Source organism: Chlamydotis macqueenii, chromosome W (genome assembly GCF_036417535.1).
Source record: "Chlamydotis macqueenii isolate bChlMac1 chromosome W, bChlMac1.mat, whole genome shotgun sequence".
Taxonomy (NCBI): domain Eukaryota; kingdom Metazoa; phylum Chordata; class Aves; order Otidiformes; family Otididae; genus Chlamydotis; species Chlamydotis macqueenii.
Genome location: NC_141592.1, coordinates 42,903,055 through 42,975,143, shown reverse-complemented (window position 1 = coordinate 42,975,143; position 72,089 = coordinate 42,903,055). Strand labels below are relative to the sequence as shown.

At 44.5% G+C, this 72,089-nt stretch overlaps 1 protein-coding gene across 1 annotated transcript; it reads right to left on the bottom strand.

Annotated features, from left to right (window-relative positions):
- Positions 1-15,183: 15,183 nt before the first annotated feature.
- LOC147596709 (E3 ubiquitin-protein ligase KCMF1-like) lies at positions 15,184-69,511 on the bottom strand. Its single transcript, XM_086769605.1, has 7 exons — positions 69,341-69,511; positions 46,327-46,494; positions 38,120-38,259; positions 32,142-32,243; positions 24,952-25,126; positions 17,152-17,431; positions 15,184-15,806 (listed from the first exon to the last, which is right to left on the bottom strand). The coding sequence occupies exons 1-7, from the start codon at positions 69,354-69,356 to the stop codon at positions 15,554-15,556; spliced, it is 1,134 nt and encodes a 377-aa protein (XP_086625731.1). The 5' UTR covers positions 69,357-69,511; the 3' UTR covers positions 15,184-15,553.
- Positions 69,512-72,089: the final 2,578 nt, after the last annotated feature.

Here is a 72,089-nt window from a genome sequence, read left to right as displayed (position 1 = left end):
CTATCCGTCCTTGGTTCCACCTCCTGTAGGCCTCCTTTTTGTTTGTCAGTTGGTCCAGGAGCTCCTTGTTCATCCATGCAGGCCTCCTGGTGTTTTTTTCCCGACTTCCTCTTTGTTGGGATGCATCGCTCCTGAGCTTGAAGGAGGCGCTCCTTGAATATCAACCAACTTCCCAGGAGGGAAGAGAGGCCCAGGACCTTATCCCATGGTATTCTGCCCAGCAGATCCCTGAAGAGGCCAAAGTCTGCTCCCCTGACGTCCAGGGCAGAGAGCTTGCTGCGTAGCTTCCTCACTGCCCTGAAGATCCTGAACTCCCCCATCTTATGGTCACTGCAGCCAAGGCTGCCCTTGAGTTCCACATCCCCCACCAGCCCCTCCTTGGTGGTGAGAATGAGGTCCAGCATGGCACCCCTCCTCGTCAGCTCCTCTATTGCCTGCAGGAGGAAGTTGTCATCCACACATTCCAGGAACCTCTTGGACTGCCTGTGCCCAGCTGTGTTGTCCCTCCAACAGATGTCAGGGTGGTTCAAGTCCCCCATGAGGACCAGGGCTTGTGACCGTGAGGCTGCTCCTATCTGTCTATAGAGGGCCTCGTCCACTCGGTCCTCCTGGCCAGGCGGCCTGTAGCAAACCTCCACCATAATGTCCCCTGTCCCTGCCCTCCCTCTAATCCTGACCCATAAGCTCTCGGTCAGCTCCTCCTCCATCCCCAGGCAGAGCTCCATGCACTCCAGCTGGTTGCTGCCATAGAGGGTGACAACCCCTCCTTGTCTCCTCTGCCTGTCCTTCCTAAAGAGCCTATATCCTTCCATTCCAACTCCCCAGTCATAGGACCCATCTCACCACGTCTCTGTGATGCCAGGAAGATCGTAGCCCTGCAGGCGTGCGCACATCTCTAGCTCTTCCTGTTTGTTCCCCATGCTATGTGTGTTGGCATAGAGGCACTGAAGCTGAGCCCCCGATGAAGCCGACTTGCTGGCTGGAGCGGCTGGCATTCCTTTGAGCTGCACTTAGGTGCTCTCGTACTTACCTGCGATCCTTCCCCAGGTTCTGGGCACCTGTTGCTGGCACTGGCGCCATACTGACAGTGGTGGGCTGGATCGTGCTCCCTCTCCCCCGGCAATGTTAGTTTAAAGCCCTCTTGACGAGCCTGGCAAGCCTTTGGCCGAAGACGCTCTTCCTCTTCTCAGTTAGGTGGACCCCATCAGCCCCCAGTAGACCAGGCTTCTCAAAGCGAGTCCCATGGTCTAAGTAGCCAAAGCCCTGGCTGTGGCACCAGTCCTGTAGCCATTTGTTGACTTGCCAGATACATCTGGCCCTTTCAGGTCCCTGCCCTTCGACTGGGAGGATTGACAAGAATACCACCTGCGCCCCAGAGTCCTTGACTGTTGTACCCAGGGCCCTGAAGTCCCTCTTGATGTCCCTCTTGATGCTCCTCAGGCTGCTCCTGGCTGCGTCACTGGTGCCCATGTGAAACACCAGCAGTGGATAATAGTCTGTGGGCAGTATGAGGTTTGGTAGTCTCTTGGTGACGTCCCGGATACAAGCCCCCAGTAAGCAGCACACCTCTCTAGAGAGTGTGTCGGGTTGGCAAATGGGTGCCTCCGTACCTCCCAGAAGAGAGTCACCCGCTACTATCACCTGCCGCCTCTTCTTGGTTGCACTGGTTGTTATATGGGGAACAGGTCGGGCTGCCTTGCTCAGCTCCAGCGTCTCTCCTGATGTGCTGGGTCTTTCCTCTTTGGTCTGCAGAGCAGCAAAGCAATTTTGCAAGGGCACCTCAGGGTTCGGGGGAAGTCTCTTCCTCCTGCTGGCCCTTGCCTTCGCAAGCTTCCATTCTTCAGCATCATCGGCCCCCTTCCCTTCTGTGTGTGTCGGTGGGGGAGTTTTTGTCTGTTTGGCTGGGGGCTGTGGTTCTGGTGCAGACTGCGCTTGGAACCAACTATCTAACTCCTTCGCAGCCTCCCTGATGCTACACAGCCTCCTGACCACCTCCTGCAGCTCAGCCACTGCCGCAGGAGCTCCTCCACCTGGGCACACCTTCTGTAGGCAGGGCTGCCACCTGTCCCTGCCCCAGAAGAAAGGTCGAGACACTTCCTGCAGCCCAAGGTCTGCACTGCAGCCTCTCCGTTAGCAGCGCCGTCTGTGTGAGGCGTTTTCTACCGCTGGGGTAGCTGGTGCAGACCTCTCAGCCGGAGCTGCAGCCTTTGCCCTCAGGCGAGTGCCCACCACTCTGCCTTGAGGGTCAGGTAGGACGAGTGCCTTTGGCTGGTGCCCGGATGCTGGGTTGTGTGTGCTTCAGGTCTCCCTCTGTCCCATTGGAATCCCCCTCCTTCGAAGAGGAGGTGCCTTCCCTGTGGGAACTGCTGTGCTGTGCTCCCTAAGGGCTGGCTTTATAGAATCACTTCTTTCAACTTGCTGGCCACGCTTCTTTTGATGCAGCCCAGGATGCTGTTGGCTTTCTGGGCTGCAAGTGCACATTGCCATCTCATGTCCAGGTTTTCATCCACCAGTCCTTCTCCACAGAACTGGTGTCAGTCCATTCTCCGCCCAGCCTGTAGTGATGCTGGGAATTGCCCTGACCCACGTGCAGGACCTTGCACTTGGCCTGGTTGAACTTCATGAGGTTTGCACGGGCCTACTCCTCAAGCCTCCCAAGGTCCCTCTGGATGGCATCCCTCCCCTCTAGTGATTCACCTGTACCACTCAGCTTTGTGTCGTCTGCAGACTTGCTGAGGGTGCACTCGATCCCACTGTCTGTCATTGATGAAGATATTAAACAGTATTACTCCCTGTATGGACCCCTGAGGGACAGCACTCTTGTTACTGGTTTCCTCTTGAACATTGAGCCATTGACATCTTATGTGCATCTTATGTTTTTAAAGAATGTGCTAAATACTGGAGGTGCATTTCATGTGAGGGTTAGCATTTTCTCACAGGTATCTGATGATTTCAGATTGCTCATAAATGTACTGAGCAAAAATGACCCTTTTGAATGGCATTTGAGTGAAACTCAATATAAAACAAGGTAGGACTTAGACTAGCTCTTCAAAATTTGAAGTTGGAGCTGTTTACTCTTCAGTGTTTCAACTGTCATATATCTCTTTCCCGGGGATACTTCTATATTGTTACGTAATGTTTTTTTCTGTATTTTCAGTGTGTCCCCTCCCTTTATTATCTTGGTTTTCTTCCTGAGCTTCTGATTTCCTTTATATTTCTAGTGATCAATACATGTAAAAATATACTATGCTTGCAGCAAGAGAGCACTGGATCTTTCTTTTGAACAGACTTACAGCATTGTCTTTCATCTTAACTTTAATATGCAGATCAGAGACTCGTGCTTTTCTGTTTCATGACATTAACCATAGTACAGAGATCAAAATATTTTCATATCTTAGCTTCTGCAGGCAGTTTATACCATACTGCTATTTATTGTTCAGTTGTGAGCCTCAATCAAATCTGTTTTCTCTCCTGTTACTTATCAGAACTACTGGGTCTTATTTTGCCACCTAGCAGACTTTTAAAGTCCAAAGTACTTACTGTATCTCAGTTATTATCCAATTCTTTTAGCTAAATATTAGGTAAAAAAATATCTTACTTCGCTGAATAAGTGAACAAGACTAAAATATACTGACTTAAAGATCAAGGGAAATCTTAGATAATCAATTGTGATTTTTCTGGATGTGACTGCATCATATAAAAGGTATAATTGACAGTAGCTGTTTCTAGATTTTTAGCTTTATTTAAAATCTCCTAATTTTCAAGCATTTTGTAAGATTTTAATAGACAGGTCAGTGAAATAATAATAGTCTTTGTGAAGATTTGTGAAACTTGTATTAATATAGTTGACCCTTCCCCCAGCCTGTTAAAATACTATTAAATTATATTATACTGTTTTGTGCCTTTTCTTTTTGTAGTTCATAGAATCATAGAATCACATGGTTGGATGGGACCTATAAGATCATCTAGTCCAACCGTCTTCCCACTACCATTGCTGCCACAGGTACTAAACCATATCTTGTAGCTCCTCATCAAGCCGCCTCTTGAACGCTGCCAGGCACGGCGACTCCACCACCTCCCTGGGCAGGCCATTCCAGTGCCTGACCACTCTTTGGGAGAAAAAGTTTTTCCTCACGTCCAATCTAAACCTCCTCTGGTACAACTTGTGGCCATTTCCTCGGGTCCTGCTTGTTGCCTGGGAGAAGAGGCCAAACCCCTGCTCATCACAACCTGCCTTCAGGAAGCTATAGAGTGCAATGAGATCTCCCCTGAGCCTCCTCTTCTCCAGACTAAACAATCCCAACTCTCTCAGCCGCTCCTCATAAGACTTGTGCTCCAGACCCCTCACCAGCTTTGTTGCCCTTCTCTGGACACGTTCCAGGGCTTCAATGTCTTTCTTGTAGTGAGGGGCCCAAAACTGAACACAATACTCGAGGTGCGGCCTCACCAGTGCCGAATACAGGGGGATGATTACCTCCCTGCTCCTGCTGGCCACACTATTTCTAATGCAGGCCAGGATGCCGTTGGCCCTCTTGGCCACCTGGGCACACTGTCGGCTCATGTTCAGCTGAGCATCAACCAACACCCCCAGGTCCCTTTCCTCTTCACAGTCCTCCAGCCACTCAGCTCCGAGCCTATAGCGCTGCATGGGGTTATTGTGGCCAAAGTGCAGGACCCGACACTTGGCCTTGTTGAACCTCATCCCATTCAGCTCAGCCCAGCGATCCAGCCTATCCAGATCCCTCTGAAGGGCCTCCCTACCCTCAGGCAGATCAACACCACCACCCAACTTGGTGTCATCTGCAAACTTACTGAGGGTACACTCAATCCCCTCGTCTAGGTCATCAGTAAAGATATTGAACAAGATGGGCCCGAGTACCGACCCCTGGGGGACACCACTTGTAACAGGCTGCCAGCTGGACTTGTCTCCATTAACTACTACCCGCTGGGCACGGCTCCCTAGCCAGTTCTTTATCCAAAGAAGGGTATACCTACCCAGTCCACGGGCAGCCAGTTTCCCTAGGAGAATACTGTGAGAGACCATGTCAAAGGCTTTGCTGAAGTCCAGGTAGACCACATCAACAGCCTTTCCCTCATCCACCAGTCTGGTCACCCAGTCGTAAAAGGAAATGAGGTTGGTCAAGCACGACCTGCCTTTCGTGAACCCGTGCTGGCTGGGCCTGATCCCCTGGATGCCACTCATATGCCAAGTGATCTCACCCAAGATGATTTGCTCCATAACTTTCCCGGGTACTGAGGTCAGGCTGACAGGCCTGTAGTTCCCCGGATCCTCCTTACGGCCCTTCTTGTAGATGGGAGTCACCCTAAGTTGCACCTTAGGGTCTGAGTATATAATTAGGAATCACGAGACCTGGATTTTGATGATTTCTTTGCTCGTGTCTCAATCTATGGAGTGGGTTACATGTGTGTTGATGCAATGATTTATTAAATACAAAGCTGCATCATACATTTCAACATAATAGTATAATAAAGTGTGTATTTTCAGAAAGCTAGTTCAGCAAATAAAGGAAAACATCTCTGTAGCATAGAATTGCTTAAATTTAGGAAAAAGCTTTTTGGTTCAAGTTTAATGTTCTAATTTTTAAAACTTGGTGTGTATGTGGCTTGTTCAGTAAATCGATTACTAAATTTGGGATTCTGTACTAAGCTTTTTGAAAGGGGTTTATGTTGAGCATGAAGCCACAGTGACTATTTTAAGGGAACTACTTTGGAGTCATTGTCCCCAAATAAAAATAAATGCTCTAAGTAATGGTTTAAATGTTTTCAGTTTCTAGACATGCAAAAATAGATTTTTTTTTTTAATTGCATGTGATTGTTCTATTTTGTAGAAACAAAAGTGAATTCTCTCTTCTTGTAATTCAGTTTGCTAATATGATTTGGGCTGTATGGCATTTTAACAATGAGACTGATAAACTTGTATTTCTTATTTGTTCCCTACAGTATGGTGATCTGTTGCTATCTGGTGTTGACAGAATTATAAATTTGCTTTTTCCCGACTGTAGTCAGTGATGTCTCCTCTTCTAGTTGCATTAGACTAAAAATGAAGCTGCATAATGTTTTTGTTGTGGATCAGATTTTTATTTTCAGAGGATGGATTTTCACACATACTCTAATTAAAAAAGCATAGCAGTTTCATATAAGTGAAATTTTTGCCTTGGTTTTCACTGGTAAGGTTTGCCTTCTGGCCTCTGGGTCACAGAGCCTATCAACAGTCTGTGGGAGTGAAGTATTGTCCACAGTAAGCAAAGATTAAGTTAGGGACCACTTAAGCCAGTTGCAGATTTACAAGTCCATAGGACCAGATGGGATGCATCTGAGGGTGCTGAGGGAACTCATTCATATTATTGTGAGCCCACTCTGTCATCTTTGAAAGGCCATGGTGATTAGGAGAGGTTAATGATGACTCAAGGGGAGGGGGGAGATGACGACCAAACATTACTCCCATTTTCAAGAAGGAGGATCTGGGAAACTACAGGCTGATTAGCCTTGCCTCAGTCCTTGGAAAAGTTAAGGAACAAATCCTCCTGGAAGTAATGTCTGAGAACATGAAATGCAAGGAGGTGATTGCAAGCAGCCAGCATGGATTTACCAAGGGTAAATTGTGCCCATTTGCCCTCTCTGCAGTGACTGTGTGGATGAGGGGGAAAACTGTGGATGTTTACTTTAGAAAGGCTTTTGATGTTATAGAATCATAGAATCATAGAATGGTTAGAGTTGGAAGGGACCTTCAAAGGTCATCTAGTCCAACCCCCCTGCAAGGAGCAGGGACATCCCTGACTAGATCAGGTTGCTCAGAGCCTCATCCAGCCTGGCCTTGAACGTTTCCAGGGATGGGGCTTCCACGACCTCTCTGGGCAACCTGTTCCAGTGTTCTACAACCCTCATTGTAAAAAAATTTTTCCTAATATCCAAAGTTAGTTTTCTGGCCTCTTCAACGAAAATCATTGCTGCAGCAATGGCTCTTAAACAGGCAGGCCATTCTTTACTGACTTTGTCTAACTGTTGACAAAGTAACATTAATTGTAATATAATGTTGTACTTAATAGATTCATTTTCCGGCCATTTTTCACCATCATCCAATTTATACTGTGGCCACCATTTATTACAATATTGTTTTAATTTATCTTTTGTCATGGGGTCCCCTCCAAACTTATTTCAATTTTTCAGGATGTATCCCAAGGGAGAACAAAGAGGAGGTTTTTGAGAAGTAGCACTGCCCAAATCGGTACCGAAAAATAATAACCCAGTGTTTCTTACACAATTCACAATTTCAGAACAGAATGAGGGATGTTTCCCACCGTTAACATAAAGTTAACTTGGCTATTAATCTAAATTTTACATTTTTAATTTTATTGGAACACAGGGGCCAGCTACTGGATAGACTGAGTATCTAAAGCTGTTGTCCAGAAATCTGGGTTCTTTACCCAGTGTGCACAGAGCTGATCACAGAGTCGAGATATTTGTTAATTTCATTTCTGCGTAGAGATGGGTGCTAGGTGGTAAATCCACAAAGCTAGCACACCTCAGCTAACACATGGTAAGCATTTATACGTTCTGAGCAACAGTTATCAGTACTTTTTACAGTTATGCATAGTCACCCTCATTCCCATTGGTTCTTGTGATGCCTGTCTTCACTTACTGTTACAGCATCCTCCCTTTTTATTGTGCATGCAAAAGGAGAGGAATGTGAGGAAGGGGCTGTCCTGGTTTCAGCAGGGATGGAGTTAACTTTCTTCTCAGTAGCCGGTGTGTTTTGGATTTTGTGTGTGAAGAATGTTGATAAAAACATTCTGATGATACGAGTTGTTTTTAATGAGACCAAGGACACTGTCTGGCTTTCCAAGTCTCGTTAAGGTCGCGTTAACGTGCAGATGCGGGAAGCTGGGCAAAAGACAGACAGAATAATTGATCCAAACTGGCCAAAGAGAGTATTCCATGCCATAAACGTCATGCTCAGTATATAAGTGGGGGTTGCCCATGGGAGGGGGCATCATTTTCAGTTATTCCTTTTCTTGTCGGGTATCCGTTTGGGCACCCTTGGCATTCTTTTCTTCTCTCTTGCTTGCTGGCATCGTTCCCTCTACCTTGCTAGCTTGCTCTCCCCCTTTGCTTGCTGCTCGGTGTTGTTCCTGTGATCGCTGCTCAGGACGGGCTGCGTCGGTCATTCGGACATCGGGTGGTGAGAAATTGTACATTGTTCATTTTGTATATTTTGTATATATTAATATCCTTATATCCTGTTAGCTTTGTAGTTTTTAGTATTTTTAGTAAACTGTTTTTATCTCAACCCACGAGTTTTTCTTTCTTCCCAATTTCTCTCCCCTGTCCCACTAGGTAGGGGGAGGGTGAATAAGGAACTGTGTGGTGATCCGGGCTAAACCACCACAGTCTTTTTGGCGCCCAACGTGGGGCTCGAAGGGGCCTCACTAGATCAGTCGTGAGATCATCGGACCTTAGTCTGAGGATCCAAGGTTCAAGCCCCGGTCAGTCCCGAAGGGTTGAGATAAGGACAGGTTTGAACACAGTGTGTTGAAAACAGATTTGTTACAAGTGTTCATTAAGCCGGTTTGGTCATCGCTGGTCACAATGTTGTTTTATTTGTTCATGCAGTTGTTTTTAGAGCTGTACTGGATAGCACCCTACTTGCCGTATTTTCTGTTTGTCGGTGTTTGTGCACGCTTTATCAATGATGTGTGTTGGATCAAAGGTATCGGTCTGCTGTGCTATGCGGCACTGATTTGTTTAGTGAGATTGCTGGTAACGGGACCATTTTCATATTTGTACTCAATGGCGGCGGGCAGTGTGCAGAGCAAGGAGGCAGAGGCAGCTCCACCCGGGTATTTCGGGAGCCATCTTGTGGGTGTTGTTTGGAACTATACCTGTTGTTTTGTTCCGGGAAGCCAGGCCGCGGGGGGAACATCTGTTTACAGCTTTCCCCACCTCACCAAGCTAATTTCAACAGCTTTTGAGAATTTTGAATACCCTTTTTATACCCCTACCACCATGTTCATGGTGACAAGTCTCTTGCAGCTATCTCAGATCTTGATATTGATGAAGTTTAAACAGTTTTTTAAAAGTATTATGGCTCCTCCAATCCCCACACCAGACACTGTGGCTACTCAAACTGCTGCTACAAATACTGCAGCTACTTTGGCCGCTACGGCAGGCGCTGCAGCTACCCCAGCCCCTGCTACGGGCACTGCGATTGCTTCAGCCCCCATGCCAGACACTGTGGCTACTCAAACCTCGGCAAGCAGTACCAAAGAGAAACCGAAAAACCAATCATCCACACCAGTATCAGTTGCCCCTGTACATAAGAAATACACCAAAAAATCAGTTCGCATAGTGAAAGATGATGATGAACCAGGCCCATCACATGATCAGGGAGACACAGAAGGGGAGGTAGTCACCCGATCCCTATCCCTGAGTGAGCTGCGAGATATGCGAAAAGATTTCAGCCGTAATCAAGGTGAGCAACTTGTCACCTGGTTGCTCCGATGCTGGGACAGTGGGGCCAGTAGCCTGGAATTAGAAGGCAGGGAAGCCAGGCAGCTGGGATCTCTGTCTAGGGAAGCAGCCATTGACAGGGCAATTGGAAGAGAGTCAGCAGCCTGCAGCCTCTGGAGGCGACTCCTGTCAGGTGTGAGGGACAGGTATTTCTTTAAGGAAGATATTGTATGCCACCCAAGCAAGTGGACCACCATGGAACAGCTATGGCTCCACCAGCTAACAAGAAGGAAACACAAGCCTTCCTAGGTGTTGTGGGTTTCTGGAGAATGCATATTCCAAATTACAGTATGATTGTAAGTCCTCTCTATGAAGTGACTCGAAAGAAGAATGATTTTAAATGGGGCCCTGAACAACGACAAGCCTTTGAACAAATTAAACAGGAGATTGTTCATGCAGTAGCCCTTGGGCCAGTCCGGACAGGACAAGATGTTAAAAACATCCTCTACACCGCAGCCGGGGAGAATGGCCCTACCTGGAGTCTTTGGCAGAGAACATCAGGAGAGACTCGAGGTCGACCCCTAGGCTTTTGGAGCCGGGGATATAGAGGATCTGAGGCTCGCTATACTCCAACTGAAAAAGAGATACTGGCAGCATACGAAGGAGTTCGAGCTGCTTCAGAAGTGATTGGTACTGAAGCACAGCTCATCCTGGCACCCCGATTGCCAGTGCTGGGCTGGATGTTCAAAGGGAAGGTCCCCTCTACACATCATGCAACTGATGCCACGTGGAGTAAATGGGTCGCACTGATCACACAGCGAGCCCGAATAGGAAACCCCAATCGCCCAGGAATCTTAGAAGTAATCACAGATTGGCCAGAAGGCAAAGATTTTGGAATGCCGCCAGAGGAAGAGGTGACGCGTGCTGAAGAAGCCCCACCATACAACAACCTCCCAGAAAATGAGAGGCGATATGCTCTGTTCACTGATGGATCCTGTCATATTGTAGGAAAACATCGAAAGTGGAAAGCTGCTGTGTGGAGTCCTACACGACGAGTGGCAGAAGCCACTGAAGGCCAAGGTGAATCAAGTCAGTTTGCAGAGGTGAAAGCCATCCAGCTGGCTTTAGACATTGCTGAACGGGAAAAATGGCCAAAGCTCTATCTCTACACTGACTCATGGATGGTGGCAAATGCCCTGTGGGGGTGGTTAAAGCAATGGAAACAGAGCAACTGGCAGCGCAGAGGCAAACCCATCTGGGCTGCCGCACTGTGGCAAGATATTGCTGCCCAGGTAGAGAAGCTTGTTGTAAAAGTACGTCACGTAGATGCCCACGTACCCAAGAGTCGAGCCACTGAAGAACATCAAAACAACCAGCAAGTGGATCAGGCTGCTAAGATTAAAGTTTCCCAAGTGGACCTAGACTGGCAACACAGAGGTGAACTATTTTTAGCTCGGTGGGCCCATGACACCTCAGGTCATCAAGGAAGAGACGCAACATACAAATGGGCTCATGATCGAGGGGTGGATTTAACCATGGACACTATTGCACAGGTTATCCACAACTGTGAGACATGCGCTGCAATTAAGCAAGCCAAGCGGCTAAAGCCTCTTTGGTATGGAGGACGATGGCTGAAATACAAATATGGAGAGGCCTGGCAGATTGATTACATCACACTCCCACAAACTCGCCAAGGCAAGCGCTATGTGCTTACAATGGTAGAAGCAACCACTGGGTGGCTAGAGACATATTCTGTACCCCATGCCACCGCCCGAAACACCATCTTGGGCCTTGAGAAGCAAGTTCTCTGGCGACATGGCACTCCAGACAGAATAGAGTCAGACAATGGGACTCATTTCCGAAACAACCTCATAGATACCTGGGCCAAAGAGCATGGCATTGAGTGGGTATATCACATCCCCTATCATGCAGCAGCCTCTGGAAAGATTGAACGGTACAATGGACTGCTGAAAACTACACTGAAAGCAATGGGTGGTGGAACCTTCAAAAACTGGGACAAACATTTAGCAAAAGCCACTTGGTTAGTCAACACTCGGGGATCCATCAATCGAGCTGGCCCTGCCCAATCTGAACTTTTACATACTGTAGATGGTGATAAAGTTCCTGTGGTGCATGTAAGGAATATGTTGGGGAAAACAGTCTGGGTTATTCCTCCTCTGGGCAAAGGCAAACCCATCCATGGGATTGCTTTCGCTCAAGGACCTGGATGTACTTGGTGGGTGATGCGGGAGGATGGGGAAGTCCGATGTGTACCTCAAGGAGATTTGATTCTTGGTGAAAACAGCCAATAATTTGAACTGTATATAATCATGTCTGTAGTTCTTTTATGTTCTATCAGAGGTAGTGCAGCAAGAATCACACTCAACAGTGAAGAACAAGCTTTGATGAAACCGAGCGATGTGCAGCAGTGATGGAGTCAGAACTGGTGACCAACAACTTCCTCGAGATCAACATCTTCAACTTGCAGACCATGGACGTGATACACCAGCCGCGCCAGAGGTACCAGCTACGAGTTCCAGATGCAGTATGTAACAACTTCACACTACATACCATCTCTCCTGCCCTGAGAGACTGCTATCACAGATGGGGCCCAAAGTCATGGACTAAATTAACTCAACAGACTTTGGAGGGATAGCTCATAGATTGAGATAGTGATATCTGTGTGTATATCTATAAGCATGACGTAAATGGTATGGAATAAGGGGTGGATACTGTCCTGGTTTCAGCAGGGATGGAGTTAACTTTCTTCTCAGTAGCCGGTGTGTTTTGGATTTTGTGTGTGAAGAATGTTGATAAAAACATTCTGATGATACGAGTTGTTTTTAATGAGACCAAGGACACTGTCTGGCTTTCCAAGTCTCGTTAAGGTCGCGTTAACGTGCAGATGCGGGAAGCTGGGCAAAAGACAGACAGAATAATTGATCCAAACTGGCCAAAGAGAGTATTCCATGCCATAAACGTCATGCTCAGTATATAAGTGGGGGTTGCCCATGGGAGGGGGCATCATTTTCAGTTATTCCTTTTCTTGTCGGGTATCCGTTTGGGCACCCTTGGCATTCTTTTCTTCTCTCTTGCTTGCTGGCATCGTTCCCTCTACCTTGCTAGCTTGCTCTCCCCCTTTGCTTGCTGCTCGGTGTTGTTCCTGTGATCGCTGCTCAGGACGGGCTGCGTCGGTCATTCGGACATCGGGTGGTGAGAAATTGTACATTGTTCATTTTGTATATTTTGTATATATTAATATCCTTATATCCTGTTAGCTTTGTAGTTTTTAGTATTTTTAGTAAACTGTTTTTATCTCAACCCACGAGTTTTTCTTTCTTCCCAATTTCTCTCCCCTGTCCCACTAGGTAGGGGGAGGGTGAATAAGGAACTGTGTGGTGATCCGGGCTAAGCCACCACAGGGGCTTTTGTTGGTAGGGGACTTTCCCTATCGAGGGCAGGATTTTTACTATGTTAATTAGGATAGTTCACTCATAGTTTAAATAATTTTCCCTTTGGCTTTTACCAGCAGTCTTGTTCCCTTTGCTTATCTTGGTATTTTCTTGTTTTGCTGATTTAGGGTGCCATTCTGTTCCTTCTCCCAGGGACATGTCTTGTCAGTCTTGTTCCCATTGACATACATCTTGTTGGAATTCTTCCCTATCTATTATAGGGGACCTTTCAGCGTTCTTTCTTCTTTCCTGAGTTATGGTCATCGTTATGGGTGAGGATCAGTTTTGCCTTTCTCCAAAGTGGACATAACATTAGTAATCTTAGTGTCCAGTATTGGTTCTGACCTGCAATAGGGAGATGAGTTGCCCACTTTCCTTCGCTGCTAACCCATACAGTAGGTCTTAAGACTGGAATCTTTAATTGAGTGCAGTCTATATTCTCCCTAGTATTGTTATTTGTTAGGTGAGACCAAAGAGTGGTCCCATTTAAAGGAGTGGTATAATTTCTACATATACATCCCAACCTTAGAGCTCAGACCATGAGGAACATTCTCTATATTTCTGGATCTGGGCTACTACAATTCTAAACTCTGGTGCAGTTCCAATTTGCTTTCAAGTGTCTTGAATTGGCTCTATTTCTAATGCAGGCCAGGATGCCGTTGGCCCTCTTGGCCACCTGGGCACACTGTCGGCTCATGTTCAGCTGAGCATCAACCAACACCCCCAGGTCCCTTTCCTCTTCACAGTCCTCCAGCCACTCAGCTCCGAGCCTATAGCGCTGCATGGGGTTATTGTGGCCAAAGTGCAGGACCCGACACTTGGCCTTGTTGAACCTCATCCCATTCAGCTCAGCCCAGCGATCCAGCCTATCCAGATCCCTCTGAAGGGCCTCCCTACCCTCAGGCAGATCAACACCACCACCCAACTTGGTGTCATCTGCAAACTTACTGAGGGTACACTCAACCCCCTCGTCTAGGTCATCCTCATCTCATTTATTGAACTGAGTCTTTTTGTAATGTGCAGAAGATGTGTCCGAAAAGACTTTGCAGTTTGATTTTTTTTTAAACATCCTCAACAATCAATCAAAAATGAATCTTTATTGAGGGTAACTCCTGAGATAACCAGAAGACTACTGTAAAAAGTTCCCTTAAAACATTTTCTGTTGCAGAGACTAAAAGAAAAACACCACTAACACAGTACTAAATGGAAACAATTAGAATTTGAGAACTGAGAAAATGAGAATGGAACTCAAATATCAACCTATGGGGTAGCTTCTTTTGTTGCTGTTATCTTAGATTAACATACATATCGCAGTTCTCTTAAGAACATCATCAGGTTTTCAAGTCTAATTTTCAGAAGTTGTGTGCATTTTTATCTTTATAAGCTAACTTTACATTCCAAATAACTGAAGCCTTGCTGTCCCTTGCTTTGGGGCTATTATAGTAATGCAAAAAAACCCCAAACTTTATAGGATTAACAGTATAGGCAAATAGGTAGCACGAGTCAATTAAAAAGGCTTTATTTTTTATGTCAGAAATATAACCCAAAAACCCAATAAATAAAGGTTGATAGGAAGTTAGCACTAAGAATTCAATTGTAACACATGGAGATATCTGGGAAGTCAAATCCTCAAGCTCTCCTGATACTAAGGAGTCTCTGCAAACTATGAAGCAAATACATAAATAACTCAAAATGATAAGGACTGTAAAGGCTTAGAACTAAGACAACATAATCCAGGTTGACTCCCGCCACTCGCTCCCCCCTCCTCCCCAGCGAATATATGAATCATTTACACCTAAATAAAGTATATTTAACACAAAAAGGAAAACTTTGAAGAAAGGTGAATAAAATTTGGTTTTAGGGCACACAGAAGCCCTTTGTGGTAGATTCCAGTAGTGGCCCTTGTTTTTTGTCTCCTACAGATGAATACAAAGTTCAGTTCCACATGGATATGATGTCTAACAGGGCAACACAGTGGTCACGATACAGCAAAACATCACACTCTGGAAGCAAAAATATAGCCCACTGCAGAGTTTGCATTGATACGCAGGGAGAGCACATAAAAAGGTCATTGGTCATGTGTTACTCAAAGGCTACTTCACGGCCACAAACTGCTAGTGAGCATTAATCATTTTTTTGTCACATTACCTTTGAATAATGGGAAAATTTGGAGGTTTTATAGTTTTACTCCTTGTACTTACATTTTTTTAAATGACAAGGTCACTAACACTCATGCACGCTGCAAAAAAAAATCATGCAGTGGTTAAGGTAAACCATCCAAGCAATTTTTATTCATTAATATTCATAAATACACACAGCAGCTTCATTAGAGATTTTTCATTTTTTCCTCTTCAGTTTGAATGTGGAGTATTAGGAGAGCTTTTTGCACGTCAAGCTACAGGACGCAGAGCTTTTTTCTCCACACTGGAACCTATATTTGCCTGCTAAAAATAAAAATTGGTTAAGTGGAAATGATTATCGTATATATCTTTTCTCTCTTCCTTTGAATGTACACAATGTAACAAGAGTGACAGACCTGAAATTACAATCACCAAAACAAGCCCAAGACAGTTGTTGTCCACTTTCATTGGCAAATACAGCACAGAGGACATTGTCTGCAAAGTGGGATGCCATCAAAGAGGAGGCTCGTTTCCTTTATTATTCTCTTTTAAATTTAGGTTTTCTAAAGCAACATCTAGAGGCATAATATCTACACAGCCCATAGCACCAAAATCAGCAATCTCTCCCCGTTCATCTTCATCTGAGGAGGAACTTTCTTCCCGCATCAAAGTGGACAGTAGAAGCTCTTGAACAAACAAGCTGCGATTTGCCTGTTCGCTTTCCTTTGACTGACGCTCTGCTTCTGACATCTTAGGATCATTCAATCTGCATAGCATCACAGAAAGAGAGAAGACAGGCTTAGTAGTATCATCAACAAAATGGGCTTTCACTAATTGCCTAAACAGCTGGACTGATGCATGCTGAATAACATCTGAAAGTCATTCCTTTGAGAAACAACCTAGGTACTGCTGCACTTCTTTTGACATGTACAGATCTGACAAAACCTGGCACTCCTGATGCAAGAATACAGACATTTAACAAACTTGTTCCTAGATGCTTAAAAAAAAACTTCATAGAAATGAATTCTAAGGCTGAAGGAAAAAAAAAATAGCTATTTCTGAAGTTTCTTTCCCTTCAGAGGGGTTTTGTTTTAAGGGGTGTTAAAATTCTCTAGTCATCCCTTAAGTGCTCATTTTGTCCCCAGAACAACTTCTAAATGCAAGCTTGACACAAAATACATTACTACACACATAATGCCCAGAGATTCCCAAATCACAGTACACTGTTCACTTCACTTATCAGTGCATGCACTATCACCTAATAGAAACAAGGAAATTGCTTGCTCCAGTTCTATCCTAGCTCACAAGATCAGTGACTGACATTTGCAGATACTTTCATTAAAGTCATTATTTTCAAAAAGTTTTTGATTGAGATATTTGATAAAAATCAGCATGACAGCAATAACTTGTCCCAACCCAGGTTTCTAGCCACAGAAACTGTTTAAATGCCCGTGCTCTTTCTCAATACATCCCCCCCCTCCCCAAATCCAGAAAATCTATATTCTAAACCTCTTAAAACAGCTAGAATAAGAGTGGACAACTCTTCTATAGCAGAATGGACTAGATGATCATTGTGGGTCCCTTCCAACTGAACTATTCTATTCATAGAAGTATAGGATCTAACTATACTTTCTGAAACGGATATGTCTTCTGCTTATTAATAGCACATTCCTTATTTGCTTTTTTCATCCAAAATGCTTTATATATAAACCTCTATTCAACCTTCAGCCTTCATTAAAGATTCATTTCCTATTAAATAAAACTACCTTTTAAGTTCTCTCCCCTCACATTATCAGCATAAAAGTTTGAAGCCTATCATTGTAAAGGCTCTTGTTTTATCAGAAGTAGTAGGGTAAACAAGCACAGTTTACCAAAGTAATACCCCTTATGTTTCTCTTCAAATTGAAAACCAGCAAGTAATATTTATTCATTGCCTAGGAACAAACACACAGCAGGGTTGAAGAGGAGATGTTACAAATGCAAACAAAAGCATAGTATCTCAACTCCAAACTTCAGTAGGGGTCTGGCAGTAGTTTCACTGAACTCTATGTCCATAATAGGAACAAGGAAAACAGAAATGGCAGAAGAATTAAAATCATAGAATAAGTTACCTCATAAGAAGGAACTGGGAATTCTGTATAATCTTCTGATTGTTTTCTGTGTTAGATGTATTGGTTGCTGCTATAGATTGTGTAAGTGTGGTGGGGATGCTGCTGGTGTTAGTGCGTCTAGTTGCATTGCGTGCAGTCTCCAGTTGTTGTCTTGCTGCCTGTGCATGCTGTCGCTCCAACTGCAGTTGCATCTGCAGCTGCTGTAACTGAGAAGCGGAAGGGCCAGAAGAATTGAGCTGCCCTGCAGAACGTCTCACGCCTGATAACTGAGATAAAAGCTCTGCCAGAAAAGAGAGAAGTTTCTACAGTGAAATCTGCTTAAATACATATCACACAACAGCATAAATATGTCCTAAATACCACTACATCAATTCCTTTGCTTTCTAAAACCTTTCATCAATGAAATTAATGAAAAAATCGTATTGATTTGAAAAGCTTCATGGGCTATCCATTACAAGCATCCCATGTCTCAAAGCCCATAGGATAAGGAAGATTAAGAATAATCTAGAGTAAAAAAACTGTGCATAAATAAGTCAAAGCTTAAAGCTTTTTAAATCAATAAGAGTCAACCTATGTGGAATACCATATAATCAATATTCTGTGCAGTAATACTCTAAAATTTTATCTTCAAGTCAAAATAGTTGAACTAAGAAACCACTTCAATTCTGACTTCAGGTGATGTCTTCTTTATATCCCCCCATGCAGCTTCAGTGCATATTCCAGAGGGAAGTTCTGCTGCAGAAAAGGCAAATATTACAGCATCATTTCAGACATTTTTAGAAAATATTCAGTTCAGAAAGGTTTTTCAAATGTTGTATTATATGAAAAATATTTGACCACAGCAGGGCTTTTTTTTTGTGAGACTTTCAGTCTCTGCTGGAAAAAGAGAAATTCTAACGATAAAATAAATAAATAAATAAATCTATCCTGGATTTCTTTCCTCCAAAGTTCAAGACTGACAAATTCTGTCCATGCTAAGCATTTCACAAAATAAACATTAATAATAAGTTATTGCTCAGTGGTTTACTAGAGATTATATTCCACACAAAGTTGTGAGTACTACTTTGTTGTGTTTGATGCAAGGAGAGCAGAAGTAGTAGACTATTTTGTTCCTCTATCCATCCAACATTCATTAAAGCTGCAAGTTGTTATTACAGGTCATAAAAATTTTCCTCCATCTTACTTTCAAGAAATAATCCTTTGAAACTAGGCTTTTCTTAGGGGAATAAAGCACAATGCAGTAGCTCTTTGCATCAGGAACACTTGGAATGCCAACAGCAAATGCTCAAGTCACTTTTAATCAGCACAGCTAATCATATCAAGATTACCAATAATATTTTATTTCACTAATTACTGATAATCATCACAAGGAGAAAAATAAATAAATAATGTTCACAGGTCTGTTACAAGTACAAGTTCTAACTTCTGGTAGCATGTACTAAGTATTACTCCAATACAAAGGAAGACTTATAACATACAGGTAAGACATGTATTTATCCTCACTGTTTGTAAAATCACTTTGAGTATAGCTTAACAGAACCCTGATAGCAGATGTGAATTTGAGACATAGGCTTGGCATGACACAGACACCCAGCCAGGCTGCACTACATTCTCTGAATGTAAAAAACAAATTACTCAACCCCTCCCATGCCCCCAAAAAATACAAGACTCAAAGAAATACCATTTAATTACACATGGTCCTAAATGGGAAGGCCTTGTGAGGCTGAAACAAACCAAGGCAGTCACTTCACATTTAACTCAGCTGAACTAACACCCACTGCGATGGTAAGAGGAAGTCTCGCACTGCAGGACACACAAACATTCTCCCTTCTTCAACCAACTTTAGTGCTTTACAGACCTATGACCTAACTTAACTCACTAAGATCATAGAATGGTTAGGGTTGGAAGGGACCTTCAAAGGTCATCTAGTCCAACCCCCTGCAAGGAGCAGGGACATCTCCAACTAGATCAGGTTGCTCAGAGCCTCGTCCAACCTGGCCTTGAATGTTTCCAGGGATGGGGCATCCACCACCTCTCTGGGCAACCTGGGCCAGTGTTCCACCACCCTCAGTGTAACAAACTTATTCCTAATATCCAATCTGAATCTACCTCCCTGTATTTTGAAACCATTACCCCTCGTCCTATCACAACAGGCCCTACTGAACAGCCTCTCCCCATCTTTCTTGTAGGCCCCCTTGAGGTACTGGAAGACCGCTATAAGGTCTCCCTGGAGCCTCCTCTTCTCCAGGCTGAACAGCCCCAACTCTCTCAGCCCTCTGATCATCCTCTTTTGCTTGGATATTTTTAGTAGTAGGAGTACAGCCAGCATGTCCGGGGAAGTGATTCTTCCCCTATATTTGGCACTGGGGAGGCCACATCCAGAGTGTTGTGTCCAGTTTTAGTCTCCCCAGGACAAGAGACACATGGACATAATGGAGCAAGGCCAGTGGAGGGCCACCAAGATGATCAGGAGGCTGAAACACAGTACATGAGGAAAGAGCGGGAGAACTGGGCTTGTTCAGCCTGGAAAAGAATACTTTGGAAGATATCTTAATGCTGTCTAAATCTACCTGACTGGAAGATACAGCGAATACTAAGCTAGACTCTTCTCAGAGGCATACAGCAATAGGACAAGAGTCAGACAAGGGAACATGGGAAATTACAATTATATCCAAAAGGTTTTATTTTTTTGTAACCCTCCCACTCCCCGCTTTTAAAACATTAAGGTTTTTAAAACAGGTTGCCCAGAGAGGTTGTAGGATCTCTGTCCTTGGAGGCATTCAAAACTCAACTGAATGAGGCCTTGAGCAATCTGATCAACCCGATCTAAATAGACCTCCTTTGAGAAAGGAGTTGGAAATAGACAAACTGCAGAGGTCAATTCCAAAATAATTTTTTTCCAAAATAATTTTTCTATTATTTTTCATTCAAAGAGTTAAATCAGCTCAAAGAGGGCCTGAAGAGTAGCCAGCACAATAGAGGCAAAGGAACTATGCCTATAGAAAGGGAGGTGGGGGGATGGGGTGGAGCTGCAGCTTCCTCTTTCAAAAGCAACGTACTCTTAAGTTGGTTCACTGCCTCTCAAGGAATCATAGCCTGACAATAAGATGCTCCAGTTTAAACATTCATGCCCTTCCAGGATCTGAAGCAAAGGCAGATAAGAGCAGGAACTTAGATAAGTGCAGGAAGTTCTGAAGTCTCCCTGACACTTATCATCTTTCACTATACAAGTGTAAGATCAATGTCTTAAGATTTTACATTAGAACAAATTATAGATCTTTTTAAAATCAACTTCTTGGTAAAATTTTATTTTTACATCTTTATAGAGAACTTATTCTTGAAAATCACAAAGTTGAAAAAATACTTACAGATTATATCTGTAAAACTTAAAAACATGCCTGTGCCATTGTTGGAAGTTAAAAATGAGACATTTTCCCCTTGAAAATTCTCCTAAACATGATCAAAATATGACACAGAAATCAAAGAGCAGTTTGGGTTGGAAGGGACCTTTAAAGATCATCTACTCCACCCTCCCCTGTCATGGACAGGGACATCTTTCATTAGATCAGGTTGCTCAAAGCCCCATCCAACCTGACCTTGAACACTTCCAGGGATGAGGCATCCACAACTTCTCTGGGAAACCTGTTCCAGTGCCTCACCACTCTCATCGTAAAAAAATTTCTAAACCTATCCTCTTTCAGTTTGTAACACTGCCCCTTGTCCTGTCACTACAGGCCCTGATAAAAAGTATCTCTCCAGCTTTCCTGTAGGTCCCCTTTAAATACTGAAAGGCCGCTATAAGGTCTACCTGGAGCCTTCTCTTCTCCAGGCTGAACAGCCCCAACTCTCTCAGCCTGGCTTCATAGGAGAGGTGCTCCAGCCCTCTGACCATTTTTGTGGCCCTCTGGACTCATTCTACAGGTCCATGTCTTTCCTGTACTGGTGACCCCAGAGTTGGATGCACACTGGATGCAGGACCTTGTACTTGGCCTTGTTGAACTTCATGGGCCCACTCCTCAAGCCTATCAAGGTCCCTCTGGATGGCAATCCTTCCTTCTAGCATATCAACTGCACCACTCAGCTTGGTGCCATCTGCAAACTTGCTGAGGTTGCACTCAATCCCACTGTCCATGTTGTTGATAAAGATATTAATTAGTATCGGTCCCAGTAGAGACCCTTGAGGGACACCACTCGTTACTGGTTTCCACTTGGACATTAAGCCATTGACTGAAATTCTTCGGACACGGCCATCCAGACAATTCCTTATCCATCTAACAGTAAATCCATCAAACCTGTATCTCTCCAATTTAGAGGCAAGAATGTTGTGGGGGCCTTACAGAAGTCCAGATAGAGGGCATCCGTAGTTCTTCCCTTGTGCACTGATGCAGTCACTCCATCGTAGAAGACCACCAGATTAGTCAGGCATGATTTGCCCTTGCTAAAGTCATGTTGGCTGTCTCTAATAATCTCTCTGCCTTCCATATGTTTCAACATGTCTTCCAGGAGGATCTGTTCCATGATCTTCCCAGGAACAGAGGTGAGGCTGACAGGTCAGTAGTTCCCAGGGTTCTCCTTTTTACCCTTTTTATAAATGGGTGTGATGTTTCCCTTTTTCCAGTCACTGGGGACTTTGCCTGACTGTCATGACTTTTCAAATATCATGGAGAATGGCTTGGCAACTACATCAGCCAATTCAGTCAGGGCCCTGGGATGCATCTTGTCAGGTCCCATGGACCAGTGTATGTTCAGGTTCCTCAGGTGGCCTCAAACTTGATCTTTTCTTGCAATGGGACAGACTTCATTCCCCATCCCTGCTTGTAGACTCAGGGACTTGAGAGATGTGAGAAGAGAGATTACCATTGAAAACTGAGGCAAAAAACTGTTGAGCACCTCAGCCTTCTCCACATTGGTTGTCACTATTTCCCATGTCTTATTTATCAGGGGTGGGTACAATTTCTTTTGTCTTCCTGTTCTAGCCAAGGTACCTGTAGAAGCCCTTATTATTCTTTGGACCCCTTGTCAAATTCAGCTCCAGCTGTGCCTTACTTTACCTGATCCCATCCCTACACATCTGGGCAGCATCCCTATATTCTTCCCAGAATGCATGTCCCTGCTTCCACTGCCTGTGCATTTCCTTCTTACACTTTAGTTTGACCAGGAGTTCCTTACTCAGCCATGCTGGTCCCCTGCCTTCCTCGCCTGATTTTTATACATGAGAATCGAGAGCTCTTGCACTCTAAGAAAAATGTCCTTAAAGAGCTCTCTTCTGCTCCTTTGTCCATGAGGGCAGTTTCCCAGGGGGTTTCATTCACTAGTTCCTGAAACAACTGAAAGTTTGCTCTCCTAAAATTAATGATTCTGACTCACCCATAGCTCTCAAGATCATGAATTCCACCAGGGCATGATCACTGCAGCCCAGGCTGCCACCAATTTTGACCTCTTTAATTAGTTCATCTGTGTTGGTAAGCAACAGGTCTAGTAACCCTCTGGTCGGGCTATCATCTGGATTAAAAAAATATCCAAATTTTCCAGTAGATGTCAGGGTGATTGAAGTCTCCCAACAGGATCAGGGCTTGCGATTGTGATGCTTCCTGTAGTTGAAGTAAGAACGCTTCATCAACAGGCTCCCCTTGATCAAGTGGCCTATAGTGAACACCAGCCACATGGCTTCCTTTGTTGGCTTGGCCCCTAATTTTTACCCATAAGCTCTTAACCTAATCATCACTGTTTTTCAAAAGGCAGCTCTCTGCAGTCACTTTTTTTTTTAACATAAAGGGGAACCCCTCCCATCCCTCCTTCCTTCTGAACAGCCTATAGCCATCAATTGCAGCACTCCAGTTGTGTGATTTGCCCCACCATGTTTCAGCTATAGCGATTACATCATAGCTTTCTAGTTGCACAGTGGCTTCCAGCTCCTCCTCTTTGTTACCCGTGCTGTGTGCATTGGTATAGAGGCACTTCAGCTAGCCTATCAGCCTTGTCACCTTTTTAGAGGAACACACCCTAATTCCTCTGAGGCTTTTCACAGGTGTTTCTCTGTTAGTTCCTAGTACATCAGCGGCCCCTGGCTCCTGTCTGGTGCTCAAAACTCCATCTCCTTCCCCCATGCTAAATCTAGTTTAAAGACTATAAAGTTGTAAGTCTAGCCAGCTTGTTGGTGAAGACCCTCTTGCCCCACTTGGTCAGGTGAATCCCATCAGCTCCTAACAGACTCAGCTTCTCCAAGGTAGATCCATGATCACAGAAGCCAAAACCTTGAGTATGGCACCAGCCACGCAGCCAGGCATTCACCTGTTCAATTAATTTTCTCCTTCCTGAACCCCTTCCTCTGACTGGGAGGATAAAGGAAAACACCACTTGCGCTCCAGATCCTTTTAATGTTGCTCCGAGGGACATACAGTCTCTTTTGATGGTTCTAAGTTGCCTCATCACAGAATCATTGGATCCTATGTGGAATAGTAGGAACGGATAATAATCTGTAGGGTTCACCAGGCTCAGCATCCTCTCAGTGACATCACGAATGTGAGCTCCTGGTAGGCAGCAAACTTCTCTAGAGAAATTGTCTGGATGGTAAATGGATGCTTCCGTGCCTCTCAGTAAGGAGTCTCCCATTACTAATACTTTATGTGCTTTTCTGGTGGCACAGGTTCTAATGTGGGTGGATGGTTCGATCAACTTTGCATGGTCAGCTTTTCCTGGATCTTGTCTGTTACTCATGTGCTCTTCGTTCTCCAACCCCAGAGTGTCGTCTCAGTTATGTAGGGGCATTTTAGGGGAAGGTTCTTCCTTCTGCCCCGAGCAGAGACAAGAGTCCAGTCTCCTTTGCCTTGTGAGTTACTTGTGTCAGTCAGCTTGAGGTTGCACATTTTAAATGTCTGTCAATAATATTCCAATTGAACCAATTTCATCTTGATGAACTCAAGTACAGCACTTGGTTTGTGCTAAAATAATTAAGATTCATCTCTAGTCTAGAATGAATCTAGAGATTGAATCTAGAGATTCATTCTCTCTATGCACAGGGCAAATTAAAGCTAGATGCACTGAAGTAGGTAATGGTGGTTAGAAACAATTACATTTAAAAATACATACATACATATCATATGAGGAGAGGCTAAGAGACCTGAGACCCTTCAGCCTGGAAAAGGGGGAGGAATCTTATCAGTGTATATAAATACCTGATGGGAGGGAATGAAGGAAAGGGAGCCAAGACTCTTCTCTGTATTGCCCACTGACAGGACAAGAGGCAATAGGCACAAATTAAGACAAACTAAATCCATCTGAACACAAGAAAACACTTTTTACTGTGAGGGTGGTCAAATACTGAAAGAGGTTGCCCAGAGAGGTTGTGGAGTCCATCCATGGAGATATTAAAATCCTGACTGGACATTGTCCTGGGCAACCTGCTCTAGGTGGCCCTGCCCTGCTGGGGGGGGGGGGGGGGCGGCTAGATGATCTTGAAAGGTCCCTTCGAACCTCAACCATTCTTTGATAACACATGTAGACAGGTCAGTCATGGGAATGAGCCTAGTCAGTCACGGGAATGAGCCTAGAAGTCTCTACATTTAAAAGCACAAGCTAAAGGAGCAGTGTTTTTCATTTCAGAACTTCCAGGTTCAATCCCTGTAGACAATCCAATTAAGGATACTTTTTATTAGTAAACATCCATCAATTATGACATTGGGAAGCATATATATATATTTTTTTCAAAATACAGAAAAACAAGGCAACTATTATAATCTTGGATTTTGCTTCAAATCTATTTAAGGACTCTGAGCTAAAATCAGTGGTTACAGCTCTTACCAGCTATAGGATCCATGGTTTCTCTATTGCTTGGAGAATATGAACTCTGAGAAGATGAAAGCCCACCAGTGGAACTGCTAGTAAAGTGCATGTTTGATCTACGTGCACGGGGGCCTCCCAAACCCCGGCCTGGGTGAAACATTCTACGTACGTGCCGAACGCCACTAGATTCATCATAACCAAGCAGTTAAGAAAAGTCTTTTGCTATTAAGTATTAAACAGCAAGAACATTTATTAGGTGGAATAATCAAGCAACACACTATTCCTCATTCATAAAACAACAATTCAACTTTATAAGCATAATGCAATCATAGCTATGGTGCCAGTCAGACGTATAGATCTGAACTCAAGGCACCCAGGGCTACCTGCACAAAATTCATCTTTCCTAGGCTTTTTATCATGTCTAAATAATGTCAGGATGGACTTCCTGCCTTCTGGATCAAAGTTTTCTACTAGATAATTTAAACTGATGATGCATACTCAGTAGAATACATTACTCAACAGACATAAGGATTTTAACATCAAAATAGGGAAAGAAGGGTATTTAAATACTGAAAATAATCTACAAAGTTTTATTGCCATTCCTATTAAGAGCACACAGTAATTATTGCATTTTATACTTTTATCCAAGGAATTTCACTCACTCCAATCTTCAAGGAATTGCAGGTCAACAGAGGATTCAGCACTTCTGTCATACCCCTTTGCTTCATCTTCCCTCTCTTTCTCCACACAAATTCCACTTGCTCCAATTATGAAAACAAGCCCTTTCACTTTCTTTATTTCCCACATTTCTTAGATGTCTATAAAAGGTACGACTTGAAATATAAGCTTTTTCATACATACTAAGAGACTATCAGCCAATCATTTAAAGATGATCTTTCCCAGAACAGTGTTAACATGAGTTCTCCCAAGACAGTCTAGCTAAAGCTTCCTTTTATCTTAAGAAGCACTAATGTAATTAACTAAGCTAAGAAATAATGTACTTGGACTCACCTTATCTCTAATTTTCCTATTTTCAAAAACAGCATGTTTATCACTTGTATAAAATCTATTATTTGTATCAGACTGGTGCCCAATGGACTTATCACACAATGTACAATTATGGTGTAGAATTCATTTTCTCATTATATTACTGAGTTGAGAAATTTACGACTGAAAAATTATTAGACTTCTTTTGGCAAGTAAGAATATCCACTTACTATAATAAATACTTTCAGGAAGAATTGACTCTTTCAAAACTATTACGGTATAGACTATAAAACATATCACTTGCAGGGTTGGGGGGGGGGGGGGAATCTCCCTTGGGACAGAATATAGTTGTCTAGAATAGATTGGTTTGTTCCTCCTTTGAATCAGTTGATACTGGATACTGCTAGTGACAGAACATTGTCACTAATATTTTACTGATTGACTAGTGCTCTCATACAGTTTGGGAAGCTTTCCATAGCTACATCTGACAGAAAAATGCCCCCGTTCTGGGATTTTTTAAAAGAAAACTTGAGAAATAAGATAACTAAAACATCCTTAATGTATATAATTTGAAAAATTCCAGCCTTGGTCTCATTTAGAAAAAGATTTTAGTAGCCTGCTAACTGCACCTTTCAAAGTGTTTTTAAGATAAACATTAATTAAATACTAGTTAAGAGTATATTGATGTCTCACTCAACTACGCTGTGGTTAGAAAAGAATTTGGAACTCTTAACTCATTGCAAACATATACTGAAAGCAACCAAGCTAGAACTATTTACATGGTCAAGACTAAACTCATCCTTTAAACAGTAAAACTGTAGAAAACTGTTTAAGAAAGAAACTGGAATTTAAAGAGCTGTCCAGAGTCTCCAAGGATAAAGGTGATAACTTGCAATGGCTGCACAGGATTCTTCACAAGAAATATGTGCAGCCATTTAAAACAGCTTAAAAAACGCTTCTAACTGCTACACAGAAGACAATATCCTTTCCTAAACTGCTAGCAACTGAGTGGGGGGAAATCTAACTCCCTTTTTCTTCCTTTTAGTTTTAGCTGTTGACCCAGGGAACTACAGGCCGGTCAGCCTCACCTCTGTGCCTGGCAAGGTCATGGAGCAGATTCTCCTGGAAACCATGCTAAGGCACATGGAGAGCAAGGAGGTGGTTGGTGACAGCCAACATGGCTTCACCAAGGGCAGATCGTGCCTGACCAATTTGGTGGCCTTCTATGACGGGGTGACAGCATCGGTGAACAAGGGACAAGCAACTGACATCATCTACCTGGACTTGTGCAGGGCATTTGACAGTGTCCGGCATGACATCCTTCTCTCTAGAGAGACATGGGTTTGATGGACGGACCACTCGGTGGATAGAGAATTGGTTGGATGGCTGCACTCAGAGAGTGGTGGTCAACGGCTCAATGTCCAGGTGGAGACCAGTCACGAGTGGCGTCCCTCAGGGGTCTGTGTTGGTCCCGGCCCTGTTCAACATCTTTGTCGGCGACATGGACAGCGGAATAGAGTGCACCCTCAGCAAGTTCACCGACGACACCAAGCTGTGTGGTGCCATTGACACACTGGAGGGGAGGGATGCCATTCAGAGGAACCTTGACAGGCTGGAGAGGTGGGCCCGTGAGAACCTCATGAAGTTCAACCAGGCCAAGTGCAAGGTCCTGTGCGTGGGTCGGGGCAATCCCAGGCACAAATACAGGCTGGGCAGAGAATGGATTGAGAGCAGCCCTGAGGAGAAGGACTTGGGAGTGCTGGTGGACGAGAGTTGCATGAGCTCAACATGAGCTGGCAATGTGTGCTTGGAGCCCAGAAGGCCAACCACATCCTGGGCTGCATCAAGAGGAGCGTGGCCAGCAGGTCAAGGGAGGTGATTCTCTCCATCTACTCTGCTCTGGTGAGACCCTACCTGGAGTACTGTGTCCAGTTCTGGAGCCCCCAACATCAGAAGGACATGGACCAGTTGGAGAGGGTCCAGAGGAGGGCCATGAAGATGATCAGAGGGCTGGAGCACCTCTCCTATGAGGACAGGCTGAGAGAATTGGGGCTGGAGAAGAGGAGGCTCTGGGGAGACCTTATAGTGGTCTTCCAGTACCTCAAGGGGGCCTACAGGAAAGATCTTAGAATCATAGAATGGTTAGGGTTGGAAGGGACCTTCAAAGGTCATCTAGTCCAACCCCCTGCAAGGAGCAGGGACATCCCTGACTAGGTCAGGTTGCTCAGAGCCTCATCCAGCCTGGCCTTGAACGCTTCCAGAGATGGGGCCTCCACCACCTTTCTGGGCAACCTGTTCCAGTGTTCTATAACTCCCATCGTAAAAAATTTTTTCCTAATTTCTAATCTAAATCTACCCCCCTCTATTTTAAAACTATTACCTCTCGTCCTATCGCAACAGGCCCTACTAAACAGCCTTTCCCCATCTTTCTTGTAGGCCCCCTTGAGGTACTGGAAGACCGCTATCAGGTCTCCCCGGAGCCTCCTCTTCTCCAGGCTGAACAGCCCCAACTCTCTCAGCCTGTCCTCATAAGAGAGGTGCTCCAGCCCTTTTATCATCTTTGTGGCCCTCCTCTGGACCTTCTCCAACTGGTCCATGTCCTTCTTGTGCTGGGGGCTCCAGAACTGGACACAGTGCTCCAGGTGGGGTCTCACCAGGGCAGAGTAGAGGGGGAGAATCACCTCCCTCGACCAGCTGGCCACGCTCCTCTTGATGCAGCCCAGGATGCGGTTGGCCTTCTGGGCCGCAAGGGCGCATTGCCTGCTCATGTTAAGCTTCTCATCCACCAGCACTCCCAAGTCCTTCTCCTCAGGGCTGCTCTCAATCCATTCTCTGCCCAGCCTGTATTTGTGCCTGGGATTGCCATGACCCAGGTGCAGGACCTTGCACTTGGCCTGGTTGAACTTCATGAGGTTGGCACGGGCCCACCTCTCCAGCCTGTCAAGGTCCCTCTGGATGGCATCCCTCCCTTCCAGCGTGTCGTCGGCGAACTTGCTGAGGGTGCACTCTATCCCACTGTCCATGTCACCGACAAAGATGTTGAACAGGGCCGGGCCCAGCACGGACCCCTGAGGGACGCCACTCGTGGCTGGTCTCCACCTGGACATTGAGCCGTTGACCACCACTCTCTGAGTGCGGCCATCCAGCCAATTCCTCATCCACCGAGTGGTCCGTCCATCAAACCCATGTCTCTCCAGTTTAGAGAGAAGGATGTCGTGCGGGACAGTGTCAAAAGCTTTGCACAAGTCCAGGTAGATGATGTCAGTTGCTCGTCCCTTGTCCACCGATGCTGTCACCCCGTCATAGAAGGCCACCAAATTGGTCAGGCACGATCTGCCCTTGGTGAAGCCAAGGGCAGATGGGGAGAAACTCTTCAGCAGGGCCTGTTGTGATAGGACAAGGGGTAATGGTTTCAAAATAGAGGGAGGTAGATTCAGATTGGACATCAGGAAGAAATTTTTTACAGTGAGAGTGGTAGAACACTTGCCCAGGTTGCTCAGAGAGGTGGTGGATGCCCCATTCCTGGAAACATTCAAGGCCAGGTTGGACGGGGCTCTGAGCAACCTGATCTGGTTGGAGATGTCCCTGCTCCTGGCAGAGGGGTTGGACTAGATGGCTTTTAAAGGTCCCTTCCAGCCCTAACTACTATATGATTCTAAGACATGAAATAACATCGAACATGGAACAGCTAGACCAGAAAAATTTTCCCTATCAAGTTTTTGGACTTGGCAACACTGATTGCTAAAGCAATGCTGTACAGAAACTTCCACATGCATTTTCTATAATTACTTATAACATGGTCCAATTTATAAAGCTCCTCTCCCATCAGTTTTGTAATAACTGACACTGTGGCCTTTCTCAGTAACTGAAAAGATTATTCCGATTTCTCCAGCTCTTACGTATCTAGTAATAAACAGATATTTCCCAATTGAAAGTTATCTGATGTCACTGATGTGGGAGCAGGAGGAAAAGCTCCACAAGCATGAATTCTAATCCAACACCTCATTCACTTGAACAGGAAGTTATTTTCACTGTGTAACTGGGACTGACAATTTAAATGCTAACAAATTTAACTGTAAATACAGATCACAACCAAAGTGAAACCATTTCCTCTAATGTTGCAAGCAGTAGATATAATGAACTTGAGTTGTTAGGCCTTTTTTTTTTCTTTTAAGAAGCTATGTTGGTTTTGTTTAGTGAAGGGGGGCTACGGTAGCAGCTTCAGTAAGAAGCTGCTAGAAGTTGTTTCCCCTTGGTCCAGTGGACTCGGCCGGGCCTAGGGCGGACCTGCTGCTGGCCAGGGCCGAGCCAATTGGTAGCAGAATACGCCCTGATAATGCCTCTGCCATAACGTATTTAAGAAGGGGAAAACAGAAAAAAAAAGAAGAGAAGATGTGAAGAAGCTGGAGCGGGGGCAGAGACGGGGAGGCACGAGCCTTGTGGGCCTTGCAGGCCTCACCCTCCAGCCTCCTGCCGGGCGGCCATTGGGGCCCGACTAGGCCCAGCCCAGCTGCAAGAAGTGGAGAGGAGATGAGATGTGAAGAGAACCTGAGAGGCATCTGCCTGAGCTGGTTGTGAAGAATTTCTTGTGAGAGGAACGGCTGCAGATGCCAAGGTCAGTGAAGGAGGAGGGGGAGCAGTAATGCTGCTCCTGGTTGAGATTCCCCTCCAGCCTGTGGTGCAGCCCATGGTGAGGCCAGCTGTCCCCCTGCAGCCCATGGAGGCCCATGGGGGAGCAGAGATCCACCTGCAGCCTGTGGAGGACCCCAGGTCGGGGCAGGAGGATGCCTGAAGGAGGCTGTGGCCCATAGAGGGCCTGCGCTGGGGCAGCTGTTCTGGAGGGATTGCATCCCATGGAAGAAATGACCCACGCTGGAGCAGTTTCACAAAGGACTGCAGCCTGTGGGAGGGACCCCACGCTAGGGCAGGGGAGGAATGTGAGGAGTTCTTCCCCTGAGGAGGAAGGAGTGGTGTTAAGCGACATGTGATGAACTGACTGTAACCCCCATTCCCTCTTCCCCCCTGTGCTGCTCAGGGGTGGGGAAGGAGGTAGAGATAATTGAATATAAATTTAAGCTTGGGAAGAGGGAGGGGTGGGGGGAAGTTACCTTGTTCTGTTTCCCATTATCCTGCTTTGGTTTTAATAATAAACAAATAGTTTTCCCCAAGTGGAGTCTGTTTTGCTTGTAACAGTAACTTTAAGGATCTCTCCCTGTCCTTATCTCAAACCTCGAACCTTTTTCCTTGTGTTATCTCTCCCTGTTCCATCGGAAGGTAGGGGGAGTGAGAGTGAGTCTGGTCCCAAGCAGGGCTAAACTACCACAGAAGCCCTAAACAAAAAGGCACTATCAAATTACACTAGGAGCGTTTTTTTTTCAATGAGATACAGATAAATAATTTATAGACATCACTTAACAAGAGTTTTTCATGATGGCCTGTACTTCAATGAAGAAAAAGTACCTTCTAAAATTATGTTGTAGGTATTTGTACAGAAAAACCAAGCCACATCACTATTCCTAAGACCAAGTAACAGAAAAGAAAATTGTACTTAAAGTGTAAAGAAGTTGACAGTTTGAGCTCTTCGGTCATCGAGAGTAGTTATATCACTACAATCTGCAGGTAACTGAAAGACAGCCTCAATCCCTAGGAAGTCTCCTGATAGCTCTTCTAGTTATAGCTTTTAGAAAAAAAAAGTCAATAAATAACAGGCTGAAACTATCCTATTGAAATATGGTGATAAAACTAATCAAACACTTAAAATCACTCCATTTCAAAGTTCAAAGCCTTCTTTAACACATTTGCTTTTGGTGAAATTTACTGCTTTCAGTCTCGTAATTATCTATAATACACTATTGGATCTGGATCACTGCTTTCCCATACACAAAATGACATCAGAACTAATGACCAAGAAGGATAAAAACTGCAGTGCAGAAAGAAGCAGCTGGGTATCAAAAACATCTTTATAAGATTTTGCTGTCAGGAATAAAACTAAAACACACACTCACATTGTCAAGCTACACCTAAAGCCCATTCACAGTCTGATAGATATAAATATATATTCATATACAAAAATTCAGACATACAGATCCCCTATAACCAAATATCAATTCCAGAAAATAAGCAAAAATTATGTAGCCACTTGACTACAGAAGTTAAAACAAGTAGTTACAGCGATCATAAGGAATAGTATATCCCTTTTCCCTCAACTTAAGAAAGGATATTAAATCTCTAGGAGCTCTGTGTTCCAGTGTAAGATGAGCTGCAAAGTCATCTGTGACATGATTAGGATCCCCTCCAGGTAATGCTGCACATATTGGACAAATCTGAAACAACAAAGTGAGAAAAAAAAAAACAAAACCAACCAACTTTACACAAATCACAAACCACATAATTCAGAGTTGATCACTTGACATGGATTCTTATACTTTAAACATCACATTCTAATCCTATATCTAAACAGCTACAGGTTTAAAACAGTAAATGTGTTCAAATACAGCTGTTGATTTTAGTATCTTTTTAAGATCCACTTTTCCTTGTAATTATGCTTTTAAGAACACCATGGAAACCAAAAAGTAAAATTTTCAAATCCTATCTGCAATGTTTCAGCTTTCAAATTTGTCTTTATATGTCAATTCCAGCACAGATAGTATGTCTGGTTACACAGGATTACTGCTTGTATGTACCTGCATATGACATTATCAAGTTCATTTACTGCTCTTTGAATCCCCAAGCAACTTCTCATTTATCTCACCAGAGAAGTATAGGAAGGAGAATGAAATCAGATGTGAATTATTCATTAAATACCACTAAGACCACTCACTGAGGTAACGTGCAAGTAGAGATTTGGCAGAGAAGAGAAACTCCTTATTCCTACTAACTATTTTGGAAGATGGCATTATTGTTTTGTCTTTTCCTTAAGCCTAAACACACATTTTAAAAAAGTCTAGGGACACTTACTGCCATAGCAATCTTCGTTTATTATTTTTATTTTTCCTCCCAATGACTTTGCATCCACCTGAGAGAAGCATGCCTTAAAAGTCCTTTGCAACAGTTTTGCAGGCCAGCCTTAAAGTTTGACAGATTAGTTTGACAGGTTAATAAGCCAGAAAGGAGAAATTTCCACACAGTATGTTAGGTCTTAACTACTCTTCCAGGGAGATCAACCTGGACTTTGCAACTGATAAGACTGTAAACTAGGGGGGAGACCCCTGACACCAGGTTGGGAGGGGTGAGGGAATCAATAGAACCATACAAACCAATGAAGAGATGTGCAGGGGGAAGGGAGAGCAGGGAGGAACAAAGGGGAGGGTAGACAAAAAGGGGTAGAAAGTGGGCAAGTCACATGTAAAACAGAGCCAGTCAGTATGTTTGTCTGGCTGAGCCCTGAGCCTGATCACCGCAGTCCATCTTGTCTTCTTATATCTTCTTATTAAATCTTAAAAATCTCTCTGTATAATCTCACTCTCTACCCAATGTGTATGTCTGCTGCAAGGACTAAGTGCCAGCTATTGGCAAGACCTGTGTATGTGTGAATGAAATTTGGTGCCAGCTACTGGGGCCAGACTGGGGCTGTAGGTGCCCCTGGGGCCTGTGGTGTCAGCTACTGGAAAAAGTGAGGGTCCTAGCATCAGTAGTTGGAGGGGACATAGCTCTCTAGATCTAGGGTGGGTACTACAAACTTTGTGCCTGGAGTGCTAGCTACTAGGAAGGGCTGTCATGAGTGAATTTGGTGACAGTTACTCCAGTCAGACCAGGGGTGCAGGCATCCTTGGCCTGTGGTGTTAGCTACTGGACTGAGTGGGGTCTTAAACATCAGCTACTGGAGCAACTTATGGTCTCTGCCTCCAGCCACTGGGGTGGGAATGGCATGTGTCCCAAAAAACAGCTAATGAGGGGACCAGTGTGAGTGAGGGGCCCAGCACTGGTGGCTGGAACAGGACCACCAGTCACAGCCCATGTGGTGCCTGGTGCCAGCTGCTGGGGGAAAGGAGGGGTGGATATCTGCATCTTCCCCAAACCTGGTGTGTGCGTGTATTGGCTAGCAAACTTCAAGCCGGACTAGCTAATGAGTAGGGAGGAGCCTCAAGTCTAGGCAGGAGTATGAAGCAGGCAAGGGTCTGTGCTGGCATGCCCAGGGGGACTTGCGAATGTAGAGTGCCTATGTGATGAGCGTGCATGTGTGTTTGCTAGTGAGCATCAAGCTGGACTAGCTGGCAAGTAGGAGACCTGTGAAGCAGGTAAGAGTGCCTGGGATCCAGGCAGAGGTACTGGACAGACAAAGTGGGCCATGCCAGTACTCAAGGGATCACAGTGAATGTGTGTGTGCTTGTGAATCTAGAGAGTATCGTGTGTACCTTCACTAGTGACCCTCTATCTCTACCAACTGAAGAGGAAGAAGGGGACTTGACTGCCTGTACTTAATGTTTTATGCAAGTTCTACATGTAAGTGCTGTTGAAGGCAGCACCGTGTCTGTGGTCCTCTGTGTGTGTACAGGTCTCTGGAATACATGCTCAGCTTCATTACTGGTTGAAGCTGTAAATGGGAAAGTGGCAGCTGCATCCCTCAGCCTGGGCAGAGACCCCAGGTCCCCAAGCTGGGCTTCAGCAGCTGAGCAGAAAGGCATCCTGGGCTGGAGAAGGCAGCTACTCTCTTAACATCCCTTAAAATTAACAGATCACCATATTACTTTGAGTGAAATTCAGAAGATGATTAAAAAGCCTTAAGCCAGTTAGGCTCCAAACATCACAGTTGACTTGGCAGTTCCTAGATATGTTCTCATATTACCACCACCTTCCTATTCATACAAGTATACTGGTTTTGGCTGGGATAGAGTTAAATTTCTTCATAGTAGCCCATATAGTGCTATGCTTTGGCTTTGTGACCAAAAGAGCGTTGATAACACATCCATGCTTTAGTTATTGCTGAACAACTCTCACACAGCATCAAGACCTTTTCTGTCTCTCACACTGCCCCAACATCAGATAGACTGGATGTACAAGAAGTTGGGAGGGGACACAGCTGGGACAGTTGATGCCAACTTACCAAAATTATATCCCATACCATATGCCATTGCGCTCAGCAATAAAAACCATAGGGAAGAAAGAAGGGGAGGATGTTTAGAGTTATGGTGTTTGTCTTCCCAAGTAACCATTATGCATTGATGGAGCCCTGCTTTCCTGGAGATGGCTAAACATTTGCCTGCCAATGGGAAGGAGTAAATTAATTCCTTATTTTGCTTTGCTTGTGTGCATAGTGTTTTCTTTCCCTATTAAACTGTCTTTATCTCAATCCACAAGTTTTTGCACTTTTACCTTTCTTATTCTTCCCCCATCCCACTAGGGGCAGGGGGGAAGTGAGCAAGCAGCTGTGTGGTGTTTAGTTGCCAGCCAGGGTTAAACCACAATCAGCATTTTTGGCACCCAATGTGGAACTCAAAGGGTTTGAAATAATGACAGATTTGACCAGGGCATATTAGAGGGAACATATAATTATTATAGCTGTTTAACCGTTGCTGACTACAATATGAACATTTCTGTTCTCGATATTAGTTTATCTGTGCCATGCTCCCTTTTTTGCTGCACATGTGAAAGACTTTGGCTTGAGAAGACACCAGAAGCTGCCCCCATGGTCGACAGAGTCAGTTCCAATCAGCTCCAAGACAGACCTGCCCCTGGCCAAAGCTGAGCCAATCAGTGATGGTGGTAGCACCTCTGTGATAACATATTTAAGAAAGAGTGAAAAAGCTGCACAGCAGCAGCTGTGAGAGAGGAGTGAGGAAATGTGAGAGAAACAATCCTGCAGACATCAAGGTCAGTGAAGAAGGAGGGCAAGGAGGTGCTCCAGGCACTGGAGCAGAGATTCCCCTGCAGCCCATGGTGAAGACCATGGTGACGCAGGTTGTTCCCCTGCAGCCCATGGAGGATCACATCAGAGCACATATCCACACTGCAGCCCATGGAGGACCACACACCAGAGGAGGTGGATGTGCTCTGAAGGAAGCTACAGCCCATGGAGAGGAGACCATGCAGAAACAGATTTTCTGGCAGGAACTGTGACCCTGTGGGGGTCTCATGCTGGAGCAGTCTATTACTGAAGAACTGCAGCCCATGGGAAGGATCCATGTTGGAGCAGTTCACAAAGGACCGTATCCTGTGGGAGGGACCCCATGCTGGAGCAGGGGAAGAGTGTGAGGAGGAAGGAGCAGCAGGGACAAAGTGCTATGAACTGACTGAAACACTCCACATTCCCCATCCCCCTGCGCTGCTCAGGGAGGGAAAAGGAGGCAGAAGAGTTGGGAGTGAAGTTGAGCCTTGGAAGAAGGGAGGGGTGGGGGGAAGGTGTTTTTAGATTTGCTCTTATTTCTCATTGTCCTATTCTGTTTAATTGTCAATAAATTAAATTAGGTTCCCTAAGTCGAGTCTGTTTTGCCCATGATGGTAATTGCTGAGTGATCTCCCCTGTCCTTATCTCGACCCATGAGCTTTTTGTCATATTTTCTACCCATCCTGTTCCTGGAGCGGGAGAGAGATGAGATAAAGCAGCTTGGTGGGCACCTGGCAGCCAACCAAGTTTAACCCACCTCACCAGGTCCTTTCACTTCAGTCTAGTTGCTGCCTTACTAAATACAGAATGAATCTGCTAAGTGTGAGTAGCAGAAAATCGATGTCGTCATTCTGAAACTTGACTCAAAGATGATATCTGATGGCATTTCTTACAATTTTCAGAACTGCAACCCTAAAAAACTTCTACCTAAATGCTGTGTTTTATTTGTTAATCACTCCACTCTACTGAAACTCAATAGCAACAGTAACAGTCATCATAATGCCAGCCACATCCATCTGCACTTGCCCTGTATTGCTAACCATTATCCTTGATCATATAATGGAGAAATAATAATTACTGGAGTTTTCATTCTAAAAATAAATAAATATACATCAACAGTTCATATGTTCTTAGGAAAGACCAGGACACCTTTGAGTCTCAGAACAGGTTGACCAATTTTACCTCCTCTACTACTCCTTCATAGAAGGCCTTTAGCAGTCTCTAAGGAGAGAGATTCTCCTTCCCCCACAATTTCTCAAGAAGCAAGGAGAGCTTAGAGGTCAGAACAAACAAGTTCAAAATCACAAGTCATTTCTCCACAACTTATTAAGTTTTTAATAATTTTCCTCAAGCATGTACATTTTTAATAGGAATCTACAGCAAAAATAACTAAACAACAGTTCCCTGAATGTCCTTCTATAATTATACATTCCTCAGGCAGAAACAGTATTCATACACAAACATGAATATACCCTCCACTGCTGGAAAGATATCCAAACTTGTTGGTCAAGAATTTAACCTAGGATTGCTAACACACATAACTGTTGAATTAGTGAAGTGGGCTTTAAAAATAAATACAAAACATACCCCTGCACCATAAAGGGAAATCTAAAAACAGGCTACAGACTTTTCTAAAAAGAATGTAGTCTGAACACTAAGCAATGCAAGCATGTAGTTTCTCAACATTGTAATGAAGGATGAGAACAAGCCATTTCTAATAGTATAAAAATCCAAGTTATTTATTATTTTATTGTTTACATAGCAAAGAAGTCAGCTCACACTTTGGAAAAATTTCAGACCTTCTGGCACAAGCAACAGTAAGATCTAGATATATGAACTTGAGGACACTTACTGACAAAACCAGAAGTAAAACAATTGTTCCAGTAGTCTATTATACACTGTATAATTGCTCTGCACCATGTTGAAATCATCAGGAAAATCAAGTGGTAGGGGGTAAAGGGAAACAGCAAGCGCCACTTTATAAAAAATCAATATATTTTAAAGTTACTTATTTTTACAAGAGTTTAACCCTCTCTGTAACACTAGGATTTAGTGGTCTGCATACCAAGGATCCAAGGACTCAGCTGTATAACCCTGACTCAGACTGCTGAGAGCGAGCTGTGAGAAAGTCTGTAGAGAAGTAAAGGTGATGATGTACGCAGATGTAGGATCGTTGAGTTGGGGACTGTTAGTAGCTCAAGGAGTCAAGAGGGAAAACACCAGCATGGGGGGGGGGGGGGGGGGTGTATGTATGTATGGTACATACCTTCCTAGTCAGCATTTAAATGAACACATACTTCAAGAAAAAAATACTCATTGCCTGGAAATTTTTATATACTTTCATTGTCATTGAAAAACAACGCTGAAGCGGCTTACCACCTCTGTTGATGTTTCTGCGTGTTCAGAAGCAACATGTTCTTGAAGAGATGTTTCCGTATAACCCATCTTTCCACAATAAGGACAAGTAAAAGACTGTGGCTGCTCTACAGAGAAAGCTTCCCCACCATAATACAAATCTGGAAAAAGATGATGTGTTATAGGAGGGGTTATTTTCAAGCAGCATAGCTCAATATTTTATTTATATAACCTCTTTATATATATATATGTGTGCATGTAATCACTGCCAAATTCATTCATTATTTAATCAAAATAAACATTTTAATTCTGCACAAAGTGCATATGCCACTATTATAAAGTTGTTCAATGAGTCAACTTCCAAAAGAATAGACAGACTACACAATTTTCACTAGCAAACATAACTTTCTAATATTCAGGAAAAGCAAAGTCTGGTTTGGTGCTGCCAAACCATCACTTTTCCCCATCCTTGTTTTCACCATAGGTGAGCTTGTACTACAGATAAGATCACTGTAGATGCACTGTGCTCTCACAGCCGTACTCGCAGCAAATCTGTTAAATATTGTAATTTAAAATGCATCAGTGACATCAGCACTCTGATTCTTCTCTTCTTCTATGATTCTATGATTCTATAACCCCTTGAACATGGTAGGGCTAGTGAGAAAACAACATGCTTCCACATAATACAAATTCTAAAGCATCCTTACAGCTTAGAATGTAGAGTTTGTGGCTCACTGACAGCAATTCTTTTTTAGGAACACCAAAACTGGGAGGCCTGCTCTGAACTTCTATGCTGTTCTAGCAAAAAGTATAATTTCTACAGAGACTACTTGATATGCACATCCCTATTCTTTAAATAGACCTATTGCAACACTGTTCTGTCCTTTGCTATGACAGCATGCCAATGTTGCTCATTCAGCACTGTAAAGTTTATGTCTAAAAAACAGCTTTTCCCAGCATCACTCTAGGAACTGAAGAACAATACAGCTGTCACCATTCAGAATTCCACCTTCCGCATTCAGAAGAAATACTAGGTCGCATAATGACTTACAGAAGTGAGCCAACTAGAGTCATAAACACAAACACAGGTGAAGCTGTAAGTCAGTGCTTCTTATTCATTTCTAACAGTCTCACATGAGTTCCTACATTAGTCCAAGTCTCTAGAAATTCAAGGCCATGACTAAAGCTCCTCCAGGAACCTCTTATTAGAATATATTTCACAGCATTTTAAGGCACCTAAGCACTATAATAATTGACCACGTCTGGCAGATTGACCTTGGTGCCCACCAAGCTGCTCTCACTCTCTCCCTCCTACACAGGACACAAGAAAATAAGATGGAAAAGCTTGTGGGTCAAGATAAATACAGGGAGACTGCTCACCAGTGATTGTCATGGGTGAAACAGACTCTTAGTTGTGGAAAATTAACTTAATTTACTGTCAATTAAAAATAGAGTAGGACAGTAAGGAACAAAGACAAAAGTAAAAACACACTCCCTGTCACCCTCCTCTTCTTCCCATGTTCAACTTCACTCATTATTCTTGTACCTCCTTCCCCCTGAGCAGCTCAGGGGGATGGGGAGTGGGGAAGTTGCAGTCAATTCATAACACTTCATCTCTGCTGCTAATTTCTCCTCACGCTCTTCCCCTGCTCCAGTGTGGAATCCCTCCCATAGGATTCAATCATAGAAACATAGTATGGGTAAGGTTAGAAGGGACCTTTAAAGGTCATCTAGTCCAACTCCCATGCAAGGAGCAGGGACATCTCCAGCCAGATCAGGGTGCTCAGAGCCTCATCCAACCTGGCCTTGAATGTTTCCAGGGATGGGGCATCCATCACCTCTCTGGGCAACCTGTGCCAGTTTTCTACAACCCTCATTGTAAAAAAAATTTTCCTAATATCTAATCTGAATCTACCTCCCTCTATTTTGAAACCATTACCCCTTGTCCTGTCACAACAGGCCCTACTGAAGAGTCTCTCCCCATCTTTCCTGTAGGCCCCCTTGAGGTATTGGAAGGCCCCTATAAGGTCTCCCTGGAGCCTCCTCTTCTCCAGGCTGAACAGCCCCAACTCTCTCAGCCTGTATCTCTGTCGTAGTTTAGCCCCGATTGGGATCAGACTATGCAGTCTCTCTCTCACTCCCCCCACCCTCCGAGGGAACAGGGAGAGATAATGTAAGAAAAAAGGCTCAAGGTTTGAGATAAGGACAGGGAGAGATCCTTAAAGTTACCGTTACAAGCAAAACAGACTCCACTTGGGGAAAACTATTTGTTTATTACTAAAAAACAAAGCAGGATAATGAGAAAGAGAACAAGATAACCTACCCCAACCCCTCCCTCTTCCCGGGCTTAACATTATCTCAACCTCCTTCCCCACCCCTGAGCAGCACAGGGGAGAAGAGGGAATGGGGGTTACGGTCAGTCCATCACACGTCGCTTAACACCACTCCTTCCTCCTCAGGGGAAGAACTCCTCACATTCCTCCCCTGCCCCAACGTGGGGTCCCACCCATGGGCTACAGTCCTTCGTGAAACTGCTCCGGCGTGGGTCATTTCTTCCATGGGGTGCAGTACCCTCCAGAACAGCTGCCCCAGCGCAGGCCCTCCACGGGCCACAGCCTCCTTCAGGCATCCTCCTGCCCTGACCTGGGGTCCTCCACAGGCTGCAGGTGGATCTCTGCTCCCCCATGGGCCTCCACGGGCTGCAGGGGGACAGCCGGCCTCACCATGGGCTGCACCACAGGCTGGAGGGGAATCTCAGCCAGGAGCAGCATTACTCCTCCCCCTCCTTCTTCACTAACCCTGGCATCTGCAGCCATTCCTCTCACAAGAAATTCTTCACAACAGGCAGGCAGATGCCTCTCAGGTTCTCTCACATCTCATCTCCTCTCCACTTCTTGCAGCCGGGCTGGGCCTAGTCGGGCCCAGTCGACCACCCGGTGGGAGGCCAGAGGGTGAGGGCCACAAGGCCCACGCCTCCCCCTCTCTGCCCCTACTACACTTCTTCACATCATCAGCTTTTTATTATTATTATTTTTTATTTTTCCCTTTTTAAAATACATTATTGTAGAGGTGTTATCAGGGAATATTCTGCTACCAATTGGCTCGGCCCTGGCCAGCAGCAGTTCCGCACTTGGCCTGGACGAGTCCACTGGACAAAGGGGAAAACTTCTAGCACCTTCTTACAGAAGCTGCCACCGTAGCCCCCCTCACTAAATAAAACCAGGACAGGGGAGTAAGAGAGACTGCGTATAGCTTGGTCCCAAGCAGGGCTAAACTATGACAGCAGGTGATCTTATCATAGAAGGATATCAAATTAGTTCGACAGGACTTTCCCTTTGTGGACCCATGTTGACTGCACCTAATGATTGCATTGTTGTTTAAATGCCTTTCAATAGCACCTAGTATGATCCTCTCCATAATTTTTCCACAAACTGAGGTTAGACTAACAGGTCTGTAGCTCCCTGGGTCTTCCCCACTGGAATAATGTTGACTAGCTTCCAGTCAGCAGGGACCTCCCCAGACTCCCGAGACCTTTGGTAGATGATCGCTAGCCCAATTCAGTACTCTGGGATAAATCTCATCAGGCCCCATGAATTTATGAACAGTCAGTTGGTCCCTTACAATTTCAGCATCCACAAATGGAAAGTCACTGTTCCCACACTCGTGGTCCTCCGACTCAGAGGACCAGGCAGCCCGAGGTTTAAAAGTATTATTAAAGACTGAGGCAAAAATTGTATTGAATGCCTCTGCTCTTTCTTCTTCCCTGTTTGTCAGGAGACCATCTTCATTAAGTATCAGTCCAATGTTTTCTGTAGATCTCCTCTTGCTATTAACATACTTAAAAAAAAAAAGCCTTTCTTGTTGTCTGACACAACACTGGCAAGTTTCAGCTCTAATTGAGCTTTGGCTTCTCCCTGCATATATAAACCACAGCTCTGTCATCTTCCTGCAAAGCCTGGCCTTGCTTCCAGAGATCATGCAATTTCTTTTTCCACCTGAGTTCCAAGAGGATTTCCCTGTTCAGCCAAGCTGGTCTTCTGCCCCGCTTGATTGACTTATGACACAGTGGAATTGCCTGCTCCTGTGCTTCTGAAAGGTGGCTCTTAAAGACTGACCAGCACTGATGGACTCCTGAGCCCTCAAAAGCAGATTTCCAGGGTACTCTGCTAAGTAGCTCCCTGAATAGCTTGAAGTTTGGTCTCCTGAAATCCAGAGTAGCATCTCTGCTGTCCTTTTTTCTCATTACACTGAAAATTTTAAGCTCAACTATTTTGTGATCACTGTGGCCAAGACAGCCACCTACCATCACATATCCCATGAGTCCTTCTCTTTTTACAAATAACAAGTCTAGAAGACCATCTTTCCTAGTTGGATCCCTGAGTACCTATGACAAGAAGTTATCTCCTACAAACTTCAGGAATTTCCCAGACCTGCTCGTCACAGCAGTATGATATTCCCAGTTGATGTCTGGGAAGTTGAAATCTCCCATAAGAACAGGGGCTATCAATCCAGAGATTTCTCCTAAGTGCCTATAGGATAACTCATAAGTGCTTTCATCCTGGCTGGGTGATCGGTAGTAGACATCCACTACAACATCTCCTTTGTTTTCCATCCCCCTAATCCTCACCCAGAGGCTGTCAACCACATCATACCTAATTGTAAGGGCTGTACAGTCAAACCTCTCCCTTACGTAAAGTGCGACACCTCCACCTCACCTGCCCTGCCTATTCCTCCTGAACAGCCTGTAGCCCTCCATTCGTGGACTCTGTTGTGGTTTAGCCCAAGTCACCATACAGTTTCTTGCTCTCCCTCCCCAGTGGGATGGGGGAGAGAACTGGGAAGAAAGGAAAAGACGTGGATTGAGATGAAGACAGTTTACTAGAATAGCAAAGGAAAACTACAATAATAACAGAATATAAGGATACTAAAATATACAAAATGAACAATGCACGATTTCTCAGCACCCGATGTCCCAATGACCGACACAGCCCGTCCCGAGCAGCGATCACGGAAACAAAACTGAGCAGCAAGCAAAGGAGCAAAAGGGAGCCAGCAAGGGAGCGGGAATGATGCTAGCAAGCAAGCGAGAGATGCCCCCCCCCCCCCCCCCCCCCCCGCCCAGGCAACCCCCATTTATATACTGAGCATGACATTTATGGCATGGAATACTCTCTTTGGCCAGTTTGGGTCAATTGTTCTGTCTGTCTCTCTCCCAGCTTCCTGCATCCGCACATTAGCGAGACTTGGAAAGCCGGACAGTGTCCTTGGTCTCATTAGACAATTGGTATCATCAGGGTGTTTTATCAACATTCTTCACACACAAAATCCAAAACACACCAGCTACTGAGAGGAAAATTAACTCTATCCCTGCCGAAACCAGGACACATGCCAACCGTTGGCTTACCTACTGCAATCCTCTTGGTATCCCCTTCCCCCATCAAACCTAGTTTAAAGTTCTCTCAATCAACCCCATCAGCTTATGCCCAAAGACAAGTTTTCCCCATCGGGAGAGGTGGATCCCATCAAGGTCCCAGCATACCTTGTTCTCTTGAATGCTCTTCCATAGTTTAAAAACCCAAAGTTTTGGCACAGGTAGCAGTCCTTGAGCCAGGTATTGATATCCTGGGCTTGCCTGTTTCTTCCAAAGTCTCTCCCCATTACTGGGAGCACTGAGGAAAACACTATTCTGCTCCTGAATTTTTTAGCATTCTTCTCAGGGCTCTGAAGTCTGTTTTGATTGACCTCAGACTTTTTGTTGCAACATCATTTGTACCCATGTGAAAGAGCAGAAATGGATAGTAGTCTGAAGGTTGTACTAAGCTCGTCAGTCTTGTGGTGACATCCCTAATTCGGGCCCCAGGGAGGCAGCAAGCTTCCCTGAAAAGAGGGTCCAGTCTGCAAATGGGTGCTTCCATTTCACACAGGAGGGAATCACTAATAACCATAACTCACCATCATTTCTTCTCAATGCTAGTCTTAATGCAGGTTTTGTTGTGAGGGGTTGGTCTCTCTGATCTTGGCAAGAATACTTGCACGAGTTCCTCCTCTTTCTCATTATGTGCTTCATCTACTGTACCCAGGGCCTCATACCTGTTCTGTAAGGGTATCTTAGAGGGTAACTTAAAGGGTACGGAGAGGTTTCTCTTACTGCTCCGTGCTGTAACCTTCCACCCTTCCTTACTCCTTGTGACACTGTCTTCCTCCTGCCACAAAGCAGATCCAGGACCTGCCTCCATAGTTGCCATGCTGAGTTGTCTTCTATGCACTGTAGATGGCAGAATACGGCTCCATTTATCAATCTCTCCCTCAGACTCTTGAATACTCTTCAGTCTGCTCACCTCCTCCTGCAGCTCAGCCACCAAGCAGAGCTGTTCATCAATTTGGCCACACCTCTCAAAGACTTGCTTGCAATCACTTACCATCTCTAGGAATATCCCTTCATGCATCCCACAGCTGGAAACCTGGGTGGTCACATGCTTGAACAGGAGCTCTGTTTGTGTGGCTGCATTGCTTCTACCAGGTGCTAGAAGCTCAGGACAGTGCTTTCTGCCAGGTGGTCATCATGCTGCCACACACTGTGCACCTGCTCACTTGGAATATATATGCTTGTCCACTGCAATCAGCTGGGCTGATTTGGCTGCTTAAATCTCCTGTGCTGCTAGGTGCAGGCTCTGCCCCTTACTGTATCTTCCAGTCAGTGGGTCCAGGGTCAGTTGCTTGGGGAATGCCCCCTGTTCAGACAAGCCTCTAACTTGTCCACGTGTATCCCTCGTGGGGTTTTTAAAATTATATGAGTAACACACCCTAATCCAAAAGTGTGTTTACTTAGATGCTTCCAAATAAAACTATTGAGGTTTCTAAGAAACAAAATGTTTTCTAGATGCACAGAACATTCACAAGATTGGTTGGAAGGACTTTTAAAAAGTTAAATGACTTGCAATAAATTTTCACATTGTATTACATTCAAACTTTTAGTATTGAATGTTAACTTATGGCTCCATACCAAGCATACATCAGTCCTCTTTTCCCTATGAATCATGTACACTTAATGTTTATGATGATGCTGCTATTTAACTCTATATAATATACAAGAATAACTGTCATCAGGGGACAAAGAAGTTTGAATCATATATCTCAAATAGTGACCAGAACATTGAATTAATATATACTGTTACACAAATATTTTAACCTCATGAATAAGGAAAAGAAACAAAGTGAAGCCTGAGAAGAAATATCTAGAAACTTAAATGATATATACTTTTTCAAAAAGATATTTGTATATTTAAAATTATCTTTCCAAACTCTGGATTCTCTGAGCATAGATTTCAAAATCATTACAAGGCAGGCTTAGGGCAAGCAGCTACTTGAGAACTACACGTGAATGAGATACTTCTCTGCTCAAAGAGAGCTCTGAGAAAGAAGCTGTATATTGGTATATTCAGCTGTTCTGAGCTTTAAATGCATATAGGAAATAGCATAATGTGTATATTCAATACTTTTTTTTAATCAAAAAGGTAAAAAAATTACTAAAAGAGCTTAAAAACTTCAAAAACAATATGGTGTGAATCACTACAAAGTTTTTAATAAAACATTAGCCTTGTGGGCTTAAAACAAGTATAAAAAGAAATAAGCATCCAATGTCAACATCATCTTAATGCAAAGATTTGCTATGGAAGTATCTCCTGAATTACAACACTGGTGTTATAAATGTGATGTGATAGAAACGACTCAGAGAAGAGAAAACAGCAACTAAGAGGACTACTTCCTAGCCCTTGCCACTAGTCTTCCACATACAGTACAGCCTACCACCCCTGCTGCACTAACATCCCTTGATGTAACTAGAAAACAACATTTTCCCCAAACTCTCACCACCGTTTTTCTTCTTCACCATGGTACTTTCTGGTACAACATATTGGGGGAAGGGGGAGTGGGTGCATGTAGTTTTATTGCACCTTTTCAACTGGAAGCTAATTTATGAGTAATCCTTTTTATCAGATATGTATTGAATAGTCTGATAATTTGCCGTGTGCCAAAACACTTAACCCAAAAGAGTAAAGTAGATTTCATATGCTAGAACCAAAGAGAAAACAAACTTTTTATCAGAGAGATAGGAACTTGCCATAATTTTCAGTGTGCTATTTGGGGAAAAAAGTTCCTAAGTAGTGAAACAAAAATATAAATTTTTAACTACTGCAAATAGCTCTAATATGAATTAAATTATTACTTACCAAAATCTACTCTTGTTAGTATGCACTGCATCGGATGGTCAGTTGTATGCCTCGTTGTTGTTGCGCCACTTTCATAACAAGTTGCACACAAATCGTAATCGTAGCAAATTAAACACTTGTATCTGCGACCTCGAAAATTTCCTTTTAAACATGCGTCACAGCTGACACCTGTGAACAAAGAAAATTGCTTGAAAACAACAATAATTTCACATTGGTTTAATGATACAGATTTGTTGTTATTTCCCCCCAACAACAACAGGAATTCAGCCCAGAAGCTTTTATGCAGCTGATGCACAATAAGACTCAATTTTAAATGTATTTATATCTTTAAAAAGGCAATAATTATCCAAAGTGAAAGTCAAACTCAAAGTAAAATAAAAAACAGTCAAGCATTCAAAATGATAATTGGTTAGGCTATAAATTCTTTTAAATCACTTTTTTCCCCTGTTTGGAGGCTTGGTTCAAAACACTCTGGGGGTTAAATAGTACAGTGGTTGATCTGGAAGTTTTGTGAAAACAAGCAAACAAAGAAAAAGTCTGTAGCAGACCATCCCACAAAGCTACACAAAAACACACACCACCACTACATAACATGGTCCCTCCCTGGCTTTTCTGTTTATTTTTATACTTTCTAATAGTTCAATGTGAAGAATGCCACAACCATTTTTCACAACGTATACATATCTGGGAGCAGAAATTTGGGTCTTCTATTTTGAAGTACAGAAGAACTATGAACACATCTTAATTTTATGTTGCATCAGCTCTTCAGCTTCTTCCTTTTGGAAGTTCAATCTTTGCACTGTAAATTGGTCACATTGCCTGTGTCAGGAAAAGGCTTCATTATCTACTAAAGGTTTTTGTTATTTTCTTTGTGCCATTTCAGTTCTCTACTGTTAATTTAGATAAGGGCAAGGAAGCATCATCATCGTCAAGGCCCACAAAAACTTCTTTCACTTGCAGTAGTAAATTAAGGGCCTTAATGAAAATAAGTAGTGTGTACAACACGTGATATTTTGATTGAAGTCCTCTTTAAGGATCAATTTAAACAAGCTTTTCATACTTCAGTGCAAATGCAGAAAATGTTACAGAAACAATGTTATTGGAGGAAAGCACTGACATTGACTCCAAGAGGATTAGTAGAGGAAGATCAACAAGGTCTCAAACCTGCAAATATCCCAATGATCATTTCCTAACTATGAATTCTACGATCAGATAAAAATCTAGTATTAACACAAGTCACCACTACTTGCAATGTCAGGTCCAGAGGAAAAAACTAAATTACACAGAGAGAATTCTCTCAACATCTCTCCAAGCTAGTATTTCTTCATAACACTCTAAATTTTCATTTTGATAACCTGAGAGAAGGTGGCATAACACACTACATTCATATCCTTTAATGTAACAGGAGAGGAAACTGTCAAGAAAAAAAGCCTCCTAAGTTCAGCTCTGTTCTTTTAAACTCATACATTGTGTTAATTAAAATTTTAGAAGTTTGCCTCTCTGCCCCTTAAAAAATTCCCCACACTAAAAAATAACAAAATGCCAAACTGAACCGGATGAATCCATATTAATCTCAGGTTTTGAGGAAAAACACACACTCAGGATGAGTTCTGTTATAAGCAGGGAACAAAAAGGGCAAACAAATAAACAAGTTGTGAAAAGAATTTTGATTCTTCACGAAGTTCTGATTTACATTACACGTTAGCGACTTTTTTAAAGCTTTAAAAATTAATTCATATTCAATGGTAACTGTTCTCCTGCATGTTCACCAGAATGACCTTATGGAAATGACCACAGAAGAGAAATAATCCGGTCTATTTTTAAATAAAGTTTTTGATGCACTCTACCTTAGATAATAGCAAGGACACTTTTTGAGTTTTTCTACTCTCAATTATCGATACACAAAAACACATATAGACTGATAAACAGGCCCAAATAATGACATTTAAACCAATGTTCCACTACAGTGTAGCATTGAGCTAAAAACCTAAAGATTGCCAGCGAGGAAGAGAGAGAGATGGATGCCAGGCCCTGGCCAGCCCCCACTTATATACTGAGCATGACGTTTATGGCATGGAATACTCTCTTTGGACACTTTGGGTCAATTATTCTGTCTGTCTTTCTCCCAGCTTCCTGCATCTGCAAATTAGTGAGACTTGGAAAGCAGGACGGTGTCCTTGGTCTCATTCACAACAACTGGTATCATCAGAGTGTTTTATCAACATTCTTCACACACAAATCCAAAATACACCAGCCACTGAGAGGAAAATTAACTCTATCCCTGCCAAAACCAGGACACCCCTCCTGGTAATATCAATCAGCTTCAACAGGTAAGTATTTTGAATTTATGGATGAATCAAGAGATGCATAACAGTCTCATGAATTAAAAAAAAAAGGCTGTTTTCCTTTAACACACTGGATTCACTATTCTGGTATGTCAAGCTAGTAACATTTTTCACCTCTAGCATGGCTGAAAATTTCAGAGAAGTTATCATGCAAGCATTTTACATGCAACATGCTTAATACTAACATATTAAATATATATAGTTCCATATTTATTCTCATCTTCCCAAGCAAATATAATTTATTCTTATGCTATAAAATTTGGTTAATTTCTAATAAAAATAAACAGAAAAGAGGAACTAAGTAATTATCATATTAAGATGAACATCTGATCTAACATCAAGAAAAGGAGAATAGTGCTGAATAATATTAGGGTTCAAATACCACCTCACACTAGGATTAATTTTTAAAACTACATACAAAACTCAGGTGTGAAATCTAATAAGAAAAACAAAATGAAAAAATAAGTAGCCTTGAATAAACAGAAATAATGACTTATTTTCTCTCTGAACAGTAAAAGACTTCCATTTGATGTCCCCAAATACTATGGACAATCAAAATAATATTAGGAGCAGGTAAAAAAACCACTGCAAATTTCACATTCAGCTCACAGAGGATAGGCAAGTCTTCAGGCTTATCAAAAGACCTCAGGAACAGCATTTAGAGGGCATCAGTCTGAGATAAAATTTGCAACAACTTGCTTCCTTTGTCAGTCTTGTCCAAGATTCACTCTACCCTGTTTCAGTATTTAATAGGAAAAGCACAGAAACATTGAATTCCACTTAACAACTAGACAAAGTAGGAACAACATTTTGATGTAAATATAAAAAAGTTAAAGATAATATGTCTGTTGTAAACAAAGAAGCACTCATTACTTGAATAAATCAAGCCACAATTACTCCCTACTCAGAAAAAAAATTATTTTAATTAGAATAAAAAAGAGTTGCAAATTAGAAAATAACCACTCATCCCTTCACAATCAAATTAAAAGACACGGTCTATGGTCATTGAGGTGAGCAGCTCCAGTACCGCACAATTGGCAGCGGGGCGCCCTAGCCTAGGGGAACAAGGAAAACCCAGGCAACTACAGGCCAGTCAGCCTCACCTCTGTGCCTGGCAAGGTCGTGGAGCAGATCCTCCTGGAAACCATGCTAAGGCACATGGAGAGCAAGGAGGTGGTTGGTGACAGCCAACATGGCTTCACAAAGGGCAAATCGTGCCTGACCAATTTGGTGGCCTTCTATGACGGGGTTCCAGCAACAGTGGACAAGGGACTAGCAATGGCCATCATCTACTTGGACTTGTGCAAAGCATTCGACACTGTCCCGCACGACATCCTTCTCTCTAAACTGGAGAGGCATGGGTTTGATGGATGGACCACTCGGTGGATGAGGAACTGGTTGGATGGCTGCACTCAGAGAGTGGTGGTCAATTCCTCAGGGGTCTGTGTTGGGCCAGGCCTGTTCAACATCTCTGTCGGCAACATGGACAGTGGGATAGAGTGCACCCTCAGCAAGTTCACCGACGACACCAAGCTGTGTGGTGCCATCGACACGCTGGAAGGGAAGGGATGCCATCCAGAGGGACCTTGACAGGCTGGAGAGGTGGGCCCATGCCAACCTCATGAAGTTCAACCAGGCCAAGTGCAAGGTCCTGCACCTGGGTCATGGCAATCCCAAGCACAAATACAGGCTGGGTGGAGAATGGATCAAGACCAGCCCTGAGGAGAAGGACTTGGGAGTGCTGGTAGATGAGAAGCTCAACATGAGCAGGCAATGCACCCTTGCAGCCCAGAAGGCCAACTGCATCCTGGGCTGCATCAAGAGGAGCGTGGCCAGCAGGTCGAGGGAGGGGATTTTCCCCCTCTACTCTGCCCTGGTGAGACCCCACCTGGAGTACTGTGTCCAGCTCTGGAGCCCCCAACATTAGAATGACATGGACCAGTTGGAGAGGGTCCAGAGGAGGCCACAAAGATGATCAGAGGGCTGGAGCACCTCTCCTATGAAGACAGGCTGAGAGAGTTGGGGCTGTTCAGCCTGGAGAAGAGGAGGCTCCGGGGAGACCTGATAGCGGTCTTCCAGTACCTCGAGGGCGCCTACAGGAAAGAAGGGGAGAGACTGTTCAGTAGGGCCTGTTGTGACAGGACAAGGGGTAATGGTTTCAAAAGAGAGGGAGGTAGATTTAGATTAGATATAAGGAAAAAATGTTTTACACTGAGGGTGGTGGAACACTGGCCCAGGTTGCCCAGAGAGGCAGTGGATGCCCCATCCCTGGAAACATTCAAGGCCAGGCTGGATGAGGCTCTGAGCAACCTGATCTAGTTGGAGATGTCCCTGCTCCTTGCAGGGGGGTTGGACTAGATGACCTTTGAAGGTCCCTTCCAACCCTAACCATTCTATGATTCTATGATATACTGAGCATGATGTCCCATGGGATGGAACAGCCCTTGGGCCAATTTGGGGAAACTCTCCCAGCTGTTGGCTAACTAGGAAACTGTCTCAGCTGTGTCCCCCAGCCACAGGGGCCACCAGCTCCAGTTCCCCTCCCAGCTCAGGTGAAAATTAACTCTATCCTAGCCAGAACCAGGTCAGGTTGTCAGGTGCCTGCAGTCTGGGAAATTCCACAGGTAGGAGTATGGAAATATGCCCAAACAGCAAAATGGTGTATCACCTGGGAAGGAACGGAGGGATGGCCAAAAGACTCCTTACAAGTAAAATTAGTATATCCTAATTTCAAAAATTCCAGAGCCAATTCAAGACACTTGAAAGCAAATTGGAACTGCACCAGAGTTTAGAATTGTAGTAGCCCAGATCCAGAAATATAGAGAATGTTCCTCATGGTCTGAGCTCTAAGGTTGGGATGTATATGTAGAAATTATACCACTCCTTTAAATGGGACCACTCTTTGGTCTCACCTAACAAATAACAATACTAGGGAGAATATAGACTGCACTCAATTAAAGATTCCAGTCTTAAGACCTACTGTATGGGTTAGCAGCGAAGGAAAGTGGGCAACTCATCTCCCTATTGCAGGTCAGAACCAATACTGGACACTAAGATTACTAATGTTATGTCCACTTTGGAGAAAGGCAAAACTGATCCTCACCCATAACGATGACCATAACTCAGGAAAGAAGAAAGAACGCTGAAAGGTCCCCTATAATAGATAGGGAAGAATTCCAACAAGATGTATGTCAATGGGAACAAGACTGACAAGACATGTCCCTGGGAGAAGGAACAGAATGGCACCCTAAATCAGCAAAACAAGAAAATACCAAGATAAGCAAAGGGAACAAGACTGCTGGTAAAAGCCAAAGGGAAAATTATTTAAACTATGAGTGAACTATCCTAATTAACATAGTAAAAATCCTGCCCTCGATAGGGAAAGTCCCCTACCAACAAAAGCCCCTGTGGTGGCTTAGCCCGGATCACCACACAGTTCCTTATTCACCCTCCCCCTACCTAGTGGGACAGGGGAGAGAAATTGGGAAGAAAGAAAAACTCGTGGGTTGAGATAAAAACAGTTTACTAAAAATACTAAAAACTACAAAGCTAACAGGATATAAGGATATTAATATATACAAAATATACAAAATGAACAATGTACAATTTCTCACCACCCGATGTCCGAATGACCGACGCAGCCCGTCCTGAGCAGCGATCACAGGAACAACACCGAGCAGCAAGCAAAGGGGGAGAGCAAGCTAGCAAGGTAGAGGGAACGATGCCAGCAAGCAAGAGAGAAGAAAAGAATGCCAAGGGTGCCCAAACGGATACCCGACAAGAAAAGGAATAACTGAAAATGATGCCCCCTCCCATGGGCAACCCCCACTTATATACTGAGCATGACGTTTATGGCATGGAATACTCTCTTTGGCCAGTTTGGATCAATTATTCTGTCTGTCTTTTGCCCAGCTTCCCGCATCTGCACGTTAACGCGACCTTAACGAGACTTGGAAAGCCAGACAGTGTCCTTGGTCTCATTAAAAACAACTCGTATCATCAGAATGTTTTTATCAACATTCTTCACACACAAAATCCAAAACACACCGGCTACTGAGAAGAAAGTTAACTCCATCCCTGCTGAAACCAGGACAGCCCCTTCCTCACATTCCTCTCCTTTTGCATGCACAATAAAAAGGGAGGATGCTGTAACAGTAAGTGAAGACAGGCATCACAAGAACCAATGGGAATGAGGGTGACTATGCATAACTGTAAAAAGTACTGATAACTGTTGCTCAGAACGTATAAATGCTTACCATGTGTTAGCTGAGGTGTGCTAGCTTTGTGGATTTACCACCTAGCACCCATCTCTACGCAGAAATGAAATTAACAAATATCTCGACTCTGTGATCAGCTCTGTGCACACTGGGTAAAGAACCCAGATTTCTGGACAACAGCTTTAGATACTCAGTCTATCCAGTAGCTGGCCCCTGTGTTCCAATAAAATTAAAAATGTAAAATTTAGATTAATAGCCAAGTTAACTTTATGTTAACGGTGGGAAACATCCCTCATTCTGTTCTGAAATTGTGAATTGTGTAAGAAACACTGGGTTATTATTTTTCGGTACCGATTTGGGCAGTGCTACTTCTCAAAAACCTCCTCTTTGTTCTCCCTTGGGATACATCCTGAAAAATTGAAATAAGTTTGGAGGGGACCCCATGACAAAAGATAAATTAAAACAATATTGTAATAAATGGTGGCCACAGTATAAATTGGATGATGGTGAAAAATGGCCGGAAAATGAATCTATTAAGTACAACATTATATTACAATTAATGTTACTTTGTCAACAGTTAGACAAAGTCAGTAAAGAATGGCCTGCCTGTTTAAGAGCCATTGCTGCAGCAATGATTTTCGTTGAAGAGGCCAGAAAACTAACTTTGGATATTAGGAAAAATTTTTTTACAATGAGGGTTGTAGAACACTGGAACAGGTTGCCCAGAGAGGTCGTGGAAGCCCCATCCCTGGAAACGTTCAAGGCCAGGCTGGATGAGGCTCTGAGCAACCTGATCTAGTCAGGGATGTCCCTGCTCCTTGCAGGGGGGTTGGACTAGATGACCTTTGAAGGTCCCTTCCAACTCTAACCATTCTATGATTCTATGATTCTATAACATCAAAAGCCTTTCTAAAGTAAACATCCACAGTTTTCCCCCTCATCCACACAGTCACTGCAGAGAGGGCAAATGGGCACAATTTACCCTTGGTAAATCCATGCTGGCTGCTTGCAATCACCTCCTTGCATTTCATGTTCTCAGACATTACTTCCAGGAGGATTTGTTCCTTAACTTTTCCAAGGACTGAGGCAAGGCTAATCAGCCTGTAGTTTCCCAGATCCTCCTTCTTGAAAATGGGAGTAATGTTTGGTCGTCATCTCCCCCCTCCCCTTGAGTCATCATTAACCTCTCCTAATCACCATGGCCTTTCAAAGATGACAGAGTGGGCTCACAATAATATGAATGAGTTCCCTCAGCACCCTCAGATGCATCCCATCTGGTCCTATGGACTTGTAAATCTGCAACTGGCTTAAGTGGTCCCTAACTTAATCTTTGCTTACTGTGGACAATACTTCACTCCCACAGACTGTTGATAGGCTCTGTGACCCAGAGGCCAGAAGGCAAACCTTACCAGTGAAAACCAAGGCAAAAATTTCACTTATATGAAACTGCTATGCTTTTTTAATTAGAGTATGTGTGAAAATCCATCCTCTGAAAATAAAAATCTGATCCACAACAAAAACATTATGCAGCTTCATTTTTAGTCTAATGCAACTAGAAGAGGAGACATCACTGACTACAGTCGGGAAAAAGCAAATTTATAATTCTGTCAACACCAGATAGCAACAGATCACCATACTGTAGGGAACAAATAAGAAATACAAGTTTATCAGTCTCATTGTTAAAATGCCATACAGCCCAAATCATATTAGCAAACTGAATTACAAGAAGAGAGAATTCACTTTTGTTTCTACAAAATAGATCACATGCAATTAAAAAAAAAAATCTATTTTTGCATGTCTAGAAACTGAAAACATTTAAACCATTACTTAGAGCATTTATTTTTATTTGGGGACAATGACTCCAAAGTAGTTCCCTTAAAATAGTCACTGTGGCTTCATGCTCAACATAAACCCCTTTCAAAAAGCTTAGTACAGAATCCCAAATTTAGTAATCGATTTACTGAACAAGCCACATACACACCAAGTTTTAAAAATTAGAACATTAAACTTGAACCAAAAAGCTTTTTCCTAAATTTAAGCAATTCTATGCTACAGAGATGTTTTCCTTTATTTGCTGAACTAGCTTTCTGAAAATACACACTTTATTATACTATTATGTTGAAATGTATGATGCAGCTTTGTATTTAATAAATCATTGCATCAACACACATGTAACCCACTCCATAGATTGAGACACGAGCAAAGAAATCATCAAAATCCAGGTCTCGTGATTCCTAATTATATACTCAGACCCTAAGGTGCAACTTAGGGTGACTCCCATCTACAAGAAGGGCCGTAAGGAGGATCCGGGGAACTACAGGCCTGTCAGCCTGACCTCAGTACCCGGGAAAGTTATGGAGCAAATCATCTTGGGTGAGATCACTTGGCATATGAGTGGCATCCAGGGGATCAGGCCCAGCCAGCACGGGTTCACGAAAGGCAGGTCGTGCTTGACCAACCTCATTTCCTTTTACGACTGGGTGACCAGACTGGTGGATGAGGGAAAGGCTGTTGATGTGGTCTACCTGGACTTCAGCAAAGCCTTTGACACGGTCTCTCACAGTATTCTCCTAGGGAAACTGGCTGCCCGTGGACTGGGTAGGTATACCCTTCTTTGGATAAAGAACTGGCTAGGGAGCCGTGCCCAGCGGGTAGTAGTTAATGGAGACAAGTCCAGCTGGCAGCCTGTTACAAGTGGTGTCCCCCAGGGGTCGGTACTCGGGCCCATCTTGTTCAATATCTTTACTGATGACCTAGACGAGGGGATTGAGTGTACCCTCAGTAAGTTTGCAGATGACACCAAGTTGGGTGGCGGTGTTGATCTGCCTGAGGGTAGGGAGGCCCTTCAGAGGGATCTGGATAGGCTGGATCGCTGGGCTGAGCTGAATGGGATGAGGTTCAACAAGGCCAAGTGTCGGGTCCTGCACTTTGGCCACAATAACCCCATGCAGCGCTATAGGCTCGGAGCTGAGTGGCTGGAGGACTGTGAAGAGGAAAGGGACCTGGGGGTGTTGGTTGATGCTCAGCTGAACATGAGCCGACAGTGTGCCCAGGTGGCCAAGAGGGCCAACGGCATCCTGGCCTGCATTAGAAATAGTGTGGCCAGCAGGAGCAGGGAGGTAATCATCCCCCTGTATTCGGCACTGGTGAGGCCGCACCTCGAGTATTGTGTTCAGTTTTGGGCCCCTCACTACAAGAAAGACATTGAAGCCCTGGAACGTGTCCAGAGAAGGGCAACAAAGCTGGTGAGGGGTCTGGAGCACAAGTCTTATGAGGAGCGGCTGAGAGAGTTGGGATTGTTTAGTCTGAGGAAGAGGAGGCTCAGGGGAGATCTCATTGCACTCTATAGCTTCCTGAAGGCAGGTTGTGATGAGCAGGGGTTTGGCCTCTTCTCCCAGGCAACAAGCAGGACCCGAGGAAATGGCCACAAGTTGTACCAGAGGAGGTTTAGATTGGACGTGAGGAAAAACTTTTTCTCCCAAAGAGTGGTCAGGCACTGGAACGGCCTGCCCAGGGAGGTGGTGGAGTCGCCGTGCCTGGCAGTGTTCAAGAGGCGGCTTGATGAGGAGCTACAAGATATGGTTTAGTAGCTGTGGCAGCAATGGTAGTGGGAAGACGGTTGGACTAGATGATCTTATAGGTCCCATCCAACCATGTGATTCTATGATTCTATGAACTACAAAAAGAAAAGGCACAAAACAGTATAATATAATTTAATAGTATTTTAACAGGCTGGGGGAAGGGTCAACTATATTAATACAAGTTTCACAAATCTTCACAAAGACTATTATTATTTCACTGACCTGTCTATTAAAATCTTACAAAATGCTTGAAAATTAGGAGATTTTAAATAAAGCTAAAAATCTAGAAACAGCTACTGTCAATTATACCTTTTATATGATGCAGTCACATCCAGAAAAATCACAATTGATTATCTAAGATTTCCCTTGATCTTTAAGTCAGTATATTTTAGTCTTGTTCACTTATTCAGCGAAGTAAGATATTTTTTTACCTAATATTTAGCTAAAAGAATTGGATAATAACTGAGATACAGTAAGTACTTTGGACTTTAAAAGTCTGCTAGGTGGCAAAATAAGACCCAGTAGTTCTGATAAGTAACAGGAGAGAAAACAGATTTGATTGAGGCTCACAACTGAACAATAAATAGCAGTATGGTATAAACTGCCTGCAGAAGCTAAGATATGAAAATATTTTGATCTCTGTACTATGGTTAATGTCATGAAACAGAAAAGCACGAGTCTCTGATCTGCATATTAAAGTTAAGATGAAAGACAATGCTGTAAGTCTGTTCAAAAGAAAGATCCAGTGCTCTCTTGCTGCAAGCATAGTATATTTTTACATGTATTGATCACTAGAAATATAAAGGAAATCAGAAGCTCAGGAAGAAAACCAAGATAATAAAGGGAGGGGACACACTGAAAATACAGAAAAAAACATTACGTAACAATATAGAAGTATCCCCGGGAAAGAGATATATGACAGTTGAAACACTGAAGAGTAAACAGCTCCAACTTCAAATTTTGAAGAGCTAGTCTAAGTCCTACCTTGTTTTATATTGAGTTTCACTCAAATGCCATTCAAAAGGGTCATTTTTGCTCAGTACATTTATGAGCAATCTGAAATAATCAGATACCTGTGAGAAAATGCTAACCCTCACATGAAATGCACCTCCAGTATTTAGCACATTCTTTAAAAACATAAGATGCACATAAGATGTCAATGGCTCAATGTTCAAGAGGAAACCAGTAACAAGAGTGCTGTCCCTCAGGGGTCCATACAGGGAGTAATACTGTTTAATATCTTCATCAATGACAGACAGTGGGATCGAGTGCACCCTCAGCAAGTCTGCAGACGACACAAAGCTGAGTGGTACAGGTGAATCACTAGAGGGGAGGGATGCCATCCAGAGGGACCTTGGGAGGCTTGAGGAGTAGGCCCGTGCAAACCTCATGAAGTTCAACCAGGCCAAGTGCAAGGTCCTGCACGTGGGTCAGGGCAATTCCCAGCATCACTACAGGCTGGGCGGAGAATGGACTGACACCAGTTCTGTGGAGAAGGACTGGTGGATGAAAACCTGGACATGAGATGGCAATGTGCACTTGCAGCCCAGAAAGCCAACAGCATCCTGGGCTGCATCAAAAGAAGCGTGGCCAGCAAGTTGAAAGAAGTGATTCTATAAAGCCAGCCCTTAGGGAGCACAGCACAGCAGTTCCCACAGGGAAGGCACCTCCTCTTCGAAGGAGGGGGATTCCAATGGGACAGAGGGAGACCTGAAGCACACACAACCCAGCATCCGGGCACCAGCCAAAGGCACTCGTCCTACCTGACCCTCAAGGCAGAGTGGTGGGCACTCGCCTGAGGGCAAAGGCTGCAGCTCCGGCTGAGAGGTCTGCACCAGCTACCCCAGCGGTAGAAAACGCCTCACACAGACGGCGCTGCTAACGGAGAGGCTGCAGTGCAGACCTTGGGCTGCAGGAAGTATCTCGACCTTTCTTCTGGGGCAGGGACAGGTGGCAGCCCTGCCTACAGAAGGTGTGCCCAGGTGGAGGAGCTCCTGCGGCAGTGGCTGAGCTGCAGGAGGTGGTCAGGAGGCTGTGTAGCATCAGGGAGGCTGCGAAGGAGTTAGATAGTTGGTTCCAAGCGCAGTCTGCACCAGAACCACAGCCCCCAGCCAAACAGACAAAAACTCCCCCACCGACACACACAGAAGGGAAGGGGGCCGATGATGCTGAAGAATGGAAGCTTGCGAAGGCAAGGGCCAGCAGGAGGAAGAGACTTCCCCCGAACCCTGAGGTGCCCTTGCAAAATTGCTTTGCTGCTCTGCAGACCAAAGAGGAAAGACCCAGCACATCAGGAGAGACGCTGGAGCTGAGCAAGGCAGCCCGACCTGTTCCCCATATAACAACCAGTGCAACCAAGAAGAGGCGGCAGGTGATAGTAGCGGGTGACTCTCTTCTGGGAGGTACGGAGGCACCCATTTGCCAACCCGACACACTCTCTAGAGAGGTGTGCTGCTTACTGGGGGCTTGTATCCGGGACGTCACCAAGAGACTACCAAACCTCATACTGCCCACGGACTATTATCCACTGCTGGTGTTTCACATGGGCACCAGTGACGCAGCCAGGAGCAGCCTGAGGAGCATCAAGAGGGACATCAAGAGGGACTTCAGGGCCCTGGGTACAACAGTCAAGGACTCTGGGGCGCAGGTGGTATTCTTGTCAATCCTCCCAGTCGAAGGGCAGGGACCTGAAAGGGCCAGATGTATCTGGCAAGTCAACAAATGGCTACAGGACTGGTGCCACAGCCAGGGCTTTGGCTACTTAGACCATGGGACTCGCTTTGAGAAGCCTGGTCTACTGGGGGCTGATGGGGTCCACCTAACTGAGAAGAGGAAGAGCGTCTTCGGCCAAAGGCTTGCCAGGCTCGTCAAGAGGGCTTTAAACTAACATTGCCGGGGGAGAGGGAGCACGATCCAGCCCACCACTGTCAGTATGGCGCCAGTGCCAGCAACAGGTGCCCAGAACCTGGGGAAGGATCGCAGGTAAGTACGAGAGCACCTAAGTGCAGCTCAAAGGAATGCCAGCCGCTCCAGCCAGCAAGTCGGCTTCATCGGGGGCTCAGCTTCAGTGCCTCTATGCCAACACACATAGCATGGGGAACAAACAGGAAGAGCTAGAGATGTGCGCACGCCTGCAGGGCTACGATCTTCCTGGCATCACAGAGACGTGGTGAGATGGGTCCTATGACTGGGGAGTTGGAATGGAAGGATATAGGCTCTTTAGGAAGGACAGGCAGAGGAGACAAGGAGGGGTTGTCACCCTCTATGGCAGCAACCAGCTGGAGTGCATGGAGCTCTGCCTGGGGATGGAGGAGGAGCTGACCGAGAGCTTATGGGTCAGGATTAGAGGGAGGGCAGGGACAGGGGACATTATGGTGGAGGTTTGCTACAGGCCGCCTGGCCAGGAGGACCGAGTGGACGAGGCCCTCTATAGACAGATAGGAGCAGCCTCACGGTCACAAGCCCTGGTCCTCATGGGGGACTTGAACCACCCTGACATCTGTTGGAGGGACAACACAGCTGGGCACAGGCAGTCCAAGAGGTTCCTGGAATGTGTGGATGACAACTTCCTCCTGCAGGCAATAGAGGAGCTGACGAGGAGGGGTGCCATGCTGGACCTCATTCTCACCACCAAGGAGGGGCTGGTGGGGGATGTGGAACTCAAGGGCAGCCTTGGCTGCAGTGACCATAAGATGGGGGAGTTCAGGATCTTCAGGGCAGTGAGGAAGCTACGCAGCAAGCTCTCTGCCCTGGACGTCAGGGGAGCAGACTTTGGCCTCTTCAGGGATCTGCTGGGCAGAATACCATGGGATAAGGTCCTGGGCCTCTCTTCCCTCCTGGGAAGTTGGTTGATATTCAAGGAGCGCCTCCTTCAAGCTCAGGAGCGATGCATCCCAACAAAGAGGAAGTCGGGAAAAAAACACCAGGAGGCCTGCATGGATGAACAAGGAGCTCCTGGACCAACTGACAAACAAAAAGGAGGCCTACAGGAGGTGGAACCAAGGACGGATAGCCTAGGAGGAATACAGAGAAATTGTCTGAGCAGCCAGGGATCAGGTAAGGAAGGCTATAAAACCCTGACAGAATTACACCTGTCCAGGGATGTCAAGGGCAACAAGAAAAGCTTCTATAGGTATGTGGGAGATAAAAGGAAGACCGGGGAGAATGTGAGCCCTCTCCAGAAGGAAATGGGAGACCTGGTTACCCGGGACATGGAGAAGGCTGAGGTGCTCAACGACTTTTTTGCCTTGGTCTTCACCGGCGAGGGCTCTAGCCACATCGCCCAAGTTGTGGAAGGCACAAGCAGGGACTGGGAGAATGAAGAACCGCCCACTGTACTGGAAGAGCAGGTTCGGGAGCATCTGAGGAACCTGAAGGTGCACAGGTCCATGGGACCTGATGAGATGCATCCCTGGGTCCTGAGGGAACTGGCAGATGAAGTTGCCAAGCCGCTGGCCATCATACTTGAGAAGTCGTGGCGGTCTGGTGAGGTCCCCGATGACTGGAAGAGGGGTAACGTAACCCCCATTTTTAAAGAGGGGAACAAGGAGGACCAGGCAACTACAGGCCGGTCAGCCTCACCTCTGTGCCTGGCAAGGTCGTGGAGCAGATTCCCCTGGAAACCATGCTAAGGCACATGGAGAGCAAGGAGGTGGTTGGTGACAGCCAACATGGCTTCACCAAGGGCAAATCGTGCCTGACCAATTTGGTGGCCTTCTATGACGGGGTTCCAGCATCGGTGGACAAGGGACAAGCAACGGCCATCATCTACCTGGACTTCTGCAAGGCATTTGACACTGTCCCGCGCGACATCCTTCTCTCTAAACTGGAGAGGCATGGGTTTGATGGACGGACCACTCGGTGGATGAGGAATTGGCTGGATGGCCGCACTCAGAGAGTGGTGGTCAACGGCTCAATGTCCAGGTGGAGACTGTTGACGAGTGGCATTCCTCAGGGGTCCGTGTTGGGCCCGGCCCTGTTCAACATCTCTGTCGGCGACATGGATAGCGGGATAGAGTGCACCCTCAGCAAGTTCGCCGATGACACCAAGCTGTGTGGTACCGTTGACACGCTGGAGGGGAGGGATGCCATCCAGAGGGACCTTGACAGGCTGGAGAGGTGGGCCCGTGCCAACCTCATGAAGTTCAACCAGGCCAAGTGCAAGGTCCTGCACCTGGGTCATGGCAATCCCAGGCACAAATACAGGCTGGGTGGGGAATGGATCGAGACCAGCCCTGAAGAGAGGGACTTGGGAGCGCTGGTGAATGAGAAGCTCAACATGAGCCGGCAGTACACCCTTGCGGCCTAGAAGGCCAACCACATCCTGGGCTGCATCAAGAGGAGCGTGGCCAGCAAGTCGAGGAAAGTGATTCTGCCCCTCTACTCTGCCCTGGTGAGACCCCACCTGGTGTATTGTGCCCATTTCTGGAGCCGCGAACACCAGAAGGACATGGACCAGTTGGAGAAGGTCCAGAGGAGGGCCACAAAGATGATCAGAGGGCTGGAGCACCTCTCCTATGAAGACAGGCTGAGAGGGTTGGGGCTGTTCAGCCTGGAGAAGAGGAGGCTCCAGGGAGACCTTAGAGCGGTCTTCCAGTACCTCAAGGGGGCCTACAGGAAAGATGGGGAGAGACTGTTCAGTAGGGCCTGTTGTGATAGGACGAGGGGTAATGATTTCAAAATACAGGGAGGTAGATTTAGATTAGATATTAGGAAATAATTTTTTACAATGAGGGTGGTGGAACACTGGAACAGGTTGCCCAGAGAGGCGGTGGATGCCCCATCCCTGGAAACATTCAAGGCCAGGCTGGATGAGGCTCTGAGCAACCTGATCTGGCTGGAGATGTCCCTGCTCCTTGCAGGGGGGTTGGACTAGATGACCTTTAAAAGTCCCTTCCAACCCTAACCATTCTATGATTCTACATTAGAGCCTATGAACTGGTCTGCTTTTTTACTGCACCATTTACAGAGGCCTTAAAACCCACCACAGGTAGAAAACAAGAAGTATTCTAAACCCTAGTGTTTATACTCAACTTCTCTAGTTTCCTGAACTTCTAATTTTTTTTTTTTGCTTGAACTATATAAATCTAATAATTCAAAAGTTATTACCTCATTTTAACCAAACTAACTAAGGCGGCATAGACTACTATAACTGCATCATACAGCTGAGATCCAAGTCCTTAGTGCCACAAAAACAAATGCAGGCAACTTATTGCCGTCTAGAGAGTTTTAACACATTATCCTACTTAGTTACAAAAAACAAACAAACAACCAAATAACATTGTCTTCAGAAGCATTCATTAACAAGAAGAACATTTGAGGAAAGGGAGAATGTTTTTGGAGCAAGTTTAACATGAAATTCAATGCAAATATCACAAACAGAAGCCATTAGCTGCTAGTCTGATGGAGTTGCTCAGAAGACATCCATCACAGCATCCCTCCAAGTCAGAATTCAGAGTTCTGTACCCCCAAACCATTATTATTTCCAAGATGTTTGTTTGTTTTTTAATTCCTGTATAGATTGTTGTATTTTTACATATGATTTGAGCCCCCAACATAAGAACAAAGAAGGACATGGACCAGTTGGAAAGGGTCCAGAGGAGGGCCACAAAGATGATCAGAGGGCTGGAGCACCTCTCCTATGAGGACAGGCTGAGAGAGTTGGGGCTGTTCAGCCTGGAGAAGAGGAGGCTCCAGGGAGACCTTATAGGGGCCTTCCAGTACCTCAAGGGGGCCTACAGGAAAGATGGGGAGAGGCTGTTCAGTAGGGCCTGTTGTGATAGGACGAGGGGTAATGGCTTCAAAATAGAGGGAGGTAGATTTAGATTGGATATTAGGAAAAAATTTTTTACAATGAGGGTTGTAGAACACTGGAACAGGTTGCCCAGAAAGGTGGTGGATGCCCCATCCCTGGAAACGTTCAAGGCCAGGCTGGATGAGGCTCTGAGCAACCTGATCTGGTTGGAGATGTCCCTGCTCCTTGCAGGGGGGTTGGACTCGATGACCTTTGAAGGTCCCTTCCAACCCTAACCATTCTATGATTCTCAACAATCCAATCAGAGATGAGCTCCTTATTCAGTTTTCTGGTCACACTGCTTAAATTTTTCCTGCTTCCAGAATATAAGCAACAAAAGAGTAACTAAGCTCTATATTACAAGGAGCCAGTTACTGGAAAGCCATAATTCCCCATTACGTAAAAGACTAATTTACTTTTCTCACACCATGACAGACTATAGAACAGACCCACGTATTTGAAAACACCATTTTAATTATTTCTTTAATATGTCACCATTTGTTAAGTCTAATAACTTGTGCTCTGCAGATCCCCTGTTCCTTCAGGCAACTATCTGGAATAACATCTATAGCAACATCTACCAGTACTAGTTTGACCCATAAGGGTCATAGAACTAGTCTAAGACCATCCTTTACTTATAAAGCACTCTTCTATAAAAAGATTCCATATTGCTTTTCAGCTCCTCAACACCAAGTCTTCCTTATCCTAGAAGTTTTGTTTTTGTTTTTTTTTCATACTGTCAGGTCCTGCCTATCAAATAGTCTGGCAATTTGTAGGCCTTATACCAAGAGACCCGAAAGAGAACATTTTGCAGATCATTGCATCTATTGTACTTTCAGTATCCAAAAACGCAGGGCAAAAAGCTTTTCATCCTTAGAGTGCTCTGAAGTTGAAGATAACCAAGGGAAGTATTTAGGAGTCAACTGATACCACCCAGCTTCCAATTCAACTTAATAAATCTACAACTGATTTAATGAATATAATTTACAATTACAAGTCTATAAGATGAAAGATGATCATGGTTTACAGCACAAGAGTCTAGGGATGAGCCTTCTATCTGTACAGCAACCAAGTCAACTTACATTTGTTGATATTTTCATCTTACATGGGCAATACATACGACAGCATGGGACAGGGACAAAATTAAGATGTATATAACATAGTTCACAGGATCTTAAGCGTTGGGGAGGAGGGTGGGTGTTTTAAAAGCTTAAACTGCAAAGAGTTAGAAAAGACAGCTTTAGTTTAAACAACAAACCTAGTCACTTTTCAAAGTACCTTGAGGGTTTTATTCGTGTTCAGAAAAGGGTTCCAACCTTGAACCAATGATTGCAAAAGGTATGAGTCAAGCAACTGCTTGCACTCACTTCTGAGATTCAGTTCTGAACTCTATTAATGAAGAGCACTTATGCAAGTGATAAGAAAAGTTGAAAGCACTTCTATGAGTGCACCTTCCCTCTCTCCTCCCCCCCCTTCTTCCCAGGCTCAACTTTACTCCTTCATTTCCAATTCTTCTACTTCCTCCCCCCAAACAGAGGCACAGGAGGAATGTGGATTGGGGGTTGTGGTCAGTTCATAACAGTTTGTCTCTGCTGCTCCTTCTCCTCACACTTTTCCCCTGCTTCAGCATGGGTCCTCTCCCCAGACTATAGTCCTTCAGGAAAAGGCTACTCCAGCATGGGGTCCTCTCCATGGGCCAGTTTCCACCACTAGCCTGCTCCTGCACCAGATCCTGTCCATGGGCTGCAGTTTCCTCCTGGAGCCTGTTCCATTGTAGTCCTCTCCACAGGCCCCACCACTGGCCTGCTCCCACTCCTCTCCATAGACTGCAGGGAAGTATACCTGCTATAGCACCCAGAACACCTCCTCCCTCTCCTTTTTTTTTTCTGACCTTGCTGTCTACAAGATTGTTTCTTACACTTCCACTCCCCTCTCCCCTTTCTTACACGCACTGCTGCACGGCATTTTTACCCTTTCTTAGATTTGTTTTCAGAGATGCCATCAGCTTCAATGACTGGCTCAGCTTTGGCCAGCAGTGGGTCCTTTGCAGAGCCAGCTAGAACCAGCTCTGTCCAGCACATGAGCAGCTCCATGTCTCTTCTCACTAAGACCACCCCTGCAGCCCCCCACCACCAAAACCTTGCCACGTAAACCCAATACATGTAAATTACATTAAGGATCATATTTACATAAGAACATAGGAATTAGCATGAGTTCAGATCAGAGATTCAGCTAACTATTCATAGAAAGTTTTAGGAACATCACAGAATATCAGATATTAGATTCTCTACAGCAACCTTTTAGTCTCAAATAGTTGAGACACATAAAATACAAAGTTTGAGACAGAACCCAAAGTTTTAATTCTTCAAACTAGAAACCAGATGGTAAAATTACTTCTGTGAAAAAGTATTGCAGTCTAGTTATACACTGTGTGAAAAAGCACTTCTTTTAATCAGTTTTGAAACATCAGCCTCTTTAACTGTATGATCTCCTGTTCTTGTATTATGAAAAACAAAAACCCAGTTATAGGCACTCTTTGTTTGTATTACTTAAGCTGTTCATTCTTTTCAGATTCTCTTTGGCAACCTTGAAGATAAAGATTTTTTCAGTCTCTATTAATGCAATAGTCCTTTGTCTCTTCTCCCCTCCACCCTGAGTCACATAACTTCTTGAGTTCTTTGGAGGGGATTCAAGCCAAACCCATGTCTCTCTAGTTTAGAGAGAAGGATGTTGTGCAGGACAGTATCAAATGCCTTGCACAAGTCCAGGTAGATGATGTCTGTTGCTCATCCCTTGTCCACCGATGCTGTCACCCCATCATAGAAGGCCACCACATCTTACCAACAAACACAGTAGCAGTAAAAACAGAAGCATGATTATCTACAGTGATACCCCACAACCTTTTCCCAAGTTGATAGCACTGAAGTAGACGCTTTAAGGTACCTGAATAGTTAAATTTCTCCCTATTGCTTTTCCTTTTAACACAAGTTTATTTCACTCATCTTGTGCTGCTCATGCATTGAGCTTATTTAGCTCTTTCTAAACTTCCTTGAAAGACCTTCTAGTCACCCCTAGCTCAAATAACTGTCTTATTTGCAAACATTTATATCCCACTATTCCCATCCTCCACTCTGGATAATTTTTAAAAGTTCTATACCAGTTACATTTCTGAAGGTATTAAACAGTCAATGGCAAAAGGTCAATGGTTGAATTCTACTCTCTCTTTTCCTGCCTCCCAATCAACTTCTGATCCACAACATGACTTAATATCTTGCCACAAAGCAAATTGCCAAGAGACTCTGATGAAAAGTAAGCTTATACCTCCATCAGATACTTATTTAGAGCCCTGAGACACTGGAACTTCAAGTTCTCCAGCATTTATCTTCTCAAATACATCCTTCCCCATCACAAAACTGATTCTGGCAAGAACAAGACATTTTGACAAAAACACACAGCAGAAATACAATTTATTAACATGACTGAAACTCACCTTTCTCCTATACCTTATCTTTACAAAAAGAACTTCCATCAATTTAGAGATTGAGAACTCTCAGCCAACCACAGACCCTACATCAAGGCAACTTATTCTAACCTTGTAACTAATAGAAAATTAACACTTCAAACATGTTAAATGAGGAATAAAAGAAAACCATTAAGAAAACTCAAGACAAACCAGGTTCCTATAAAAGTCTATCACAAAGTAAAACTGTTGCTCCAGCTTTATATCTTTTCAGTTTTGATGGAGTTTTTCCTTCTTTATATAAAAAGATATTTATGTCAACAATGTAACATTATCATCAACAGTTTATTAGAAGATAACTATTTTCATTTAAAAAAAACATGCAACTTAAAAACTTGAAACAGGCATACCAATGTTTTTTGAACAAAACCATGCTTAACATTATTTCCATACTTCAATTTCTGCTGATGAATAGAGAGACTAAGAAAAACATTACTCCCCACACTACAAACAAAATCTGACATCCACTAGAAAAACCTCAAAAGATAACCTCTATCAAACACATTTTAAAAAAACCCTGTTTTAATAATTCTTCTTTTATTAAAACATTGCAACACTGAACAATACATCATACTACTGTTGTAGCTTTAACCAGTGCAATTTAACTAACAACCTAACAATCCTACTACTGTGCTTTAAATTGCATATCATGATTATCTATCACAGCAGCAGTTTATGGAGTACTTTTTCCAACAAAGCCACAAACAAAAACTTTTTATTAATCCTTATTTTACTCACTGTTGTTAGCATTTGCCTCGTTATCTGCATAGGATGCAGATAATCCAACAACCCCACCCCTCCCTTTGAAAAAAAAAAAAAAAAACAAAAAACCACCAAAAAAACCCCAAAAACTAAAACCCACAAAATAAAAAATAAAATAAAATAAAAATTAAAAAAGAATAAATTCACACACCACCAAAGCACAAATCTACATCTTAATCAGAAAAGAACCAAAAGGATTTGGTATCTTTACCAGGGAAAAAAAGTGCAAGACTGGTCTTAAATAGACAAGCACATACACTAACAAAATGCTGTAGCTATACACTGAATAGCCATCATACTTAGTCTAGTTCAGCATTAAGCTACCAGCCCTCCATCTCAAATTCAGTATTATTACTCCCAAACACTGAAGTCTTCTAGCACATTGCTTTCAAAACATTAAGATTAAATAAAGATATCTCCATTCCTTTTAAAAAGGTTATTCTCACAGCTCTAGGAGAATCAAAATTATATATGGAGCCAGGTGTTAAATTCAGTTCCTAACAGAGAAAAAAATTATCCTTTCAAGATACAAGAAAGAACTTCTACAGAATATTTTATGCTAGTGCAACTATCAGTAAAAAGAGGTAGAAAACCAAGTAAGTTTACTTACAAATATCACACACAACTTCTCTCTACATAAATTCCCTTTTTTCATTTTTCTCTCCATTCTTCTCACTTATTTTTTATTAATCCTTAACTATCCACTTCACTTACCCATAGCAAAAAAAAAAAAAACACCAAAAAAAAAAAACACAACAGAAGAACAAGGACAAACACACAAAACAATTGCATAATGATCTCTCCACAAAAGCTGCTACTACATCGGCATGTTTCCTCTTTTAAAATACAAAATTTAAAAGAGAATATATTACTTCTCAACTTGCCAAATCCACCAAAATACAAACTACAGCTGAACAATGCCATGAAGACTGCATAAACTCTTTCTCCCAATACCACATCCAATTACGTGCATGAGTGCCTTCTACACCTGCAGCGCAAACCCCCTCTCCCTGCCTTCATTATACCAAAACAGACCACACCCCAATCCACTTCCTCAGGATGCGAGGCCACCCTCCTAGCATTGCCTCCCCTCAAGCACTACTCTCCCCGTGCCTCATGTTCCACAATCCCTTCTCCTCCTCCCTACCCTAAGAAACCTTGGGGTACTTTCCCTCATGCCAGGCCTGCCTCCTCTTCCCCTCCTGCACCCCTTTTCCCTTTCACATCATGCCATTTACAACTCCCAGGACACATCAGCAAGCTACCCTGCTACACACCTCTCACCTCCCTTACACCTTCCTCCTTTCCCCCAAAACAGATTCCTCCAGGCCCCCCTCTCAGGCCTATCCTTCTAATAGTGAAGTAAGAAGAGTGAAAATAAACAGTTCTCCTGTCTCCTCCCCTCTATTATCTGCCTCGGACACACTCCTTGTCCGGAGCAAGACAAGGCCCGAGTCGCAGGCTAGCGAGGGGTGACAGAGACCAGACTAATTTCAAGCTGCGAGCACGGGCCTGGTGTACGTGCTTAGTGGCGACAGAAGGACTCGGGGCCTACACGTAACGGACACGGCCACCACCTCCCCTCCTGCGACACTGCAAAGTGAGGCCTGGCCGCCGCCTTTCTCCTCCCACCATTGCTACTTTCCGTGATCGAAAGGCCCCGCTCTCAGCGACGGCGGCGCCGCCATGTTGACCCACCTCACACGGCAGCATGCGAGGCCATAACGCCGTACAGAGTTCAAGGACATCTTTCCCCCTCCCCTCCCCTCCCCTCCCCCCGGTCTTGAGTCTCTCACCTTCATGTCGGGACATCCTAATTTTGAGGCTGCAGCCCAGGCCTGTCCCTAGGCTCCCGCTGGGCTGCTCAGGCGTCGCTTTAACCTAGGTCCCTCCCGCCTTACACACTGACCCCCAAGCGCGAAGCTAACAAGCGACAAAAAGGGGAAAAGAAATGGAGGCGGTGAAGCAAAAAAGCATCTGTTTGTTTGTTTGTTTGTTTGTTTGTTTGTTTGTTTGTTCGGCCGGCCGGTCTGTCGGTCTGTCTGCCTGCCTGCCTGCCTGCCTGCCTGCCCCTCTCTCTCTCTCTCTCTCTCTCTCTCTCTCCCCCTCCCTCCCTCGGGGGGGCGGATCCACCGGCAGTGACTTCCCAAGCGCCGCGATATAGTGAATCTTAGGCCCTTCTTCCTCTTCCGCCTCTTTAATCTACACCCCTCTTCCTGAGTGCCCACCTCTGTTCCCTATTCTGTTGTTACTGTAAGAACACTGACTGTATTCCTCAGCTCTTTCCCGTTCTAAGTTCAACGTCTCCCAGTTTCTTTCTTTCTCCACCTGTTTTGAGTTTTTTAAAATTATTTCTCTCTTTTTTTCTTCATTTCTTCTCTGTCCAATAGCCACTGCTACTGCACACAGGAAGGAAGAGGAAATACACAGCCAATGGAAAGGAGGATCGGCATCACCCAACGCAGGAAAAGCCCCAGAGTTGAGCGTAGCTTACTGGATGGGGCTCTCCCCTTCTTCCTCCAAACTAGGAAAGACTGCTGTCTCCAGGCATTCACCAGAGACGCAGCCTCCTTCACTATTTCGGCCTGTGAGAACTGCCCTCGTGCCGCGGGAGGCAGGGGGAGAAGAGTCCCCCCGCTTGCCCCTGTTGTAGAACACGCTGCTGTAGCGGTGGGGAAGCACCTTTGCGGATGCACGGAGATCTCGTCCCCTAGTAAGGACGGCAGAGAACGAGGAATGGCAGCAACTCGACAGCAGCCTTGAGGAGGGGGACAAGTTCAGCGAGGTGGTTCATGGTACTTCCCATTCCCTCTCCTTTTCAGTGTGGCTTGCAAAACCCTCTCTAATTCGGGGACAAGCAAGCAGTGATGAATCTGACACATGCCCTGATGCTTCCTGCCCCGTCCTGGCTGCCTGACTCCTGCAATGCTGAGGGTACTCGGGTAACTTTTTGATCAACCGGGAAAGGTAAATGCCAGCCTGTCTGCAACAGGTGCCATATTACACAGACATGGGTTTTACCTAGTCTTGATAATTCTCACTGTTTCTGCTTAGGCTGTGAAGTGCCGAGAGGTGAAGAGTGAGTGACCTTGTGGCCACAGTAACATACTGATTTGTCATAGGTGAACTAAGCCATTTTAGTGGGATGTTCCCATACTTTTCTGTGGGTTGTTTTTTTTTTGGTTTTTTTTTTTTTTTTCATTCTGCCTCTTACTAGTGTTAGGTTCCAAAGGATAGGGATGTGTGTTTCAGAATGGGGAGGGGAAGCTCCAAACCTTGCACAGCTCCTGACTGCTGCAGCTTTCCCATAAGAGGTTTAAGATAGCAGCAGCGTGCTTGATTACTGTGACAGATGTCCGGAGAAGCGAGAGCCACATAGTTGGGAAAGGGAGAGGCAGAACCTTATAAAGAATGATGAAAAAGCAAAAAGTTTGTGACTTGTAGAATTTTATTTGCTTTCCCTGCAACTTTTCTTCTTTTGCGAAAAGACATTAGTCTAGAGAAGAAATTGTAAAAGGTAAAACACCTATCATGGGAGGGGAGAGGGAAATGGGGGAGGGGTGGGAGGGGGTACGGAGAGGAGAAGGAGATGGAGAAAATAGGGAGGGGGAGTTGGGAGGGGGGCAGGAAGTGAGGAGGGGTATGGGGAGGGGGGAAGAAGGAAGAGGAGGGGAGGGAGAGGGGAGGAGGCACGGGGCGTGGGGTTGAAGGGAAGGGGAAGAGGGGAAGTAGGGAGGGGGAAAGGAGGAGGAGGAGGTTGGGGGTAAGGAGGAGGGAGTGTGGGGAGGTGGAAAGAGGGAGGAGCGGGGTAGAGGGCAGAAGGGGATTGGGGGGATAGGGATTCGAGAGTAGAGAGGAAGGAGGGTGTTTTGCACCAGGAGATGCTGGTTCATGATGATCCGGGTAAGAAAGGCGCTTAGACTCTGTAATGTATCATTTAAAATGGTATTTATTAGAGCTAACGCTATGAAGAAGGAGAGGATAGTATAGATAACGTTACATCCCTTCAGAAGCTGGGAACTCCGAGTTGTGCAGCATTGAATGGGCCTCTGATGAGGATGCAGCACACCATGGAAACCCTGTATGTAGAAAGGGTTACCCCATTTTGGTCATTTGAGCTTTTATAGTTGTTTTTTTTAACAAGAAAACAACTCTGGTTTTTTTTCTGCTGTCAAACAGAAAGGATATTTACATGAGAACTCACTGCTTTACTTTTAGATCAAGGCAAGGAAATGCAGGGAGTGTAATCATTGATACCAAATGGGAGCTGCCTGCATGCTTCTCTGTTACAATGAGCTGGCTGAGTTTATCCTGTGGCTAACGGATATGTGCAGCACAATGCAGGCCTGGGCTTACTTAGGTCAATTGTTGCGTGGATCATTAACTCCTCGATGTACAATTCTCTTTTAGTTAGGATCACTACATCACCATGCGCACATTCTTTTGAAGTTGGCATTTTGTTTTGGGTTTCCATTTTAGTGGACAATATTGCCTGTGTCATGCAGGACAGCACAAAGCCCAAAGGCTGCCCTAGTAATACTGCGT

Coding starts and splice junctions, on each gene's coding strand:
- LOC147596709 (XM_086769605.1), bottom strand. Junction 32,244..38,119: donor CAGAAACATCAACAGAGGTG/GTAAGCCGCTTC, acceptor TTGTTGTTTCAG/ATTTGTCCAATATGTGCAGC. Junction 15,807..17,151: donor TCCCAGTTCCTTCTTATGAG/GTAACTTATTCT, acceptor GATGCTATGCAG/ATTGAATGATCCTAAGATGT.